Source organism: Pagrus pagrus (assembly GCF_965226575.1).
Source record: "Pagrus pagrus genome assembly, contig: HAP1_SCAFFOLD_33, whole genome shotgun sequence".
In the NCBI taxonomy this organism is placed as follows: Eukaryota; Metazoa; Chordata; class Actinopteri; order Spariformes; family Sparidae; genus Pagrus; species Pagrus pagrus.
The window spans coordinates 34,864-95,811 of NW_028175430.1; the positions used below are offsets into that span (position 1 = coordinate 34,864).

Consider the following 60,948-nt stretch of genomic DNA (forward strand, 5'->3'; position numbering starts at 1 on the left):
TGAAATACTGTGAAAGAATACTCCAGTAGCTGAACTTTACAAAACAAAGCAGGAGAAGTTGAGGGAAAAGTGGAGAAAGTACCAGCGAGACTGCTGATGTTCTCAACTTAACCCCACAATCTATGGACATGTCAGATGAGCAAATTCAGCATCTCGACAATCCAGAGCATATGCATAATCATCTGGACGATCGTGACTATGAGCAGCCAGTTACAGAGAGGCTGCAAGCATCCTAAACCCCTGCAAGGAAAGGAAAGGAAAGAAAGAACAAATACTATAGCTCAGTGCTGAAAGAGAGGGAAAAGCTGAGGTCTGAACTTCCCAAAGTTAAAAGGGAACTCCCGGCAGCAAAACAAAAGACAAAAAAAGATAGAGGAAACTGTATTGGCAAAAGACAAAAAAGAAAATGGTCAGTGAAAAGAACAAAATGAAAAACCATAAGAGCCTCACAAATGAAAAGAGAGGAAGTGGCCAGCTTTCTCTGTAGGGATGAGAATAGTCGCATGTTATGAGGCAAAATGTATCGCGCTTGGGCAAGTGTTGCTATAATGACATTGAGTTTGAAGGACCTCTGGAGGAGACTGTTCTAACATGGCAGCAGTGGTCCAGAGTAGTCACATCTGAAGAAGGCAAAACCTTTGCTAACTTTGCAAAAGTCACACAAAGTGGAAAGTGTGATGATCTGCTGGCTTTGCTTAACAAGAAGCTAGATTCTCTAGCTAAGCACCAATTCGACTGGCTCTACCAAGTCAAAACACTCAGAGAGCTGAAAGAAACACTACGTGAGGATGAAGTCTGCATTCGTGTAGACTTCTGAGAAATACGGCTGTAAGCTCAAGCAGTGAAATTCAGGCGTTCCGCTTCGGGGGCAGCCGCTAGCAGGTTACAATCCACGCAACTGTGGTGTATACAGCCTTATCATCCTTTTCCTATGCCGCTCTCTCTGCCTCTCCCCGCCATGATGAATGTGCTGTATGAGCTCACATGGAGCCTGTATTGAAGGATGCCATAGGCAAATGTAACACACCCGCCACTCTACATATCATAAGTGATGGACCAGTGACCCAATACAGACACAATAAAAAAATGAGAAAACACAATGCCTTTTCTGAGTGGGTTTCAAAGCGTAACTTGAAATTACAGTGAGAAATCGCATGGGAAAGGAGCTCCTGATGTAGTGGGAGGGGCTGTCAAGCGTACTGCAGACACAGCAGTCCAAAGAGGCACTGACTTGCAGACAGCTGAGGAACTTTACAACTTCCTGAAGGATCAGCCCTCAGGCATCGAGTACTTTTGGATATCCGAGGAAGCCGTTTCCAAGTACGACGAATCGGTCCCAACAAATGTCCCGGCCGTAAAAGGTACGCTGAAAATTCGACAAGTGACCTCTGAAGAGCGAGCTGCGATTCAGTGGAGGGAAATTTCATGTTTCAGACCTGATATCTGCAAGTGCTATGATCCAACTGCAGTAGATCTCCGCAACCTGCAATGAGAAGACCTCCCCTCAACATCTACCAACTGTCAGCAGGATCTGAAAGGCAAGTTCATTCTGGTCAGATATGAAAGTAAGCCTTTCGTGGGACAGGTCATCCAGGTGGTGGGTGAAGAAGTAAAAGTGAGCTTCATGCAACAACTGGGTGGGAAGAATGTCTTCACCTGGCCTCATCTACCTGACATCCTATTCTATTATGAGCCAGAACCTTTGAACTCATGTAACTCAAAACTCATGACACAGGACTGGAAACATTTCCAAGCACACACACAGCCCTGTTTTTACACTAATTTGTTTGTTTGAGTTCACATGATTTTTGGAAGTTTGTTTTTCAAATTAATTCATAAAATAACACAAGTTCACATGATTTTTTGATGTTTGTTTTTTAAATTAATTCATAAAATAACAAGTTCACATGATTTTTGGATGTTTAATTTGTAAAAATTAATTAATCTTGTTGATGTTTTTTCTTCATTGAAAATAATAAAAAAAAGTTCAATTGACCTTGTTCACTGTCATGCTTGATTTTTAGTGCCAGTTTCTTCAACAGACAATGGCCTTTGTAGAAGCAACATAGTCAGGTGGTGTAACTGGTTTGTGTCAATTGGTGTCACCAGTATTTTTCATAAAAATTGTATAATATACAGGAACATTCATGTGGAATAAGATGTAATCCTCTATTGCAATATATTAACATGTGTTTTTACAGTTTATACATAATTTGTCAAATATTATTTACAAAACAGTGTTTTCAGCATTTGTCCTGCTCTATATTACAAAAACGCATACAATTTTAATTTAAAATAATCCTAATAAAATCTATTTTCATGTGATATTTTAAAATTAAGTAACTGTTTTCATAAGTACACTTGCAGACATGAAACCAACATAAATACAAAATATACATTTTAGCAAACCTGATGCAAGCTTTTAAAACAATTTTTAAAACATTTTTGAATTGCTCATAATGCAAACCCTTATTTGTCACTGACCCGCCTCTGCCTCCTCATTGTGCTGCTGCCTGTCTCTCTCAAACTAAAATGTGAAATGCCCCAACGCCTGTGAGAAAAGACCTTTTTGTTGTTGTCATAACCATTGCTTGACCCCACACATCAAACATCCAAGATCAAAGATGTTTTGGAAAGCAGTATGGTGTGACAATTTGCTCCATCGCACCACTTTGTGCTGCAGGGTCTTTTATGACCCCAGAGGACAATTATTAAGGATTAATAATTAATTATTAATTATTAAGTAATTTGATTGGACATAATTCAATCAAATTATCTCAAATTTATTTCAATCACAAAGAGCATAGTATCGGACAACCCTCATTATTTTCAGACCATTTGATGAACAAAAAAACAATTTTGACAGGAAAAGATTTAACTTGGGGTCAGAACCCCAGGACAACACGAGGATTAAGGTAAGTATGAATTGTTTTTTTCAACTTTGTAAGGTGTCCTGTTCAAGCCGCACGTGCGTGGTCAACTAGGTGATGTGTGGTGACATCTGTGTGTCCGCACTGAGCAGTGGGGGAGGGGCAGGGGTTACAGACACAGCACACAGAGAGAGAGAGAGAGAAACAGGAGGGAGGAAGACACGCGCGTGAGAGAGAGAACAGCCCCTACAGAGACAACACGCTGGAAAGGTGAGAAAATGAGTGACGGCAGGAAACGCAGTAAAATTGAGTGTAGAGTATTAGACTTGCAGGAAGTGATACAATAGGCATAAATCGTGAAAATTAATTTTCATAGTGAAACAACATTTTACTTTTTTGTATTTAAAATTAAAAGGTTTTCAAGTAAAATTCCTTCTCAGTTAAGATTGTCTAGCCCTGCCTGAAAGAAATGTATTAATTCTTGAGTGTTTGTTGGGGCTATGGAACCCACAATTACCTCTGAAGGGCAATGTGGTTATGAGCAAAATAGAGAACCGTACTCAATTGCACTAAGAAATGTTTGGTTGTTTTTCCATGCGTCTCCCTCGACAATTTTGATGCTCGCAAATGCCAAGCGCATCTCTACTAGAAGGTTGAGATGTGTATATTGCAGTACTTTCAACATCTTAAACCTGAGTATTATGAGTGGCAAGTTATGATAAGCAACTTCACATAGGAATCCATTTTGTGCAACGCTTCTCTGGATTCAGAGGCTTGTAATTCCCAACTAAATCAATTTATTAATACACTTTCTGTTTGAATGTGTAGAAGAGATTGTTCTGAATATTGAATTTGAGAATCTTATCAAAATAGATTTCCATTAATAAATGACGTGGTTTTATTTTGCCATTAAGTGTGGGGGCGGGGGAGGGGCGCCCCCTCTCCCTCCCTCAGAGGAGAGGGGCTGTGGGTTGAACTTGACTGTTATTTTAAATCACAACATACAGCTCTCCTGAGTAGAAACATGGATTGTGCTGCAAACAAAAGAAACCACCAACCTAATGGCAAATACCAGGTAATACAAATGTGTAACTTAACTCATATATTCAAATAATATTATCTTTTATTTGCAAGACAACTTGTAAGTTTTAATCACTGGCGGCAGGTGTTCTGATCAATCGAGACTAGCATAAGCTAGAAGCATAAGATAGCAAAGGCAATCTAATGGGTGTATGTGTGCATAACTGTGTGTGTGCGTATGTGTTTTTGATGGAGAAAGAGACAGACTTGGGCCAAGAATTGGTAACACAGATTTACTGTATTTTTCCATATTTACCAGAATTTACTCTAATAATGGAGACAACAGAGCCAGCGCAGTCAGCAATCCAGCCACACTCACAGACACTGGATGAAAAGGTGTGCTTAATATGTGGAAGTGCTCTCCAGGCAGATAAAAATAATCCACACATCAAGAACCCCACCTTGCAAGGACTGAAAACAAGGAAGACACGCGCGTGAGAGAGAGAACAGCCCCTACAGAGACAACACGCTGGAAAGGTGAGAAAATGAGTGACGGCAGGAAACGCAGTAAAATTGAGTGTAGAGTATTAGACTTGCAGGAAGTGATACAATAGGCGGAAATCATGAAAATTAATTTTCATAGTGAAATAACATTTTACTTTTTTGTATTTAAAATTAAAAGGTTTTCAAGTAAAATTCCTTTTCAGTTAAGATTGTCTAGCCCTGCCTGAACGAAATGTATTAATTCTTGAGTGTTTGTTGGGGCTATGGAACCCACAATTACCTCTGAAGGGCAATGTGGTTATGAGCAAAATAGAGAACCGTACTCAATTGCACTAAGCAATGTTTGGTTGTTTTCCATGCGTCTCCCTCGACAATTTTAATGCTTGCAAATGCCAAGCGCATCTCTACTAGAAGGTTGAGATGTGTATATTGCAGTACTTCCAACATCCTATTCCTGAGTATTATGAGTGGCAAGTTATGATAAGCAACTTCACATAGGAATCCATTTTGTGCAGCGCTTCTCTGGATTCAGAGGCTTGTAATTCCCAACTAAATCAATTTATTAATACACTTTCTGTTTGAATGTGTAGAAGAGATTGTTCTGAATATTGAATTTGAGAATCTTATGAAAACAGATTTCCATTAATAAATGACGTGGTTTTATTTTGCCATTAAGTGTGGGGGCGGGGGAGGGGCGCCCCCTCTCCCTCCCTCAGAGGAGAGGGGCTGTGGGTTGAACTTGACAGTTATTTTAAATCACAACATACAGCTCTCCTGAGTAGAAACATGGATTGTGCTGCAAACAAAAGAAACCACCAACCTAATGGCAAATACCAGGTAATACAAATGTGTAACTTAACTCATATATTTAAATAATATTATCTTTTATTTGCAAGACAACTTGTAAGTTTTAATCACTGGCAACAGGTGTTCTGATCAAGGCAAACAGACACTAGCATAAGCTACAAGCATAAGATAGCAAAGGCAATCTAATGTGTGTATGTGTGCATAACTGCGTGTGTGCGTATGTGTTTTTGATGGAAAGAGATACAGACTTGGGCCAAGAATTGGTAACACAGATTTACTGTATTTTTCCATATTTACCAGAGTTTACTCTAATAATGGAGTCAACAGAGCCAGCGCAGTCAGCAATCCAGCCACACTCACAGACACTGGATGAAAAGGTGCGCTTCATATGTGGAAGTGCTCTCCAGGCAGATAAAAATAATCCACACATCAAGAACCCCAGGACAACACGAGGATTAAGGTAAATATGAATTGTTTTTTTCAACTTTGTAAGGTGTCCTGTTCAAGCCACACGTGCGTGGTCAACTAGGTGATGTGTGGTGACATCTATGTGTCCGCACTGAGCAGTGGGGGAGGGGCAGGGGTTACAGACACAGCACACAGAGAGAGAGAGAGAAACAGGAGGGAGGAAGACACACGCGTGAGAGAGAGAACAGCCCCTACAGAGACAACACGCTGGAAAGGTGAGAAAATGATTGACGGCAGGAAACGCAGTAAAATTGAGTGTAGAGTATTAGACTTGCAGGAAGTGATACAATAGGCATAAATCATGAAAATTAATTTTCATAGTGAAATAACATTTTACTTTTTTGTATTTAAAATTAAAAGGTTTTCAAGTGAAATTCCTTCTCAGTTAAGATTGTCTAGCCCTGCCTGAAAGAAATGTATTAATTCTTGAGTGTTTGTTGGGGCTATGGAACCCACAATTACCTCTGAAGGGCAATGTGGTTATGAGCAAAATAGAGAACCGTACTCAATTGCACTAAGCAATGTTTGGTTGTTTTCCATGCGTCTCCCTCGACAATTTTAATGCTCGCAAATGCCAAGCGCATCTCTACTAGAAGGTTGAGATGTGTATATTGCAGTACTTTCAACATCCTAAACCTGAGTATTATGAGTGGCAAGTTATGATAAGCAACTTCACATAGGAATCCATTTTGTGCAGCGCTTCTCTGGATTCAGAGGCTTGTAATTCCCAACTACATCAATATATTAATACACTTTCTGTTTGAATGTGTAGAAGAGATTGTTCTGAATGTTGAATTTGAGAATCTTATCAAAACAGATTTCCATTAATAAATGACGTGGTTTTATTTTGCCTTTAAGTGTGGGGGCGGGGGAGGGGCGCCCCCTCTCCCTCCCTCAGAGGAGAGGGGCTGTGGGTTGAACTTGACTGTTATTTTAAATCACAACATACAGCTCTCCTGAGTAGAAACATGGATTGTGCTGCAAACAAAAGAAACCACCAACCTAATGGCAAATACCAGGTAATACAAATGTGTAACTTAACTCATATCTTTAAATAATATTATCTTTTATCTATTATCTGTCCTTCAAGGTTAAGGTTTCATATCACAGATCGTGCAGGGCCAATTATTCCAGTCCTAACAACTGTAATCAAGATCTTTTTGCTTATGATGCCAAGTATCACAGAAGCTGCCTTGGACACTATATTTCAGAGAGAAACATTTCAGCAGCCAGACATAAATATCTGTCTGAAAAAAAGTTAAGTGAATATGAAGAAGCTTTCACTAAACTAATTGAAGAAATAACTAGCAAAGTTTTTTCTGAGAATATGACTGTCACAACACTGAATGCTGTCACCAAGAGCTATGTTTCAAAACTGAGTGCAGCTGCAGGACCAAGCATGTATACTTCGAAAACTTTGATGGAAACTCAAAGAGAAATTGATCCAGCATTATGGAGATTAACTGATTTTCATTGAACGTCCTGGAAAATCAGATCTTATCTGTTCTAGTGCCGTCGCTGTTGCTCACGCAATGAGAGCTTCCATACTAAGAGAAAAACTAACAGAGGACAAGGAGCCAATGCCTCAACTGAGAACAGAGACTCTCACTGACAATCAAATCCTACACAAGGCTGCAGGTATCCTAAGGAGAAGTATGGAAGAGGTTAGGCATGAGCCTCAGTTCTACCCAGGTGGTGACACGCTTTCCCTTCTCCAGTGCAGTAAATATGTACCAGCAGAAGTGTATGATTTTGTTAACTGGTGCATTACTTCTGATGCCTTCGGAAAACTGCAGACCTGTAATGATGACCCAGCCATAAAGAAAAATCTACGTGTGATAACTTTTTGCCATGGTGTAATTGCACAGTGCTGCGGCCTGCTGCATATTCGTCACCAACATCAGATATTTATAAAAAGCAATAAAATCAGGCAACTACAAGGTCAACTACATTCCTGAGGACCCCATTTTCAAACCTTCAGCTCTACTGCATGCTTCAAGATCACTCAAGCTCCTATAAGTTTACCATTTTCCGTTAAACTTGTTCGTACAGATACTCTAGAGAGATGAAAGCTATGAAAAATAAACTTCAAGAGGTAACAAAGGATAGGAACAGAATGAAAAACCATTGGGTACAAGAACAAGCTTGGAATAAAAAAACACAAGAATCACCCTGAAAAAAAACAGAGCAGCTGCTGCGGGGAAGCCAACTCAAAAATCCCTCCATCAAGAAAATTCAGCTGTTCCACAATGCACTCATTCATGAAGTCTGCCCACAAGAACAAGAACTTGACGCTGTCAGGCAAGGTTCTGAAAAAATATTGGCTACTTCACCAGACAAGGCAATTTTGTTTTATTTTGTTTACCTGAACTTTCGTTCTACAGTGTTAATTAACATCTGTGAAAGAAACTGGAGTCTAGCATCCAATCAATGGGCGACATATCATCTGTTCAGCTGATCAAAATAGAGCCTTAGGGATGGAAGTCTCTTTAGCCAGCCTGTTGTGCAGTGCATCGTAGGTAGAATAAGATGATGCACAGAAGAGAAAAAAAATTGCAACAGTGACACTTTTGACACTGAAGTGGACTTAGCTTTTAAGCTAGAGATTTTAATGAATCCGTTGACACCAAATACACAATGCTGGCTTACTGGGAAAGGGGTGAAACGTTGCTCCAAAGTTGAAATGTTTTAGCACGAGTGAACTTTGAAGGGGGGACTTTTAATATCGCATGTCATGCGATGTGACTATCTCGCACGCGCACATCGCGATGGCGATGTTCAAACGATATAGCACTACTCAGAAGGTTCAGGATTTCTACCATAATGCAGCACGAATGACAACTGACATACAGGACACAATCACGCGCAAGAAAATAAAGCATCAGAGAATGATTCTGACTAATACAGTATTGAACCTCCACAAGAAGTTCACCAAGAAGGAACCAAGAGTGAAGCTCAGTTATTCATCCTTTTGTGCCTTACGTCCATTCTATGTCACAGCACCTAGGCCGTCGGATCGTAAGACACGCCAAGTACCGTGAGAATGCTAAGCTGATGCTTGAAGTCCGAAGAAAAATGGTGTCATCGAGCCTATCAAACTGGAGGATAGTTTTGAACTTGTCTGCTGTTCACAGACAAGCGAGGCATGTCTTCTGCGCTCCTGCACCTGGTGTCTCCACAAACATACACTTCCCACACCACAGCAAGACCAGACCAATGTTGAATGCCAGCAATGGGAACGAGTTCAGGATCAACACAAGACTTGTTGGGAGAGCTTCTCCTACGATATGAAGACAAACTGAAGACAGAAACAACAACACACGTGTGCTCATTTCAGAACCAGACCAGAGAGTACAGCAGCATGATCGAGAAGTGCAATGATAGCACAGCAAGTGTGCGTGTTGACTTTTCTGAGGCGTGGAAATGCAAGTATACTTCTGAGGTGCAGTCATGCCATTTTGGTCAGAATCTCCCACAGCTCAACCTGCACACTGGCATGTACTATACAAAAGAACAGAAGACAGGCTTTTGCACAGTATCAGAATTCAAGCGACAAGATGCGTCTGCCATTTGGACTCACTTGGAACCAGTCCTGACAGATATTCGTTTAAAGTTTCCAAAAGTTGATACTATTCACTTTTGGTCAGATGGCCCCAGCAAGCAATACAAGAACAAGAAGAACTTTTCTCTCCTCTGCAGTGTCCCTCCAACTCTAAGTTTCAAGAGAACAACCTGGGAGATATACAAACCTGTCTGCTGAAGTCATGGATTTCATAGAGGAGAAACATATACACCATATACTTCCCAATAAAGCTAAATGAGTGGTGGAGTGATGTAAAACAGTCAGGGAATACTCACAGGAGTTCACGAATTATCATTATTATTATTTTTGTGCCAGATGTGTTTTGTGGCATTTACACAGAATGCTTTCTTTAATTTGAAACATTTCAGTTTATGGAAAAGAGACTGTAAGACGTAGTTGTTCATTTATCTGTTCTTCACGTCCAATATACAGTTTATAGTCTAGTTTACAGAAGAATATGATCTATATTATTTTATGAGTGGGGGGCACTACATGACAGTTAAATATGAGGTCAGTGATGAATGCTATCTTATTGCTACTGGTAATGATTTTTTTTTTTACTTATGATGATTATTAAGGGGTACTTTTATTAATGATAGCCTATTGCTAATTGAACATGTTTCTTATTGAATGTTTGCCACATTGCTCACAATTGTTATTTGTTATCTGTTCTTCACTTCCAATATACAGTTTACAGAAGAATATAATGTATTATTTTATGAGTAGGGGACACTACATGACAGTTGAAGATGATGTCAGTGATGCATTTTACATTATTCCTACTCGTAATTACTTTATTTTTTACTATGATGATTTGATATTTGATGGTATGTAAGTAAACGTTGTATGATGTTAGATCTTTTAAAAGGAGTACACGTGAAACAGTATAAAAAATGAACAAAAGTGAATATTCGACATTTAACAGCATATGTTTACTAACAATGCCAGATAATGATTTAAAAACTCTAAATACATATTAGACAAAATAAATTAAAATGTATTTGCTTTGTATCATGTCTGCGGTGTGGACAAAAACAAAGTAATAACTGGAAGAACGCCTATTTTATGAAGAAAATACAAAATGAGGAGGTTGCACCGATACATTGCTCAACAGCCAAGACCTTGGTCTATAATGACATACCTTCAGATTTTGTTATTTAACTAACTTTTTATTTTCCAAATTAAAACCCGTTTTATTCAAATTCCCAAGAATCAGTGAAAGCCACTGGACCAGTTCTAGGTTCTGATGGAGTGGGGCGACAGATTTAAATTAAACCAGAGACCAGGTTCTTTAAAATTAAAGCCTGTACTTTACTTAAAGTAAACAAGAACAATAAACACAACAGTGTTCAGACAGTGTCTATCGTATCCTGCAGGTATGGGTTGGTATTCGCTTTCCCTTTTTCAGGTTTCTTTTCCTGAATAAGAAATATTCTTCCTTAATAATTCATCCAGGTAGGATGATTTAAATTATGTTAGACCGGTCTGTGACCAACTATCTCAATTTATGGTAATAGGTTGCACCTATTTTGGTTTCGTTATTTTTCTATTAATTCCATAAGTAGAAAAACCTTTTCACTATTTAAAAGCATCTAAATCCAAATAAAGTAAAACAATATTACACCTTAAATCACAATATTGACAATTATGAAACAGAATGTAAACTTGTAACACTTCAGTTCAAGTTCAGTGAAATATCTCCAACACTCCTACCTCTCTGGCAGCGAGTTTACCAGTAATCCATCTGGCAAATCCTCATTGAAGCGATGAATATGAAGGTGAAGATGAAGATGTCTTTTAGGGACCAAGTCTGTGGGTTTGGCTCGCGATCTTGTGTCCCACGGTCGCGTGCGTAGGCTATGTGTTGTCTCCCGCGCCGAGGAAGAGTGTCTCTCTCTGGTTTAGCTAAGGCGATTACCTCTTTGCTAGCGACCAGTCACTCATTCAAGTGCAAACAGTACAACGAAGCATCAATAAAACGAGCTGAAACTCACCAAAACCGCTGTGGCTTATTCAAACATGGTCCTCATGAAACACCAAGTACATGGGTATTATTTTCCAGGCGTTAAACCAACTGTCTCTGTAACTATTTCACTGTTAATTTCTCTGCTTCTCTCCCCTCCCCCCTCGCTCTCGGCTCCGCTCAGCTGAGCTGAGCGCTATGCGTAAACACGGGCAAGTGTCTTAAAGGGGAAGCGTCATCACATTTCTTAAAGGCATGTTTTAAATCATTTCCATGCAATTATTGCCAAATCTGTGTTAACTGGCTCTTAATGAAACGTATGCATTTAATCCAAAAACATACTTATGCTTCTAATTCTTTGTCATTTCCACATATTAATCCTGTGCTAACTCAACAAACCATACAAACTGAGGTAGAAACTATTCAAGAGGGTTGAGTTACTCCCTGCCTTGTAGGCTACACTATTTATTAATAGAAAAATTAAAGCTCAATTTCAACAAACCAAACTGATGAACTGAAGTGACTGACAGTAAATCACACACTGTTCACTTAATTTAAATTCCCACAGAAGACAATAATTTTCACAGAACTATATCAGGTTGCAGTGTCTCATGCAGCATTTTAAGCGGGGTTACCCATTGTTTATTTTACTCCTGAAACCTGGCATCTTTTAGCTTTCGCAAGTGCATCGATATCAGGTGTCACATCCTGACTGGCAGCCAATTTCAGGATGTTATTCAAGTGCTTGTGCGTGAGCCTTGAGCGCAGCTTTGTTTTATTGATGCTCATTACAGAGAAAACTTGCTCACAAAGACATGTGGTTCCAAACATGCTCAACACTTTTGCAGCAAGGGCTGTCGAGTTGGGGTGACCTGGCAAGAGATACTGATAAAATATGTCCAAGCCAGCTGTGGCAAATTAGCCCTTCAAATCTGAGTCACGAAAATGTGAAATTAACACCTTCATGACGTTAACACGTAAACACGTTTGACACCCCTGTTCTAAATCTAAAGGGAAATTTTGACACATTCGAGATTCTCCTCTGAAAATTGTGACACCACACACAATACAGTGAAATTCTATGAAATCAGAATTATTGCTTCAGTAATATTTGGCCGATGTATGTATATGTATATATTTATGTAGCACTTTTGTTTCTATTCTGTCTACCAGTTACTACTTAGTTATTGTAGCCTACAACAGAGTTAGGAAGTCCCTATAACAGATATATTCCTGTGTTGCAGAAGAACCTCAGCGATATTGATGAAAAATGATGGGCTCTGACTGCCATTGTTTTACATACATTCAAACTTAAACTTACACGGGGTCAAACTAGCAGTAGCAGCTACAGGTAAACAAGCCGGCTGTCGGGGGTGCGCGCGCAGCTCAGAGATGACATCTTCCAGGTCGGAGGTAGTGGGTCAACCTACAGACCGCGGATGTTGATAACAGACAGAGGGGAATAGCACTAGTAACAAAATATTGGTGAAATGAACTAGTTTTGTGGCAGATAATGCTCATAGAGGCTGCGCTTCAGTGCCCCGAACACTCCAGTCCAGTCCGGTCCAGGTTGTAAAAAAACTGTAGTTCCCCTTTAAGTAGTTTCTGTGCTTACAATAATGTTTGTGTCTTAATTGAGAAAAATAACTTTTTCTCTGATCTAAAACAGAGCTCTGAGCTGATCTCCTCTGAAGATAAGGGGTCAGGTGATTGGCAGCCCCAAAAGAATGGAACAGAAGAAGAGGATTCTGAAGAGGAGGAGGAGGAAGAGGAGGCCAGTGTGAAGCGAAGGCTTCCCCGGCTGCGAAAGAAAAGGCCTGCACCCACACCCAGGAACAGTCCGGTGAGAGCTCCAATTTAATAAAGTTGGAATTTCTCTAATCCACCCAGTCATGGCCCATAGCCATGACAATAGCATTTCATGATGATGATATGATAACAACATAAACATTTCATTTTTAAGTATGATAACTAACAACAGCAGAGCTAGGGAGAGGAAGTGTTGGTAAACCTAAATTTGGTTGAAAAAATTTCCACATTGAAGCCACTGATACATAGAAACTTGGCATTCACTATTTTGTGTTTCTGATAATATGGGGTTTTCTGTCTGTAGGAGATGACAAAAAAGGCAAAGATGGCTGCACAAGTCCCTCCCCGGGTAGGTGTACTTGTATTAGACAATCTGGCTCTATTGACGCCTTTAAATCTAAACTCAAAACTCACTTTTTTGACTTAGGCTTTAATTAGTCCTTGACATCGACTGCTAGCTTCCTCGGTGGGTCGGTCTCAGTCTCGATGAGTAATCTATAGTATTAGATTCCACATTGTCCTGAAACAAGCTATTGTTTTGAAGAAAGTTGCATAACTGACAGGGGAGGTTAGAAATGGGTCTACAGTTCGCCAATACACCTGAATCTAGAGTAGGCTTTTTAAGAAGAGGTTTAACTACAGCTAATTTAAATGACTGAGGTACATAACCTGTAACTAGAGACAGTTTGATCACGTCTAAGAAAGAATCAGAATCAGAATCCTTTATTAAGAACTTCTTTAAGCAGACTGGTTGGGACGGGGTCTAGGAGACAAGTCGATGGTTTTGACAAAGAGATCGTTGAGGTTAATTGTTGAAGCTTGATTGGAGAAAAACTGTCCAGGTATACAGCAGGTTTTACAGCTGAGTTTAAAGTTCCTGTGCACTTGACACTAACAAATCTGAAGATCAGTATTGGTGTATTTTACTTGAGAACCTGTTAGTGTTTATTTTTGATTTTTTTCTCTCAGATGAATTGGGCAGGGTGCCTGAGGAGAAGAGGACATCATGGAGACAAAGAAGTCAAAGTGGAGAGAGGGCATCCAAGGAGAAAAGGAACAGTTGGAGAAGAAGCGGGATGTCCGAGGAGAAGAGGATGACATGGAGACAAAGAAGTCAAAATGGGTTTTAACAACAGTTAAACAGTCAATGGGTTAAACAGTCAATGGGTTTTAACAAATAAGGTGCGAGTGACTTTGGAATCTTACTATAAGCATGTACTTTTACAAGTTACAATATATCTGACGAGAAAAAAAGGCAATTACACTGATTTACCGTGTGCTCCCGAATTAGAAGTCCATCTTCCTTACCAAGGTAGAGGCAAAGAGCCTTGAGAACTGCTGCCTTTTTGAGATTAACATCACTTGTAGCCTGTGTGAAGAGATTCCACCGATTAAAACATTCAGAAACACATAAATAACTGCAAAGAAATTTTCCAATATCCAACCTGTGGTAACCTACAAACATTGACTTCCAATCAGCTTTGTCAAGTTTGATCTATATAGCTCAAAAATATGTCAAACATACTGTAAAAGGTCATCCTTTTTTAATTACAAAATAGCTGAAGCGTGGCCTAGTTTTTATTTTTTTTAAAGTGAGGTATGAATATGTTTTAACTCCTGTTTATTAAGGGATATACAGTACAACCAACATCTACAGCCCGATCTTTTTATCACCACCTAAGAAAACAGGACTGAACTGGCACCTGTCTGATCACATGGCTGCATCTCTCGCCCATATGGTATTATTGCCTTAAAAAGACAATATTTCTTTAGAAATTATTTTTGCACCTTGCAAATAATCCAGGCTGTTACTGATGATGCAAACTGGGGCTTCATATGGACAATACAATTACACAGTGATTGCAATTAACATTGTATATTTAATATGCTGTTCTGTTTTAAGGGTGACTTTAACATCTGTCTATTTTCTGGCCAGAAACATCTCCCTTCTTCTGGAAAACAGATGTCAACTGGGGTAAAAGATTGTCCAACTGTACCATGAAGTTTGTCTCAAGTGGAAGTGTTGTAATCTGCTGGAATTAGGCATTTATCTGTTAGAAGTTAGAAGAGTAGCTTGCCATAGAGTTCTTCTGCCCCCAAGTGGCCAAAATAAAGAACTGCTTCCTCTACAGGAGATTTTTCTCTCTCCAAATGTTGGTTGTTTTACCGTATCAGACTTTAAATTTTAACAGGTGCACACTGAAATTGCACAATAAGAAGAGAGGAAAAGGCAAGCATGTATTTACCTCATCAGTATGAAAGAATGCAGACCATCTGGCTTTAAACTCTCTGGCTGCTGGGTTTTGCTTCACCACCTCACTGTTTCTTTGTCTGACATCATTCAAAAGTTCAACTCTCACATTTTCAAGACTTTCATCTGTGAGGGTGTGATGGACAATTTAATTTTAATTTTAATTTTAATTTTAATTTTAATGAAACGCTACAGATTGGATGGTGCAGGAATCATGTTTGTGATTGCACTTACATCTCCAACCCAACGCCACAATGCAATACCACCCAAAATGAAAGCCAACCAACGCTGCTTCTTATAGGCCAGTCAGCAATCACAGACATTACCCTCGTTAATACCAAATTGAGTTAAAATGTTGAAAGTGCAAAAATTACCAGCATGGCAATTAATAGAAGCAAATAAATATAAGAATACTGTGCAAGTGGGCCTAAGTTTTCACACATTTTGTAGGATAATTTTAAAGTATAGCTTACTATTCATTTAACAGATATTTTCTTTTATGTGAAATAATATTTACAATTACACAGTCTTCAAAAGATTAGATTCTATGATTAAGTTTATCGATTTGAGGGTCCATCCTTTGCCCATTATCACCAAAAGTATATTTTTTATCTAGCTTTTAGGATCAACCAATCACAGCTTTTGTAATGATGACTCATACCTAGCAACGGGGTCAACCACACCTCCTCACTAAGATAGGAGTTTCTGTCCATTCCTTGCTCAGCATTGTCTGAGAATAATCTGGAATCACTCCTAAGCTAAGACTCCTTGCTAGGAATTTTTAGGTTAAGTTAGGAGCTCTCTGAGAGGATTCTCAGAATCTTTAGGAATATGGGCCCAGGTAAATATTTGTACTTAGATCTGTATCAAGACAACACAATGTCAACTTCACGGTTGACCTTTCCTCCAATACAGTAATGATGACATTAGTGTTCTGTTATTTTGTCACTTTTTGAATTAAATTCTTGAGAATTTGGACAAAACTGGTTTAAACTTTGAAAAAAAACCCAAGAAGAAATCTATACTCATGTTTATAGAACAATTTCTCAACAATTAAGTACAGTAATGTAAGTAAAGTTTTATGTCATTTGTTCATAAAATATGTGTTTTTCCTGTCATAACTTAGTTTTTGTCAACACCGTTAGACACAATAGAAAATTAATCATTCCTATTTGTTTGGTCTGCTATAGATTTAACCCTTGTGTCTTCACCTTGACTACACACATGTTAAATGTTGAATATTCCTTTTTATTAAATTTTTAGGCTGTGTCACATGTGCTCTTTGAAAACTCTTACGTCACAAAAGTCTTATCATTTGCATTTAATACAAAGAATAAAAGTTCTGGACATAAAAGAACACATTATTTCATTTAAAGAAACAACTACATTAATAATTTGGCTGTTTTAGAGAAACAGTTTGAAAGTATTCAAAAATACATACAAAATACTAAAGATTTTCTCCACTCAAATACATTTAACTTTGCTCATCCACTTAATTAAACAATTTGGTACAACAAATAACTTATCATGTAAATTTTACTTTCTTTCACCACTGTCAGACAGAGAAAATGATGGTGTTGACAAAAATAACAAACCTATAGGAACTTTTTTGACCTTTTTATTTTAGCAGATGTGAAGAGTTGTAGGGGGGTCGTCAGGAATATAGCTGACTATGTATTTGTCTGATTTTACTGCTAAATTATAAATGGCTTTTTGCTGTGACGCTAGTTTGGATGCCTCTTTCCTTTTATTTTATTCCAGGCTGTTAAGGACAAACGCCTAAAGACATATTCGCCATAACGAACCCCTGCTTATGGTAAATATACCATATTTCAATATATTTCCATTGCACAGTCAGTGGTGTAGATGTCAGCGTTAGATGTTAACTACTATCTGATATTATTTTGCTTCTGGATTCTTTCTCTTCAGAAAAATTGGTCAGAGATTATCAAGGCGACGTTGCGGGTGCCAACCCCACAAAGAAAATGCTGGAGAACGCTAAACAGTGTTCAATGCACATCATTCAGTTTTTGCGGTTCATGGCCAACTCAAAAATCCCAAATGTGGATTTACTCTTTCTGAAGAATTATGGAAGAGTTCGAGAGTAAGACTACACATTTTTTAAAGATTTATCTCTTGGAATTGATGTGTAATTAAAATAAAAGACATGAACTTGAAAAAAATGTTCACCAAGGTTTGTGGCTGAACTCAAAGGGCGTGGATTCAAACCGAAAACACAGAAAATGTACCTCACTGATGTGAGGTGAGGTGTGATTGGATAAAAGTCTACAGTAACTGAAGGAACTTACAGCACCATGAGTGAGGAGGGCTTTGCTGTCCTTCAAGACAGTATTGAGGGCAAAATAGCTCCCCTGGAAGTCAAAAGATGTCATGATCATGATAATGATATATAGGAAATATTAAGGATATAGATGAAAAAAGACTTGACTTTATTGATCCCTTTGAGATGACTCCCTCAGGAAAATTGAATTTCCAGCTGCTTACAAAGTAAGGAAGCAGCACACAAGGCAGTTTGCAAACAACAACAACAACTACTCGCAAACGGGTGTATAAATATATATATACATATAAAAATAAGAAAAAAAATGAACAATAAACTCTTAGCTAAAAATAAACAATAAATTCTTGGTTAAAAATAGAAAGTAGAGATAAGAAGAAAATGAAAATAAATATAGAGGACTGTATATGGCATTGTGTTATTGTACAGTGGATAAATACAAGATACAGTTCAGTCACCAAACACGCTTAATTTTGTGGATTGTTACTCTTCATCTTGTGCCCTGATCAGGTTAATTAATAAGAAAGACAGATGATAAAGCTAAGATTCAACTATAATTCTCCTTGAGCATTAACATTCCAGGTCTGTCCTAATGTATACTTGTTAATTGATAGTATCAAGGATCAGGTAATACTGTATGTACCTTGCATGTACTTTGTGAATGTGGTAAAATGAATCCTTTATATTTTGTTTTTTGATCTTTTGTTTGTTTCAACTCACGCTTATGCACATAAATATGTATATATACTGTATATGGATTTGTATTATTCACCCCTTTGGATGTTTTCCTCTTATATATAAAAAAATATACAAAAAAAGAAACATTTTCAGAAATGGGGGAAAGCTGAAAATTCGGTATACAACAACTGTTGCCTGGGTTCTTCATCAGTCAAAGCTTTATTGTAGAGTGGCAAAGAGAAAACCACTGTTGAAGAAAGCTCATTAAATCTCAACTAGTGTTCACCCAAAGGCATGCGGGTCAACTGGAAGAAGTTTCTTTGAATAAAAAAATAATATTCATTTAATTTGCTGAGTAGCACGTTACCTTTCCTTCGTTAAATCGCCATTACATTGTGACTTCCGCCGGTATGCTTTTAATGTGAAATCTGACCGGAAGTTGGCTGTCATACAACCGCCAGCGTAACAACTCCGAGCCACAGCAACAGCTCCGTGCCACCGCTGAAGTCGATGAAACAGGGTAAACAAGCGGCGTGTTCAGTAAGTATTCAGTATTTTCTTGAGATATACAGTAGCGTAATGCCATGACAGTTTGATGCGTTGTGTAGTCATTTATTTATTTACTAAAACTGTCGGCTTTCTTGTTTAAGGGTCGCTAGCCGAACACAGGTGTATCACTAATTAGCACTTGCTAGAGTTAACAGTCAGCTAATTAAGACAGTTATCAGAGTTTTCGGGTACCATGGTGGACTGACTCGTTAAAATTAAGGTCATTTGCATGTTCGGGTGTCAGTTATCTTATTTATTTTTCTTTTTTATCTGTGCCAGGGTAGGAGTATAGCGGCCATATTCATCGAGTCCATCACACCTGGTGTGGGGGGATGGGTGATTGGTTTCGCAGCACAATGCACTTGACTCGATCCAAATTTAACCTGAAGTCATGCTTATGTGGGCGACGATAATCCAACCATGTTGAAGCAGGCAAAGTTTTTAGAGCCATGCTTTTCAGACAAGGCGCAGTTAATTTCGAACGATTTTAATGTTGGTTGGTTATAGTTATTAAGCAGTGTAGCAAGCCAGGTTTTGCTTGGAATATTACTTAAAAACGTAGTGGACGTGTAACCTAAATCATGTCAGTGGAAATCAAATTCAGAGAATATATATCTTTATATCATAGAAGAAAATAATAAACGAGCAATATGTTAAATGAAGGATTTAGGGAACCTACTGTTGGAGCCATATTGCTCATATATGAAATGTTTCTGTTTGAATACTGGTATTTATGCGTTTTATTTTTATGTTTAGAATTATTATATTATTGTAGGCTACATATTTTCATGAAACAGTGTTATGCCTTGGTTAGTTGAAATGATTGTTCCCCCTATGGTTTGCTTATGGTATCATCTGTGGCTTGATGATTAATTGTCAGGTGTGTTTAAACGGGAAAGCAGGAAGTGATTTCCCTTGGACATGGACGGGGTGATCGTACAGTTTTTTAACCACCGAATACCATCAGTTTACTATCAGTTTCGTTTCATTTGTTGATTATCCATTGGTTGATCGTTTGGAATTGTGCATCCTGATTTATGGAGTTCGTTTGGGATCGCAATAAATTGCTTTGGATTAATTAAGATAGACTACTGGGCGATTGTTGGAAGGTGCGTCTGAAAAGGTTTACCCTGATCTAGACTCGACTGTACTGATTGATTTCATTACACAATAAACTCAATATTTCACAACTAAGTTTAGGTTGGATTTAACAGAAATTGAGTTGGCATAGCACAATAAAAAGAACAGAAGACCAAGTACTCTGTTGTTTGAGTCTCGTCATCAGTTTAAATGCTTCAAAAGTGGCAGGTGGAGAGAGATGGTAAAAATTGAATGTTTGCACTTCCTGTTTCTCAGTTTGCTAAGGGGAAGAGTCCATATGTTACTCAGGTAACATATTGTTTAAAACCCTGTAATCTAATTTAACTAGAAGTGATGCCTAAGCTATCTCATTTTTTATTAATTTCTTTGCAGTTTGAAATGCCACCAAGGATCAGTCTTCTTAAAGATGCCTGTCACCATGTTGTTTTAAAGACTGACAAAACATGGAGATTGGAGGTGAAGTACATCAATGCAGTGAAAGGTAAGATGGTGTTAGATTAGATTAGATTAGATTGTACTTTATTTATCCCTTGGGAAGGTTCACTCAGGGAAATTGAGGTTCCAGCAGCATCACAAAGACCGACAGTACAGTAAAAAAGTAAAAAGAAAAGAAAAGCACACAGAGTTCAAATAGACAAAAAGTAGAAGTAAAAGCACAAAAAGAGCACAGTTGTGTGTAGGACAGGTACAGTGCAAGTATAAATATATAAATACAAAAATATAATAAATATAATAATATAAGAAAAATGGTACATTGCACAGTAGATATTGCACAGTTATTGTTGTTATTGCACAGAGATATTGTACAGTTATTGTAGTTACTGCACATTTACAGCACTACAGGTCTAGGTGTTCAGGTCATGTTGAATGCACCTTCCCCACTCTCCTGCTACTCCTCCCCCTCCCACCAAGTGCAGAGTTATAGAGTTTGATGGCTCGTGGGACAAAGGAGTCTTTGAGTCTGTTTGTTTTGCACTTAGGGAGGAGCAGCCTGTTGCTGAGAATAAATGTTATTGTTGTTAGTGTTAAATGTGTTATTGTTTATCTGGCTGTCTATCTAGATGTATAGATGGACAAGTGGTGATACATTTCTTATCAGTACATATACTCCTTATCAGTTCTTTTGCTTACTATTTTCTTTTTCCAAGAATAGATTCAGAAACAGATGATGATAATTTTTTATTAATTTTTATGTTACATTATGTTGTTTCTAGAGCAGCAACAGTAAAGCTAACAGCAGGAAAAACCACTATATAAACTAATATATCACTAGAAATTAGTCAAAATGTCGGTAAAATAAATACATATTCTTGAAATCGTAATATTGAGTAAAGTTTAGAAAGGATACAGAATACAGACGTCATACAGTAACAGCCATTCATCCTGTCCTCCTCCCTCTGCTGAGGTGATGCACTGCCTGCATGTATCACCTCAGCAGCAGCTGCGTGGCTGAACCGTATACCAGCAGGGTCACCTTAATAGCTGGCAGTTGGCAGCACATCTCAATCATGCAGCCATGAAGTGAACTTAAATGTTGAAAAGGGAAAAAGCAGGAAGTGGAAGATAAAAATGATAAAAATGGATTTAAAATCCTTTATTCAAAACATGGCAAGGTACAGGAATGTGTTCTTGTGATGGATATAATAATGGATGCAATTTAATGTTTGGGTATTTCTTATAAGTGTAGGATGTACTGTACAGGAAGAACACGTGGGGGAGGCGTGTCGTCTTAAACGTGACTTGTATTGGGATGTCCTGATGTCAGCCTCCTGTATTCACCAGAGGTGGGAATTGTGGAGTCATCAAGTCATCTCCATGCCATGTATTTGTTCTGCTCAGTCACTGAACCAGGTGCATTCACTAATTAGCTCACCTTCCTGGCTGAAGAGCTGTGCTGATTGGACTCAGCTGGTTTAGTGCATGAAAAGAACAAATACAGGGCATGGAGATGATGTGATGACTCCACAATTCCCACCTCTGGTATTCACTCAGTCAGGATTAGGTGGCCCCCCTTACCAAGGTTATAAACATTTTTGCCCTCTGTTCACCATTTTGTACCCTGATGAATGCCTTTTAGGTTGAAACAGGGCAGTGTTTTATCGTTCCATAAGTAGCCATGTTTTGAACAGAGGCATTTAAATCCAACTCAAGTATTTTTGTCCTGCTCCATTGCTTTTTTTTCTCATGTTGACCCTATTCTTTAAGAGCTCCAGCATTTTATTTAGTTTGACAGTATAAAGACAGGGCATGAGCACACCACTACCACTTTTTCATAAATTCTCGTTCTTTATCTACAGTGTGTGTTTTTATACATTTAGCTACAGATCAAAAAACAATTGTAGTGGACATAATTTGTTTTTTTTGTCCTTAATTTTTTTCTTACAGGACGTGGTTTATTCACCCGAGTTTCATTCTGCAAAGGATACTTTGTAGTTGAATGCAGTGGAGATTTGATTGATGATGACGAAGCCCAGAGGGGAAGAAGCTCTTACCACCCCTCATGCTCTACATTTTTGTTTGCATTCAAGTGGAGAGGGAAAACATGGTGGTAAGAGTTTCAGTTACTATACTGCTTTATAGTTATATACATTGTTAAATTTTTTCTTCAACAATATCTTTATTAGATTTTTTAACAACCCTAGAGCTGAATGAAAGGGCAATGTACAACAATATGACAAATAGGTACCAGATCAGCCCATCCCCACAGGTCCGACCATACATTCCTACAGAGTGTGTACCAAGTCAGATTAGTAAGAATAAATACAAGCCTTCAGTATATCATAAAAGAAAGAAAGAAACAAACAAACAAACAAACAAACATATATAGCCTAAAACACAACTGTTGCAGAGAGGGATTAAATGGCAGGGAGAGGTAGAAAAAAAAATTAAGACAAATAAAAATAAAGCTAGAAACAGCACCAAATGATGAATAAGCATGTTTAACAATCACATGACATTGTTTAAATATAAGAGGATTACTGTATTGTGGACTCCGTGTCCACATATGGTAGAAAACCACCCCAGATCTTTTGGAACTCTCCAGGTTTACCCTTCAAATTATACATAGTCTTTTCACCTGGTATGCATGATGCTAATACATCTTTCCAATGCATAGCTATACATTTGTTGGCTGTAATAAGGGCAATTCTAATAAATTTGAGTTGGTTTTTATTGACTTTCAACATAGATGTGTCACCCAGGAGAATTAGGAGGATGGTTAGTCCTGTAATATCATTAAGCACTTTGACTATAGACATTTTATGTAGTCTGTCAGGGGTATAGTATGTTCTATGAATAAGATTGTATTGTGTAATTTTATGTCTAGAGTTAAAAGAAAAACACTGACTACTAGTACACAATGATCCCCTTCTTCAAAATTACACTCCAGGTCTTCTTCCTGTTTACATTTCACTCTTAGCTCTTCCCAACCTCTAATCTGAGAAATTCCTGAGTAAGAGTAGTATATTTACGCTGCCTGTGACGCATACCGGGACTTCTGTGAGATCGAAAGCTGTTGTTTACTGTGTCTCTCTCTTTCTCTATCCATCTTGGCTGTTTTTCTTCGATTTCTGAGTATTTCATAGTCAAACTGGTTTTGTACTGCAGCTAACGTTAGACTTTATAACTTGTACGTACTTTGTCGAACCGCTTTTCTGTTACTGGGTAGTCTGTTACTGCCCGGTTAGCTTCCTAGGCTTAGCCTAGCTCACTGCTTTTTGCCTTTCACCGCAGTCGACACAGCCTCGACAAACAAGTGTTACGATGGCTTGTGCTGACTGATCTGCAGTTGCAGATAGGGTGTCTCTATTAGAGAGACGTGTCCGTGAGCTAGAACAGCTTCTCTCAGTTAGAAACACGGGCACTGCAGATAGTGTTAGCCCCAGGCCTGATAGCAGGCCTGCTAGCCTTAGCACTAGCTTAGTCTCGTCGGCAGCTGCTGTGGAATTTGTCCCTGCTCGGTCGCGGCGTGGAAGGCGCGGGAGCAAGCCACTGGTTGTGTGGTCTGAGAGCAGATGGCCTTCATCCTACTGGAGTCGGCGCTGCTGCTTTGTCTAGCAATATAGACAGGTGTTTGATGCAGGTTTGACATCAGGGATGTAGCATTTGGCAGGTCACAGGTGACTAGAGAGCCTGCTAGCGATACAGTCAATGCTGGTGTGGAGTCTAGTTAACATGGTATTGTAGTGCAGAGTACCAGACTGATACCCTAGTTTGCAACATTGAGACTGTCACCTTCCCTCGCCACTCTCTCATTGAATCATGCTCCAAATATGCGCGGGGCTTCTAACCGACGTGTACCCGGTTACACGTCTGAGATTTATGATCTCTTTCTATCGCAGTTGCCTCCATTCAACCGCCTCCTAATCCCATTAAATCAAAGCCATTCCAGTAGTTATCAGACAAAAACGTTTATTCAACGTTATTCTGTTATTCTTAACCCTGTTAAAAGAGCTTTTTCCTCACTCGAATCGAGGGTCGAAGGACAGAGGGTGTCGTCTCTGTACAGATTGTAAAGCCCTCTGAGGCAAACTGTGATTTGTGAATTTGGCCTATACAAATAAAATTTGATTTGATTTGATTCTTGTAGACCTATTTCAAATAGGTACTAAATTAAAGCCAACATAACAGATAAATCACAGAGCTTCATTTAACATTTTAAGGCTTAGGCCTACTTATGACAGAAAGTAAAATGAGTTGAAAATAAAATCTATCATTTTGACAGAAAAGAAAACGTGAGTGAAAGCTGAAAAAGGTTTAACCTTCTTCTTTAATCATTGTTTTAACTATTTCTCACAGTTGTACAATTTGTTTTTAAACTTATAGTTCAAACTGCATCCCTCTCTCGCAACGGAAGCTGCCTCTGAATTTTAATACGTAGTTTAATACATAGTAAAAGTAATCTGGAATTGGCGATAGAAAGAAACTAAAAAAGAAGCCAAAGTATGCTGAAGTGAGAGGAAAAAACTTCACCTTTATATCCACAAAGCTAAAAAAGTAGAGGGGGAATCTCACAATTATTCACTAAAACTGTCCGGGGGGGGTGGGGGGGGATGTTTTTTTCCTCCTCTTTAGATGCGAGGATATGTGATCAGGTCGTAAAAAGCCGACACAGAACACCAACCAACAATATAATGTATACAACAACACGTAACAATAAAGGCTAAAATAAAAAGCCATTACAATTTTTTTTCGATTGCTAAGGAGCATTGGTCGAAACTGAAGCGACATGTTCAAAACTCTTAACACAGTCTGCATTTCCATCTTGCAGCTCAGCTCAACAGTTAATCTCATGCCCAAAAGTGTGTCTCACAACACACACAATCACTCTTAACAAACGGAACGGCAAAATACTAACAACAAAGAACATTACATCAAATACATCTTATATTTCAAGTTTGAATGATTTTTGTCAGGTAAATCAGTATTTTATATAGGATCTTTTGCACTTTAATGGTTCTAAATTATAGTATATGCTGTAATATATTGCAACAACACTGAATCAGGAATGCAGAGATTTATTCAAGAACATTTGTGCTTTTGCGTAAGTACTTCAGGACCATACAAAAAATAAAGATTACGTAAACAGAATAATGCAGAATCTCAGAATTCCAGGGGTAGAATACAAATTACAGTAAGAGATAAAACTAAACTCCTTCCTCTCCTGGCTGCTCTTCTCTCTCTACCAACTTTGCCCGCTGCTCTTTGATCCATACTTGCACAGGAAAAAGAATCAGAAGCCACTCCTTTTGTATATGCTGTTATGGCTACTCTTGCATTCAAAAAAGGTCAGAGTAGTTTCTGAGGAGGAGGTCCACGACTCACTAAATAATAAGCAATCGCGGAGATGTTTCCAGTTTCAACAAAAAGTTTTGAATTTATTTACATAAACAGAAATATTCTCCGGGTTGACTTCAGACAATGAGCAAATAAAAAACGTAATTTAGTGGTTGATAAACTGTTTCACTCCTCACTCCTTCAACACAAAAAACAGACAAAAGCACAAACCAGCTGTCCTCTCTCCCTAATCACAGGAGGAGGATGGCCTGACTAGGAGGAGGGACCTGAGCAGCAAAACGATCATAAATAATAGTTCATGTACAATATATATCCTGAATAGTCATCCTTATCATTAGCATTATTTTATACCATTACCATATACCATTTTCCAAATAATTAATACAAAGAATCAATAGGCTCCAACATCCCGGCCCCTAATTGTTGGCTTTAGCAAAACAATTACATAAATAAGATTCAAAAGGAGCCAAAATAGAACAATTACACAAGGGAAATTAATTATGCTCTTTAAATTCAAAGTCCATTCAGTTACTCGATGATGACTATCTGTCTTCTCAAAGTTCATAATCGTGTCAGAATATCTGAAACGGTCCATAGTGAAGGCTGGAAAATCACGGCCTCTCTCCATTTATCCTGCTGCCTCCATTAGAAGACAGAGCTTATCTATTGGTCGTTGAATCGCACTGCTTTTGGTTTTAACCAAAACACTTCTCACACAGCCCTTGGCATCTGGAAATGTCTTTACAACACGGCCCATAATCCATGAGTTCCTTGGTGCTGTGTTATCAACAATGATGACCAGATCTCCAGGACTCAAGTTCCTTTTTATGCTCTTCCACTTACTTCTTTCTTGCATGAGAGGAAGATACTCTTTTGTCCACCATCTCCAGAAGAGATCTGTAAGGTACTGTGCTTGTCTCCACCTCTTCCTTGAATAATGATCTCCTGGTGGCATAGTTGTTTCGCTTTCAGTTGGAGCAAATGGTTTGGGGTTGGTGGTTCCAAATCATTGGGTTCACTTGACACTGTAGTTATCGGTCGGTCATTCAGGATGGCTTCTACCTCACACAGTGCTGTTGATAGAGTTTCATCGTCCAGCGTTTGTTGTTTTAGAACAGATGTGAGGATCTTTTTGACTAGTCTGATCAGTCTTTCCCAGACTCCGCCGTGGTGGGCTCACAAAGGAGGGTTAAGTCCATTTTACTCCCTCTGTTAAAAGGGTGTTTTGAATCTTCTGATGATTCAGCTCTTTCAAAGCTTCTTGTAGTTCCCTTTGGGCCCCGACAAAGTTTGTCCCACAGTCCGTCCTGATACTTATAACTGCTCCTCTCCTGCAGATGAATCTGCGTACAGCATTTATGCATGAGTCTGTGGTTAGGAAGTTTGCCATCTCCAGGTGGATAGCTGACTCACCAGGCAGTGTGTCTGACTCCTTCTTAGCTGACTTAGCAATTTAAGTAGTTTTTTCACCTTCAATATCCAGGCTACAGACCTCTGAAGTCGGTTCCATGATGAGTGATACTTGATTAATGTGCATATCGGATGTTGGTTTTCAATCCTCACAGTTAACTGTGATCTCCTTTTCCACACTGTTAACTGTGACCTCCTTTTTCACCTCAGGGTCATTTGCTGATATCTCTCCTAGACCTTGTGTGATCTTTGGCCATGTCTTTTTTTCCTCTGACCAGGTATTCAGGACCTCTCAGCCATCTTGATCTTAAGAAAGATTCCACGTGCAATCCTCGTGATGCGTCGTCAGCTGGATTGTCTCTTGAATTTATGTATCTCCACTGGCTTGTGTGAGAGAGATCATGGATCATTGCAACTCTGTTGGATACAAATGTATGAAATCTCTTTGTTTGATTGTGAATATACTTCAATACAGGTGTACTATCTGTCCAGAAAGTTGAATCTGTGAGTGGTAAATGCAGCTCCTTCCTCAGCATCCGATCCACTTTTACAGCCAATGTTGCTGCAGTGAGTTCAAGCCTGGGTATGGTGATCTGCTTGAGAGGTGAGAGTCTGGCTTTTCCAAATATAAAGGAGATATGGATTTTGCCTTGGTGATTTGTTAGTCTAAGGTAGCTTACTGTACCATAACCTGACTCACTTGCATCGCAGAAGTGATGCAGCTCAGCGGTCGCCACTGGGTCGTAGTTCTCAGGCTTTATACATCTTGCTGCTTGAAACCCACGTAACTGAATTAATTCCCCGATCCATCTCTGCCAGGGCATTGCAAATTCCTGTGGAATAACTTGATCCCATCCATACCTGGATTTGCAGAGCTCTTGCAGTAGTTGTTTGGCTTTCAGGATGAAAGGAGAGAGAAAACCTAATGGGTCATAAACTGAACTTACTGTGGAGAGTATACCTCTTCTGGTTGCAGGCCGGCTGTTGACAGTTACTTTAAAGCTGAAGGTGTCACTGTGGGTGTTCCAGTGGATTCCAAGTGCAGGCTCGACTGTGATTTGTTCTTTCAGCTTTTCTTTACCCAGGTCCAGTTCCTTGACTGCCTTTGCTCTGTGATGCTCAGGAATGCTTGCTAACACCTCACAGTTATTGCTGACCCATTTTGTCAATGTGAAACCTCACTGATCGCAGGCTTTAGTGAGATCTTTGACAAGCTTTATGGCTCGGTCTGCTGTTGCCACAGATCGGAGGCAATCGCCCACATAAGTTAGTTTTGATGGTTTTCATAACTTCATCAGAGTAATGCTTCTGGTTGTCATCAGCAGTTTGACGCAGGGCAAAATTAGCAATGCTCGGGGATGATACAGCGCCAAAGAGGTGAACTTTCATCCTGTAAACATCAAGCGGTTTGCTGATATCACCCTCTGGCCACCACAAAAACCTCAGAAAGTCTCTGTCCTTTTCATCAACATGTACTTGATAAAACATTGCCTCAATGTCTGCCATAACTGCAGTTTGTTCTTGGCGAAACCTTAATAGCACTCCGATGAGGGCGTTTGTTAAGTCTGGACCTTGGAGGAGCTCCTTATTCAGAGACGTTCCTTGAAATGAGGATGTACAGTCAAACACCACCCTCGGTTTGAGTTTTCGCTTGTGGTAGATGCCATCATGTGGGATATACCAGACCCGTCCATCCCCTCTGCGAAGCTGCTGAGGTGGAACCTTCTCTCCATAACCCTTTTTGAGAATGTCCTCCATGAAGGAGGTGTATTCCTCGGCATACGTCTTATCCTTCTTAAATTTTTTCATAAGGTGCAGTGTGCGTTCCTTTACCGTATCATAGTTATCAGGCATGACCTTGTCTTTATCCCTGAAAGGCAGTGGTAAATGACAGTGGCCATCTTTAAGGAATGCTGAGCTGGAATCAATCTCCATAAAACGTTTATCCTCAACTGACATCTCAATTTTCTCCTCATACATGTTCTCAGAGAAATCCTGGTTATATTGTCTGATGAGTAGATCCTTCAACTCAACAACAGAGATTCTGTTACTTGACACTGCAATGGGCCCAGCACGTTCTGCAGGACTATTAACACTGAGTGGTCCAGTTACCACCCATCCCAGTAAGGTTTGGACTGCATATGGTCCATTATCATGACTGTTTATTATTTTCCATGGCTCCATTGCTCGAGGAACATCAGTCCCAATGAGGAGTTCAATGTCTGCCTCAATTTCCTTTAACTGAGATAAGGCCACCTCTCCAAATCAGCTTCTGTGATTATGTTTTCCTTTGAGACAGGGATTTTGTTCTGCGTGTAAACTTTCGGCAGGTCCAGATATGTGCAGCCCTCCAAGTCTCCCACCTCCAGTCCTCTGACCTCATAGGTCCCTGCAGGGTTTTCCTGTCCCATTGTTCGCAAAAGTATCTCTGTTTTGCGTCCTTTCGCATTCAACAGGTTCATTAGATTTTCTGTGCAAAATGTTGCTGTGCTGCCTGGATCGAGGAAGGCATAGGTCTGAATATACCTGCTCCCTTTTGCCACCTTAACTCTGACTGGAACAATCGCAAGTGCACAGTCTCTCCCGGCCCCAGTTCCATCACCTGCTGAAACGAGCACTGCTTATGGGGTTATCTTCTGTCTCAGCAGTGGCTTTTGGTTGATTTTCCTGTTTTGGGCCTTTTGCACTTTGAATATGAAGTACAGTAGGATGTTTCATTTGACAAACTTGACACATTAATCTTCTTTTTTGCTTAGATGACCTTTTAGTAGGCAACCAAAGCAGTATCCATGGCTTCTTAAGAATTCAACCTTGTTGTCATGTGACTGTGTTTTGAATTGTGGGCGGTCGATCAGAGTGCGTTTTACAGCGCATCCTGCTTTCTCTGTATTCACTGCTACTGAAGTAGCGAAGCTGCTGTTTTTGCCTCTTATTAATTTTGGTTCATTTTTACTTCTTGGGATAGACTTTTTTGTTGTCATTTGGTCTTGAATGTCCCCGAACAACGGATCCAAAAGCATCTTAGAATGTTTTTCCACAAAATCCACAAGGTGCTGAAATCTGATTCTCCTGCCAGTTCTCTGTTGTGTCTCATAGGCTGTGGTTCGCCACCTTTCCCGGAGTTTGTAGGGTAGTTTGGATGCTATTCGCCTTAGGTTTGATGGGATCTCGAGTTCCTCTAAATACTGTAAATCTTGCATTACATTACAACATGCTCTCAAATACATTGCATATGCATGCAGCGTTTTCCCATCCTCGGCTTTAATCGCTGTCCAGTTCAAGGCTTTTTCCAGGTAAGCTCCAGAAACTTTCATTTCATTCCCAAAGTGCTCTTTTAAGAGGTGTCTTGCTTCACTATAGCCCCTGCTCCCATCCATGTGCAAGTCTCTTGGTAAACCAGAGATAAACTGCTCAAGATAGTAGAGTCTGTCCTGATTATTTTTAGTCTTGTCTTCAATCCAAGTGTTCAAATGCATGGATAAAAGACTGATATGCCAATGGGTTACCATCAAACACAGAAATCTCTCTTGCAGGTAACAGACAGGTTTTGCTGTGAGACAATGAGTTCTGCTAAGTCATTTGTCTTTGTCTTTGAATAACCACATCCAAGTTATCATGAGCAGCATTAGTTATGGTGTGATTATGATTTGCAGTTTCGTTTTTATGTTTTTCAGTTAAATTCTTGTTTTGAGGTTTATTTTCTGGTGTGTTGGTACCCCTTGTAGGTGGAGGTCTGTGGAGACTTAAGATGGTTTGGTGAAGTGGAGTTTTGGGTATTGCACCTAACTGTGCAAATTCTACATTGCTCTCCATTGTTTCTGGTTCATGGTGAGAGTCATAATACTCCTTCATGCCATCACCCAGAGCTTCCTGATCCACCTCATCACTTTGAAGGATTTTTATTTTAGCAGTTGATGCTGCGAGGTCTGCTTCCAGCTCCATTTGCTCCATCTTTGATTTCAGTTTTGTTTCCTCCAGTTGCAAAGTGTGTTTTTCTTTCAATGCAGCAGCTCGAGCCATCACAGCAGCTTGTTCCGCTTTGGCCTTTTTTAACTCTGAGGAGACTGAGGAAGATCTGGAGGTTGATGATCCAGTGGAAGTGGAAGACTTTGATTTGTGTGACACATTTGATATGCTGTCCAGTGGTCCAACTTTTGATTGTGCAATTTCTCTTTTCCATGTTTCAACATCTTTCATGAAGTAATTCAGGTTAGTTATTCTGGGTTCATACCAGTCATAATAATCATTTTCCTTTTCCTCCTCTGATAAGAGCTCTTGCACAGATTTGTGAGCATTTTTAAATTCATCCACAGCTCCTTTAAACGCTTCAAATGTGTCATTGACTTTATCAACATTTCCAACGTCAGTCATCAAAGCCTTTATTTCATTTGTCCTCCTCGTGCATGCTCCCAATCTGCCTCTGCGCGAAGCAATGCGCGATTTCAACATGTCCTCAGACTCAGTTGCGGTCTCAGGTGTGTCAGACATCATCACAAATAACCACACAAATTCCTTTAATTTCCGTTAAGTTCATTCTTAAACATCATTCCAACGTCCCCGTTTTATTGCAATCCACATCCACAATCCACAACTTTGCCTTCCATAGTGTTCGATTGTTTCTTTGTAGCGCAACGGCGCATTCGTTCACAGAGTCGATCAGCTGATTTTAGTCACGGCCCGCCGGCTGCTTTCTTCATCTGTCGGCGAGTGATCCGCCGACTTTCCACTTTCCTTCCTTGCATTCAAAAAAGGTAAAAAAAACCCTAGTTTCTGAGGAGGAGGTCCACGACTCACTTAATAATAAGCACTCGCGGAGATGTTTCCAGTTTCAACAAAAAGTTTTGAATTTATTTACATAAACAGAAATATTCTCCGGGTTGACTTCAGACAATGAGCAAATAAAAAACGTAATTTAGTGGTTGATAAACTGTTTCACTCCTCACTCCTTCAACACAAAAAACAGACAAAAGCACAAACCAGCTGTCCTCTTTCCCTAATCACAGGAGGAGGATGGCCTGACTAGGAGGAGGGACCTGAGCAGCAAAACGATCATAAATAATAGTTCATGTACAATATATATCCTGAATAGTCATCCTTATCATTAGCATTATTTTATACCATTACCATATACCATTTTCCAAATAATAAATACAAAGAATCAATAGGCTCCAACATATGCTTTCTAATGAGGCCAAACGCAGTGAGACAGTTAAGCCCACATGCATTTCTGTTTTGCAGACTGTGTTAAGAGTTTTGAACATGTCGCTTCAGTTTCGACCAATGCATCTTAGCAATCGAAAAAAACTAACAGTTTTTGTTTTCAGCAGGACGACATTTGCGCATGGAGAAGATGAGCGCCGCGCTCTTCTCAAGTCCTCCGCAGCCTATTCTACACAGCAGCTGTCTTGCCTTTAAGTGGTCTCGCTGGTCTGAAAAACACAAATAGCTGTGGCCGCGGGTTTTTTTTATATATCACAGAACATTGTGCCCTATGCATCTATTGTGTATGCGGATAACTGCACTAGTGGGAACATTTAATTGTATAGTTAGTTAATGTTTTTATCTGAAGCTTTTAGGCAACATTATCACCCCTAAAAATACTATAGGCCTATATATTGGTGAGAAATAAACGAGGAGGAAAAATGACACGTAAACTTTTCTAAACGGTTATGATTTATTATCCGCGTACCCGTTTACACGTGTAGATGTTGACACCCCTATAAACCACAATAATTTAATCTTGATCTCCACCTCTGACAGTGGGGAAATGTCTTAGCAAGCACCTTACACAGTCTCGCATAATAAAATACCAAAGCTAATCACAATGGCATCCCGGCATCCCGTCATCCCTACCTGCATAGGCAGCCAAATCTAACTACTAAAAGGTACCTTGTTCCAATTCCTTGGCTTTATTAATATTAGATCACTGTCAACCAAAGCCTTACTGATTAATGATTTGATTACTGATCATAAGCTGGACATGATTGGCTTATGTGAAACATGGCTGAAATCTAATACTTTTCTGCCATTAAATGAAGCCTCCCCTCCTGATTATAACTATGCCCATGTTGCTCGGGCCTCTAAACAGGGAGGAGGCGTTGCTCTAATCTACATCTATCTATTTTCAGTTTAAGCTCCAACCAGGAAATTAAATTTACTTCTTTTGAGGCCCTGGTGTTAAAACCATCTCCATCAAGTAGTAACAGGCTTTCCCCTGGTGGTAATCTACAGACCTCCAGGGCCTTATTCCCAGTTCCTAGAAGAATTCGGTGAATTTATTGCAGATCTTGTAACTAGTTCAGATAAGATCCTAATTATTGGGGATTTCAATATCCACTTAAATAAGCCTTCTGACTCTCCTAGTCAGTACTTCTCAAATGGTGGGGGGCGCGGTGAGGTGTCGGGGGGGCGTGAGAGGCAGGTCAGGACTTTCATTTCATTTTCATTTTCCACTGTCATTATTAGTAGCCCCATTCACACTGCTGTTTGCATGCGGGGATCCTGCGCCAATTCTCCCCATCTGCCTCTGTGTGAAAGTTTCAGATGCGGCGAGGGGTGAAATTTCCCTCTGCCTCTGATGCTCCTACGGAGGTATCAGAGGCACAGTATTGGCGAACCGAACCAGTGTGAGCAGATAAGCCGACGGTGGGGAGCGGGGGGTTGTCGATCTGATGGTGTTCACTGTGTGATAACTAAACAGGTCCGACACTCAATAAAATATAGAGAAATGTCCCACAAAGCAATGTTACAGGACCAAACAACAGTAACGTGGTAACTGGTCGTGTCTTTGGCAACTTATGAGGAAAAAAATACAGCAATTATATGTGGAAAAGTGTCTGTCAGCCTGTCGGTCCAACCGACTCTTCGTCACATTTCTGCCCGAAAAACGGCGTCTGTCCCCGGCAAAAAACTTTAACTCGGCAAGTGTTTGTCGCGGTGAAAAACATCACTGCTAAGTCAGCCCTACTGACCGAGACTTCAGTGATCTTTCCTCCATAAAACAGCCTCCCTCCCTGCGAGTGACAGACGGCGTCCCGTTTACTGATGGTGATTATGTAATTAAGAGAAAAATGTAACTTTGTCATTTTCCAGGATGTTTGGTGGGTCAGGATCCCACATTAACTGCATCCATATGATGATAAGTGTGTACATGTTTAGATTTGTCAGTGCGTAGTAAAATAACGTTTAAAAAAAAGCAATATTGTTGCAAATGTTGCACAAAAAAAATTAAGTCCTTTTTGAAAAGGAATAAGCTGATGAAGCTGACAAGTGACCAATGTTTACAGTTTAAAGTTTTGAATGTTAATGTGTTAAGTCTATAAAAATGCACATCCCAGTGAATCATTTGCGCTTTTTTCTCTGTTTTGAGAATCACAGTCTTGTTTAAATGTTACAAATTGAGTTAATAAACTAAACTTGGAAATTGTTTGAAGTTGTTGCAGATGTTAACAGATGAGATGAGATGCAGATGTTTTTAATCTATTTTGATAATCAGGTGATTGTATGCAGAATGCTGGTGCCAGCAACTCATACAGTGGTTTATACAGATAAATGAATAATTATTATCAGGTTCTCAATAATATTTCAATTCAGGGGGGGTGTGAAAAAATTTCTGTCCTCTAGGGGGGGCATGACAGAAAATAGTTGAGAACCACTGCTCTAAGTAAAGCTTTTTTGGGTCTGCTCGATATGTCTAGCTTTACTCAGCTCGTTCATGAACCTACTCATTCCAGTGGTAACACTCTGGATTTGATTCTTTCCCATGGATTAGATGCGTCAGCCCTGAATGTTGCTTCCGTCTCCTCTGCTGTGTCGGACCACTCTCTTATTACATTTGAAGCGTCATTAGCCTGTCCCTGTATCAATGACACAAATGTTTCCACCTCTCGTCATATCAGCCCGGCAATCATAGCGACACTCTGTGATAAATTGGCTGGGGTCCTGGCCCCTTTTGCGATTGCGACAAAGCCTGTGGAAAAATTCACCAATTAAGTTAACTCGGTAATCGTTTCTCTCCTCGATTCTGTGGCACCGGTCTCTACCAAGACGAGACGACCAAAGAAATCTTCTCCCTGGTTTACTAATGAAACCCGAGATCTCAAACAGGCCTGCAGGAAAATGGAACGTGCATGGCGAAAATCTAAATTAGTCGTTTTTCATCTTGCATGCTGTCATAGTGTACTTAATTACAAGCGTGCTCTTAATGCCACTAGAACAGCATATTTATCTGGCCTAATAAACAATAATAAACACAATCCTAGATTTCTCTTTGACACTGTGGCTAAACTTAATCAAAAAACCACAGTCTGTGAGCTGTACATCCTTTAATGCAAATGATTTCTTAGATTTCTTTTGCAATAAAATTGATGATATTAGAGCCAAAATTAATTCATCATCTCTGGCTTCCTCGTCAAAGTTGATTATAAAACAGCCTTCTGCCGATTCTCAGTTAGCCCCGGCTCTAAACAATTTTGAAGATATCTCCCCTGAGATATTGTCTAAAATTGTCTCATCCTCAAAGCCAACTACCTGCATCCTGGACACCCTTCTGGCAAAACTGTTTAAGGATCTATGGCCAGCACTGGGACCTACAATGTTAAATATTGTTAACTTATCGCTCATGACAGGTGTTGTCCCTGCTAGTTTTAAGTCTGCTGTGGTTAAGCCTCTACTTAAGAAACCCCACCTTGACCCAGGATCTCTAAATAATTATAGGCCAGTATCCAACCTTCCCTTCTTCTCCAAAATCTTAGAAAGAGTTGTGTCCCAGCAACTTTCAGGCTACCTAACTAATAACAATCTCCTGGAACCTTTTCAATCAGCTTTCAGAGCCTGTCACTCCACCGAAACTGCCCTTACTAAAGTGGTAAAGGACATCTTACTTACTTAATTTAGATTTAGACTCTACCTCAGTGCTTCTGTTACTAGATCTCAGTGCTGCATTTGACACCACAGGTCACGGCATATTGTTATATTGTATATATAAAAGTACTACATCGATATTTACTGATGTGAAGTATGGTGTTCCATACTCGGAGTTTGGGAATACAGAGTTAGGGAATACATTTCCACTATGTGGAACTATGTGGACGACACTCAGCTGTATGTGCCCATCAAAGCTGATGATAAATCTCAAATCGCCAAATTGGAGACCTGCCTGTGTGCCGTGAAGAGCTGGATGTCAGAAAATTTCCTGCTCCTAAATTCGGATAAAACTGAGATGCTGGTCATTGCTCCCCCTCGACAGAGACACCCCTTTGAGAAATAACACAACTGTCGAGAGTTACTGTCACGTGATCAAAGTTCAACTGTTAAGAATTTAGGTGTTACTTTTGACTCTAGCCTCTCTTTCCATCAGCACATAAAAGAAATTACCAAGATCGCTTTTTACCACCTGCGCAATATGGCCAAAATTAGGTCCTTCCTGTCCACGGCCTTTGTTTCGTCTAGGCTGGATTACTGCAATGCCTTATTTTCGGGTCTTCAACATGGGAGCACTAAAGGTCTTCAGATGGTTCAAAATGCTGCAGCTAGAGTCTTAACATGTACAAGAAAATTTGATCATATTACACCAATCTTAGCCTCACTGCACTGGCTCCCAATACATATGAGATCAGACTTTAAGGTGCTGCTGATGACATACAAAACTGTACACAGCCTTGCCCCGTCGTACATGTCAGATCTTATTATACTGTATTCTCCAACTCGTGCACTACGCTCTCAAAATTCAGGGCTCCTGATGGTTCCCAGGGTTAAGAAGAAGTCAGCTGGCTGCAGGGCTTTCTCCTATCAGGCCCCCTTCCTCTGGAATAAACTCCCAGCTGATATTAGACAATCTGGCTCTATTGACGCCTTTAAATCTAAACTCAAAACTCACTTTTTCTGACTTGGCCTTTAATTAGTCCTTGACATCGACTGCTAGCTTCTTCGGTGGGTCAACTCAGTCTCAGTGAGTAAGCTATAGTATTAGACGCCACATTGTCCTGCCGACGAGTAATAATCTGCTTATTCTGATTAACATTGCATTTCTATAACCTTGTTTTTCTTTCTGTTCCCACAAGGTGCAAGCTGTGTCACTTTCTCCCCCTCTTTCTCCTCCTACTCTCTTTTCATTCAGGCTCCCTTCTGATGAACTCAGGCCCCAGAGACCATCTACCTCTCCTGGCTCCTACAGCCCCACATACTGTCAGATCTGGATTGTCACACCCGGGCTCCGTTGGATCGTTCCTCTCCTTGTTTCGCTATCTCCTTATAACTGTATTCCTGTAAATTTTGAGGCCTCCTCATTCTGATCTCTCTCTCTACTACTAATTATCCTGTGTGGCCTGCCCTCTTCCAGGTCACCACGGTGGACAGGAGGTCGTGTGGCTCGGGCACCCCCTGACGATGCCTTGTCCTGCTCAGTCGTCTCCTGGATCCACATACTTTACATATATAATTTTTATCAGATTTTCTGTCAATGCAACCTGTAAACTGTGATTGCTGTTCTTTCTGTACATGCGACATCTATTGCATGACTGTCCGTCCTGGAAGAGAGATCCCTCCTCTGTGGCTCTCCCTGAGGTTTCTTCCGTCGTCTTTTTTTTCTGGTTAAAAGGGTCTTTTTTTTTTTTTTTTCCCCATCAAGATGGCAAGTTTTTCCTCACTCGAATCGAGGGTCTAAGGACAGAGGATGTCGTTCACTTTACAGACTGTAAAGCCCATTGAGGCAATGTGATAACTTGGAACAAAACTTAATAGAATATGAACAGGTTATAGATCCGGAACATAATCTTTTTAAAAACAAACACCAGTTGCTGTTGTTATACAGAAAACAGTTTAACAATATTACTGTTGAACATGGGATAAATATTATTCATTTTAACAGTAGAATTTATATGCAAACTTCCAAAGTATAAAAGAATATCTAATGCAGTTCAAAAAGCCTTTTAACATTATAGCCATCTTAGAAACATGGCTTGACGAAGAGAGAGGTACAGATTTTGTTTTGCAGGGATAGGAACTTAATTGCATTAATAGAGGGAGCAAAACTGGAGGAGACGTGGCTCTATTTGTTGACAAAGGCCTCACAAGGTTGTGGACAATATGTCAGTAATCATGGATGATGTAATGGAGTGTGTTACTATTGAAATATGTATTGGAAAAAAAGAAAAATGTCATTGTCAGTTGTGTGTATAGGAAACCTGGTTCAAACATTGAAATCTTTATAGAAAATATGGAAAGGGTATTCGCTAAAGAAAAGCAAAAAAGTCAATTATGTCTGTGGGGATTTTAACATAGCCTTGTTGAATCCCAACAACCATAAAATGACGGATGCATTTGTGGAAGCAATGTATAGTATGAGTTTATTTCCAACGATTACAAAACCAACCAGAATAACATCTCACTCTGATTGACAATATTTTTACAAACAATATGGAGAGTAGTACTGTTAGTGCATTATTATTTAATGACATTAGTGATCACCTGCCTGTCTTTGCGATTCATGAATGTAACTACAATAGGAACTGGGGGTGTAATGAAGTTAAATACAGGAGAGTAAGATCTGAGGAAACTATAGCTGCATTTAGGAATGATTTAATTAATTATGATTGGAAAGTTTGTGAAGACACTGATAGTTATTTTTAGACATATTCAAAAATGAGTATGACAAAAGCTGTCATATGTATATATATATGCAAACAATGTAACAAGAATAAGTATTCTGAAAACCCCTGGATGACTAAGGGACTGCAAAATGCCTGTAAGAAAAAGAATACTCTGTATAGGCACTTCATAAAATATAGAACAAAAGAGGCGGAGATTAAATATAAGAAATACAAAAAGGCATTAACTAATATTATGAGAGTATGTAAGAAGGGTTATTATAATAAAATATTAGAGAATAATAAAAACAATGTAAAAAGTATATGGAATATATTAAAGGTATAGTTGGTAATCCTGTTCAGAAACACTTTTTGTTATACTGGGTGAAATGGCCTTTCCATCCTGAGAGTAGTCCATACATAATGTGTTCAGAAAAATAAACAAAATAAATCATACCTCTGTGGCAGCTGCAGGCCTGTAAAATCTCTGACCAATCCCTCCCTCTCAGTCAGAGTTTAAAGAACCGTTGCCGGATATATTCAACACAGTCCACATGAGCTGTGTCCAAATTCAGGGGCAGCATCCTTCAAAGTGCGGATTTGAAGGCCAATCACAACGCTGCGCGAAGGATGTCCAAATTCGAAGGCTCCTCCAAATGCAGCCCACAAATGCAGCCTGCTTCTCCCGCTTTTTGGAGGACGGACCGCTACTATCCTTCGCGGCCTCCCATATCCCAAGATCCTTTGTGCGCCGCTGCTCAGTCACGAAAAAGAAGAGGGAAAACTGAACAATGGCGACATCAAGTGGCGCGGACTTGACATTTAAATGTAAGTTCTGGGTTTATACTCGGTTTTTACTCATTTGATCATCCATTGCCAGATATGTTAAACTTCAGCGGACTTTCAGTTAAAATACGTGACCCTGGTAATGCATTAGCATACGGCATAAATTAGCATTATGCCGTTGGAAGTAAAGCTATAAAAGCCTTCGCTTTCAAAATGTTAGACGTTCAGAAAACCATAAAATCCATTCAGTCAAAACTCTTTCGCGGGCCTGGGCGGCATCAATCATGACATAACCGTAAGGGCGGGAACATCTGGTGACGCAAACCAGGAAATACGCCGAAGGCTGGACCGTCCAATTTAACTATGGTTGACGCAACCGTCAAAGGACTCTCCGAAGGACCCGGCCTTCGAAGGATGCGGCCCCTGAATTTGGACACAGCTATGGAGTTAGCAGGAGATCCACACTCCAGTTCAGAAGGTGGCGGTAATGCACACCTAAAGTTGTTTGCCAACAGCCATAAAACAGCAGCAGAAGAAGAAGCGGCAGAGTTACCAAGAGAGAACAATGGCAGAGAAAATGCAGCCAAAAGTAGCACTTCCAGAAGTGATGCAGAGGTTGCTGTCTTTCTGTTGGACAGGTAATTAGTTGTTTTGCTTCGGGGATTTGTTATTTTCATGAAATATGTAACGTTAGCCAAATTAGCTACTTTTGTGGCTTGTCTTAGCCCAATGCTAATGGCTCTCCTCTGCCCTGCTGATGGACTGGACAACTATTCCCTTAAATAATATAATTAGAAAAAGACAAACCAAACCAGATTACCCTGAATTGTTTACGGACAATGGCATAACAATTACTGATAGGAATGAAGTGGTTGACAAATTTAACAGTTTTTTTGTTAATGGATGGGTCCTAATCTGGCCAAAGAAATAAATCCGAGAAGAAATGTGTTGAGGAAAAATGTGTGGAGAGAAATCCAAATTCAGTCATATTGGGAACTGAAAAGTAAGGAAATTATTGATATTGTAAATAAGTGTATAAGTAAAACGTCAAAAGATTAGAATGATATCGATATGAGTCTTCTAAAGAAAATAATAAATGGAATTGTGGGTCTGTTAACACATATATGTAATTTATCATTCATAACGGGAACATTTCCAGATAAAATTAAAGTTGCTAAAGTAATTGTATAAAGATGGTGATAAACACCTTTTCACCAACTATAGACCTGTATCCTTGCTTTCTCAGTTCTCAAAAATTATTGAAAAACTTTTTGTTACAAGACTGGATAATTTCATTAAAAAAAATAATATATTCATGGACAGTCAGTATGGGTTCAGATCAGGCAGATTAACTTCTATATATTTGTTGACCTAAAAAAAGCATTCGACACAATTGATCATGGGATGCTACTTAAAAAACTGGAGAGGTATGGCATCAGAGGGGTTGCATTGGATTGGATAAAGAGTTACATTAAAAACAGGCTTCAATTTGTGCAGATGGGTCTTCACAAGTCAAAGAACCTGAACATTACCTGTGGTGTCCCACAGGGGTCAGTCTTGGGGCCGAAGCTAGTTATTTTGTACATTAATGACATTTGTAGAGTTTCAAATGTACTGAAGTTTGTTGTCTTTGCGGATGACGCAAATATTTTTTGTTCTGGGGAAGACTTGCAGCAGCTCTTGGAAGTGGTCACGGAAGAAATGTATAAATTAAAAAGTTGGTTTGATATAAATAAATTATCATTGAACCCAGGGCCGCCCCTGGCAAAATTGGGGCCCTAAGCAGAATTTTATTTTGAGGCCCCCCCCCCCTTTACAAAATGACTGTATCACGGAATGCCATTTAGGTTTACAACCTTTTATAAGTAGGAACAAATCAAATGAACAGCCTCTTTCAACAATGGAACAGGCCTTTTACAGATGCAGGCTGCTTCAGTAGACATGGTGCCTGATGGCCCTTGTGACATACTGGGTGCTGGCTCCGTGTCACCCTTAGTAACAAACTTCAGCATTGACCCTGTTATGACAAGAAATCCACCATACAAGCAGATTATTAATTTTTGTTTTGGTCTTAATGGTAAATTACACAATGAAATTAATGTAAATACTAGCCTCACAAAGATTAAAATGCAATTAATGCAAATACGACTACAGCTAATAATATTCATTATGATTTGATTTGATGATATTTCTATATCTAAATATTTTTAAATACTTATTTTTACATTTAGTGCTTAGGTTCTATATTCCTACACTGCTGTTTGCTGCTGTAACGCTTTACATTTCTCCATTGTGGGTCAAGGATTATCTTAATTTTTCTTATCTAATCTTATATGACTGTTATAAATTAAATTCACCAAGAGATGGCGACATTTTACCTCCATAAAAATAGCCCAAAACTTCTATTGATAGCATAGATTGATAGGCTATAAACCTGAGCCAACATACGACCACCAACTGGTCAATTAACCGCTCCTTTTTCAACAGAGCTGAATGTATATGCAGTTAACAAGACATTCAATAAATGATAATCAGGGCCGCTGGAAAATTTCATCTCCAGTCCACATCTAGACAGAATTATCCTCTCTTCTGTCTCATGATTAGCATGCTAGCAGCTGGGGTGTTTATGCCACAAAGTTTTCTTTTTTATTTCAACAACATACCCACCTTCAAGTGAAGCACGAGCCTCCTCTTGTTTAGACTTTGTCTTTCTTTTGCTTGCTCCCGATTCATATTGCCGTTGGGAGGCCATCTCTCCACCTGCATCCAACTGCCTGTCGGCGCATCTGACCGCTGATTGGTCAGATGCTGCGTGCTGTCAATCATTGCGGCAACGTGTGCGGCGTCAGATTACTCGTCTCTTTTTTTTTCTCTCCTGCCTTTGGCTGACTTGGTGCTCTAAGCGTGCCTCACGGCAGCGATGCGCATCCTTTGCGCATTTGCGGAGAATGCGTCCCCTTGTGCAAAATGGGGCCCCCCACGGATCGTGGGGCCCTACGCACAGCGCGTGTTCTGCGTCTAAGGAGGGGCAGCGCTGATTGAACCTGAACAAAACTAAATTTATAAATTTTGGACATCGTAAAATGAATGAAGATGTTCACGTAGAAATGAATAATGTTGCAATAGAAAGAGTTTATGAAAACAAATTTTGGAGTGTTTTAATTTTTAATTTATTAATTTAGTTTTGCTGGAAGGCCCACATTAAGTATCTGTGTACTAAGATGGCAAAGAGCATTGGAGTGCTGAGTACATGTAGATATATCTTGAATCAAGCAACACTACACTTTCTGTACTGTGCACTCATTACAATATCTTTTTTTTTTTTTTTTTTATTATATCTTTATTTGGAATGGACATAAATACACCAGCATATCAACATTGGTAAGAGTGAAAACAAGTGTCCTTCCGGTTTTGTTTGTTTGAGTCCAGGAAAAACGCATCACCAGCCGTCCAGGCATGCGAGTCCAAAAAAGGTATAGTCATGGGTCGTGGATTAAATTACGTTCGGCCTTTGTAGTACCCACTTTCCTCTAATAACTTAAATTACACAGCAATTGTAATGGAATAATATCAGTGGATACAGGTTATCCTCTTAAAAGACAGTACTGATAATTTGCGTGAGGTACACAAAGCCAGATGAGATTTACATGCTCACTCAGAGAGAACTCTGGTACAACTTACTTGTAGATCTCATCTCTCATCTCACAGTTTAAATGGAACTATGTACAGGAACCAGGGTGGTCGCCCGCTGCTGCTGTCATAGAAATAATTAACAATAACCAGTCAGAAATTAAGTAAGTAATCTAGGAAGTAATATTACCAGTGAGATCAAATGAAATCTGCTCTCGTGGGGGTTATGAATGAAATCCAGTTGTTCCAGATTTGGTAAAATTTGTCCTTTTGGATTCTTAATTGATAGCTCAATTTTTCCATCCTAAATATCTCTAGGGTAATTCCAATCCAATCATCCAGGGTAGGCTGAATCGGGCTTAACCATCTCCTTGTAATTGTTTTCTTACTAGCCACCAAAAGTAATTGCAGCAGCTTTATCTCGGTCCTGCATTTCAAAAAAGAGACAAGACCCAGGTACAGAACATCAAAAACCAGAGGTATTTGAGTGTTAAAAAACGTGCTTAAGGAAGCCTGGATACCCCTCCAGAAATCATTTAACTTGGGACAATCCCAGAAGATATGATAGTGGTTAGCAACAGTTGAACCACATTGTCTCCAGCATGCCATATGTGTGGAAAAATTCTGATTCACGTTCTGTAAGGTCGGTCAATTTACATTCATAAGCAATATATGATCGTAATTGCAGGTATCTATGAAATTTGTTTCGTGCCAAGCCGTGATTATCCCGCAAGGTCTCAAAGCTGTGCACAGGCTTTCTTCGAGTAAGTGAAAGGAGTGTTGTGAGACCATACAATGTCCATGATTTAAAACTAGAGTTGTGCCTATTGGGAATAAAATCTGAGTCATAGGCAAACCATCTGAAAATTCTCAACATTCTATGCATCTCACAAATATTAATTACCTTCTGCCAGACTCTGAGTGTGTGGGATACCCAGGGGTTCGCCGACTTTTCCAAATGAGACGTTAGACCTTATCCGCTATTACACATATTACCATATCTGATCTATTGTGTTGAAATCTGGGGTAATACTTACAAGAGTACCTTAAAAAGGATATGCACATTGCAAAAAAGAGCAGTAAGGATAATAAATCATGCTGGGTATCTTGATCATACGAATCCTCTATTTTTTAAATTACAGACTTTGAAATTTATGGACTTAGTGAAAGTTAGAACAGCAATAATAATGTTTAAAGCAAGAAATAATGCACTGCCTGAAAACATTTAAAAAAATGTTTCAAGATAGAGAAGGTAAATATCATCTAAGAGGAAAATTAAATTTTAAAAAACCTTGTGTACGTACTGCTTTTAAAAGCATGTGCATATCAGTCTATGGGGTAACATTGTGGAATGGTCTTGAAGAAGAAATCAAAGTACTAGCTCTATACAGTTTAAAAACAGATACAAGAAAGCAATTCTTGACAAATAGAATAAAAAAATAAGACCTCAAAACTATCTATTTTCTGGATGTAATTATTCTATTACATTTCTGTTCCTTATACGAAGCAATATGTATAATATAAATATAACTAATTGCAATCACGGCTGGGCTATGGAATACAGCACTTCACTTTGGTGGTATATGGGGAGTGACTGGGGAATTAACTTTTTCAAGTTTAGGATATTGTAGGAGGCTAGTTTAAGTATGCCTTGATTTTTTGTTAATTGTTTTGTTGTATTTATCATTTTGTCATTACTTTGTATTTTACTTTTATATATTTCTTTTTTGTTGTATTTATTTTATGATGTGAGGAAGTTGTGAAGAAGGGACAGGACTAAATAAGCTTTCTGCTTCCTCCTGTTCCCTCTCGAACAGATTATTTTGTTTGTCTGACATATCATTTTGATGGCTACTTGTTGTTCAAGATAAAATGAAGAATAAAGAATGAATTGTGATTTTGGGCTATATAAATAAAATTTGATTTGATTTGATTTGATAAACCCCCCCCCACTCCCTGTTTACTACGCACAAGTTTATCTAGAGGCTGCCCTTTTAATGGTTGAAGATGGCCACCCTGTTCGGAGATAACAAAGTGCCTAACCTGGAGGTATTTGAAATAATGGGTGTGGAGTAGTCCATACTGAGATGAGAGCTCTTCAAAAGTCTGAAGGGTTCCATCTTTGAACAAATTCCCAAAAGTTGTAATACCTCTTGTAAACCATAGGTTTGTAATACCATCTCTAAGGGCTTTAGGTAAAGAGGGATTGGAGTGGAAAGGGGATTTGTCATAAATAGGTTGAATACAGCCCGTTTTCTTCCAAATTTGCTGCCATATCTTATAAGTATGGACAATAACTGGGTTTGTTGTTGTAACCAAAAGAGAGCTAAGCGAGCTGTTATATTGAACTGATTCCAGTTTGAACTCTGTTAAATGGTTCTGTTCAATTTGTTTCCACTTAGGTGAATGGGATTTGCACTGTTTGCCAGACCCACATTGCTGTAATTTGTGCTGCCCAATAGAAATGCTCAAAATTGGGGACTTTTCAGTCCACCTTTTTCTAGAGGGTTTTGCAATATTAACATCTTTATCCTGGGTGGTTTGTTTCTCCATATAAACTGTGTGATGCAAAGGTTGAGTTGTTGAAAAAATTGCTTTGGGACCAGAACTGGTAACATCTGGAAACCTGTACGCCTACAGGTGAGAGATTGACCATTTGGTGACCTGGTGCAGCCAGAACAACCTGGAGCTTAATGCTCTAAAGACAGTGGAGATAGTAGTGGACTTCAGAAAGAACCCAGCCCCACCCGCCTCCTTCAACCTGTGTGGCTCCCCAGTCAACTCTGTGGAGTCCTGCCGTTTCCTGGGCACCATTATCACCCAGGACCTAAAATGGGAGCCGAACATCAGATCCCTCACCATAAAAGCCTGGAATGGGAAATTGCATTACTATACCATTTTTATTCATTATGTCGTCTTACATTGTCTTCACTGTGTTCTTCCCACATCCTCGAATGTTTGTACTGTCAGCACAAAGAGAGATATGTGCTTCTTGTTATGGGAACGGAGCCTGGTACAGACATGAGAAGGACACAGGGCATTCCTTTCCTTTAACAAAAAGGGTTCTCAACTGTCTCATCTTGTTCTTCTTTCTGCAGACCGCATGCCACTCTGTTGATTGATGAACCTTTTTTATAAAGAATAAAATCCTTAAAAGACAACTGGTATTTCTTACAAGTTTGTTTCAGATATCTCACAAATAAGACAAATTTCCACAACAATTTGGTGTCAGAAGTGGGATTCCTTGTGTGACAGGATCTGGAGCCTGCAGCGGACTGTGACCGGCCAGCCTGGAGGAAAACTTCGTCCAGCCTCTACCTCGAGAAAAAATCTTAAGAGACGAGAGGACTGACCGCTGCGGCCCCGGACCGTCATCACTGGAATCCTTATTGAGGGAAAAAGGACCACGTTGCTTAACAAACGGTGAGATACTGAAAGAAACGAAACTTCTTTAAGAGGGAAAATAAATGAATAAATAATTATAATTATGTTTTGGAAAAAAAAAAAAAAAATTAAGTAAATTAGTAATTTTTGCTGGATTTCTGTTGATCATTGTGATAGTTGGGCGACTCGAACCAATTCAGGGCAGAGTAATACCGGGTTCTGGGAACACCGGCGCTAATAGGAAGAAAAGGTGTTTATCCTATTAAGCTGTTTTACCGCTGGATTGGGGGCCAAATCAGGGCCGAGTGAAACCAAGCAGAGACAAGGGGTCTCTTAAGGTTATCACCGCTGGTTGGCTGCTTTTTTTCAGAATTTGTAGCGTAATTAAACTGAATTCATGGTAATGACCGGGTCTTAAGGATAAATATAAAGTGCACTGGGACAAGTGACAAGTAGAACAATGGGAGGCAAATCCAGCAAAAAAACAGGAAGCTGGCGTAGGACCAGACCTGGCTGCCCCAAACATAAATTACATAAAGGTTAATGATGGTAATGAGGCTATAGAGCCTTTACATGTCTGGGTGAGAGAGTTTGGTTTTCCCTGCGGAGGGACATTCAGCATGAGACAGCTGAATCTGTTGGAGGAGAAGATTAATTTTAGAATAAAAGAGATAAAAGCAAAAAGAAAAGTGTCACATAAAAAAACTTGGGGAGGTTGAAAGGCATTTGAAAGCCTTTAGGATGTGGAAAGTGGATGCAGGGAGAGACGTAAATGTGCTAGTCAAAATGAGAAGGAAAAGAAGAGTGCAAGTGATGAGAAAAGAACAGAGTTGTCTTCTCAGAATCGGGTTTCTTCTCTGTATCCCCCACTTCCAGGTCCTATGCCTCAGTGTCTCAGAGTGGACTATGACCTCGACGCGTCCCTCCTGTTCAACCCATAGCACCGCCGAGACCACCACCGCCACTACGGTCTCCAGCACCACCGCCATACCCGGACGACCAGAAACCGTCATCGTCTGCTTCCCAACCAGATATGAGCGCAGCGGGACACAAACAAGGGGATGCGAAGCTCAGTGCCAACAAAGGACAGCTAACCAAAACCACATCTGTTGCTGCAAACTTTGGAGAACATTCCCCTCTTACTCCTCGACCTTACACCAGAAGCAAGGCCAACAAGGAAGATAATACAGGAGCCACCGGCACCTATCCCATGGTGGAGGTGGCAGGAGCCCGGGGCGTCCAAATGGTTTTCCGCCCCAGGTCTGATACTGATGTGAAAGAGGCCATGGCACACCTGCCACAGCCGAGTACATGTGGAAAGAAATTTGATGAGGACTTAGAACTTTTCTGTCGAGAATTCAGCCCAACCCTTCCTGAACTGAAACGCCTGCTAATCCTAAAAATGGGAGCAGCAGATTGGTCAAAGCTTTCAGAAAAGTTTCCAAGTGGCGACACGTGCTGCTCACATCATGACTGGGACGACGTGGAAAATGAAGACTATAGACATGCTGTTACCGCGCTGTATACAGTAATTACAGCTGCCTTCCCACCTCGGATGAACTCTGCTAAGATCTCTGACTGCGTACAGGCGAAAGGTGAAACTGAGGCTGCATATCGAGGACGAGGTCACAGAGGATACGGTGACTGGAGACGCTCTTATTGTGATCCAGAAGTGTGTCTCCGATGTGAACAAAAAGGACATTGGGCCAAGGATTGCACCAAGACTCTAGCTGCGACCTCCAGCAAGGCGGACTGAGAGAAGGGAAGGGGGGTGCGGCCGGACAGCTCATTCTCTACTCTGACTCACCCGACGCATCTGGAGCCTGGTAACACACCCACATCGCACACTACAGATCACACGTTTGAATTGTTATGTGATGCAATAACCTTCCTTGAAACAAAATGTTCACCTCCAGCTGGTACATATGTGAAATATGAAAACAATGCCTTTAAGAAAATGCCAACATATTCTCTATCTGTGAATGACAGAATGGTTTCTTTCCTTGTTGTCTCTGGTGCCACACACTCAGTGATCAAAGGAAAGGAGTTTCTGAGCTCTCCTAAAATGTCAGTCTGCTTTGTCAACTCTGCAAGTGCTTCTGGTGTAGTAGTACGTGAACATTTTACTGTTCCTCTTAAATGTTCCGATGATAACAGCACCAACTTCAAACATGCATTTCTGTTGTCAGACTGCTGCCCTATAAATTTATTGGGCAGAGATCTCATGTGCAAACTGGGAATAACTCTTATTCCCACACCAGATGGTGTTCAAGTCATAAAACCTCATGAAAATGCACAGTTGTTTGTGAAATATTGCCCTGATCAGCTGTTGTATGCTTATCAGTGGAAGCTACCGTAGAGCGATATCTGCAGTCTATTTTTGGAAGAGGCCAGAAAACACACACCCCCTGGCCCACCACACACGCACGTGCAGTGCATGCCAAATGACTCACTTCAGTGTACATCTTTTGTTTCAGTGGGTCCAGATAGACAGTATGAAAAGAAATGGTATGATGACAAATACAAAAATGAACGGTTGTGTATCACACACCTATGTTGGACAGAAAACAAATGCATTGCATCTGTGCAACTTACACCCACTCAAAAACATCAGTACTATGTAAATAACTCTGCGCCGCACATTGCACTTGAAAAAGCAAACACTGATAAATGGGAGGATTTGGGTCTTTTTGCACGTGCATGTAGATCAACCACTAAGTGGGACCCCACAGATGACCCACATGTGTTTTACAATCCAAAACTGCATGCATTTAGAAAGGTTTTTCTGCAACCACTCACACACAACGAACAGTTCAGTTAGTTCCACCTATAACATCCTCGCACATTTTTCTGTCAGAGACTGAGGCTGCAGCCATCCCAGCCCTCCAGGAAGTCCTAAGACTCTGTGGGCTCGAGGAAAACATGATGTTGGTCTAATTAAAACAGCAGAACCAGTGGTGATCACCCCCAAATCTGATTACAGACCTTGCCAACACCTTGCCAAACCTGAGGCTATTGAAGGTTTTTGAGTCCCTGAAAAAGGCAGGAGTAATTGTGCCTTGTGACACTTCTCCTGTGAGGACTCCTATTTTTTCCTGTGAAGAAAATAAGAGACAAAGGTCAACCAACTGAATGGCGTTTTGTACAAGACTTGCAAGTCGTAAATGATGCTGTACAGCCGAGAGCTCCTCAAGTTCCTAATCCTTACACAATTTTGTCACAAGTGGTTTTCGGTGGTGGACCTGGCCAATGCATTTTTCAGTGTTCCTGTTCATCCAGATAGTCAGTTCTGGTTTGCGAGTCCCGTACTGTTTACGACGCGTTGCGGAAAAGTCTAGAGCCTCTGGCTTTGTCCGAGGGCTCTGCACTTTTGCAGTATGTGGACGACCTTGTGATTTGTGCGCCAACAAAAGAACAATGCGAACGCGATACGATCCGACTCCTAAAACATGTCAGACAAAAGGTCACATTTTTGGGTCATGAGATTTCCAGCGACGGGAAATCCCTTTCACCCAATCGTGTTGAGGCAATTCAGAACATTCCCAGGCCTAGAACCAAAAAACAAGTTCTTTCGTTCCTGGGAATGTGTTCTATGCAGTGTTAGAAGCACCACTTGGTGCCACGGTGCATGGTAAAAGCCCACAATCACATGATTTAGTGACATGGACTCCTGAGGCTGAAAAGGCCTTCACTGACCTGAAACTAGCTCTACAGACAACACCTACTTTAGGGCGACCTGACCCGAGCAGACCATTCACACAGACTGCTGATGAGAGGAATGCATGTATGACATCAGTGCTGCTCCAAGATCATGGGGGGAAACTTAGACCTGTGGCTTATTTCTCTGCTAAACTCGACCCTGTAGCTGCTGGGTTGCCACGTTGTCTCCGGGCTGTAGCAGCAGCTGAGAAAGCTGTTATGGCTTCGAGGGATACTGTAGGTTATTCAGATCTGACTCTCCTTGTTCCTCATGCTGTTTCTCTAATTTTGCTTGAACAGAAAACCTCACATCTCTCCACAGCACGATGGCTAAGACACAATACTGTTTTGCTTGACATGCCTAACATCAAGATCAAAAGATGTACTGTTCTTAACCCTGCTACATTGCTTCCCATTCAGGGGGAGGGTGAAGATCACAACTGTGTTGCTGTGTTGGACGAGGTGTGCACCCATTGCACCGATTTGTCTGAAACTCCACTGATTAATCCTCACTTTGTTTTGTTTGTTGATGGCTCAGCATCCCGTAACCCAGAAACCGGTAAAAAAACAGGTTGGTTATGCTGTAGTCTCACTACATGAGACTTTGAAATCAGGTTCTTTGCCGCCTCACTACTCTGCTCAAGCTGCAGAGTTAGTTGCTCTCACAGAGACCTGTAAACTAGCAGAAGATAAATCAGTAACGATCTGGACCGATAGTCGTTATGCTTTAAGCGTTTTGCATGATTTTGGTGCTCTATGGAAGCACAGGAAATTCATAAAATCTGATGGAAAGCCTATTCTGAATGGTGACAAAGTTTCTGCATTATTGGATGCTGCGTTATTGCCCAGAGCCATTGCTGTGTGTAAATGTCAGGCTCACACTAACAACAGTGATTCAGTTTCTACAGGGGGGTATTTCAGACAGTGGGTTTTGTGAAAACTCTGAGTTTGTTAACCCTGAGATGAGAGAAACTCTGAGTTTTTAGTTCCAGAAAGAGAGGTAACTTAAACTCTGAGTCTGTTACTGCGGTAACTGACTCTGTGAACATAACCTGCTCACTGGCAGGTTTACCTGAAGAAACCCTGAGTCTGACGGAGCTGTCTGACAGCAGCTGTCCTTTCCTTCAGTCCGATCATGTTGAAGCAGAAATAATTCACATAGTTTTACACCAGGAGGAGAATTTAGATTCATTTAGATGAGCTCTCACTCCCCGACGAGGACTGAACCGAACAGTAGACCGCTTCTCATCAGTCCGTCATTTATATTCTCCGGCCGCACAGCGAATATCAGGCTACACATCGCTGACGTGCTCTCAGATCTGAACAATCCTCTTTGTTTGTTTTTTTTGTTTGTTTGTTTTTAATCACTTCGCAGGTTAATCAATCACCTTCAGCAACCAGAAAAAGAGAAATAACTCACATTTCATTTGACTTTCTTTATTTCCCACAGATAGCTACAAAAGTAACCATCAGTAGAGCCTATTGTATTTTTTCCAACAACGTAATTTCAATGTCCGTGTTTCTAGTTTGCAGCCGCATTGAGTATAAGATTAAATGACTTCTAGTTAAATCTGTAGACAGTAGGCTACGTGTGTGTCTGACTCCAATGTTGGGTACTGGGGGAGAGTGACGCCCTCAGCCTCTGGTCACCCAGCGACCTGACTCAGGACCAGCTCCTCTGTCTCTGGCGGACGTGGTGGAGGTGAGCACCACTTCATGTTCATCTACTCAGCAGGATGTTAGGACACAGATGTGTGTTAAACAGCATCTGTTGGTGGTAAAAGCTACTACAAGTTAAAATATCCACTGAATAAACTTTTACTTTGTTTAATATGTGAAATAAAACCAAAGTGAGGAGCCATCGTGAGACTGTTTTTATATTTTCAGCCGATTTGAATTAAATAAAATAGCCTAAAATAAAATAAAACACTGAACAACATTCAACCACTTCCTCAAAGGCTAATATAAAAGAAAGTGATGTTAAATTCAAAATGAAAAGACGGCCGCATCTAAAACTCTGTCAGTGATTTTTATTACGGCTGCAGCCGTGTTTCTTTTTTTCCCCACAGAAAATGTCTGCTTCCTGTTTTCTCCCCTGTTGCCATGGTGAATCACAGTATCGGAGCTCCATTGATGATGGCTTTTTACTAGTCGTCAGGCACGAGCTCAACTCAGAGTTAACGTACTCAGAGTCGACTTACCTAACTCAGATCAGCTATCCTGGAACTGAAAACTCAGAGTTTCACTTCACAGGGTAAGTCAACTCAGAGTTCAGGGATAGACTCAGAGTTTGTTGAACCTCCTTTCTGGAATACCACTCTGGAAATGCACGAGCAGACGCAGCTGCTAAAGCTGCTGCTGGAAAACATGGAGTAAGACACACCCACACCCTGCTTCACTCTGACCCTGAAAAACACACAGACACTAGTGCTTCCAACTCTGACACACACACACAGATATTAGCGCTTCTGCTGATGAAAAAGGAATCTGGCGATCACTCGACTGCACATACACTAACGGCATCTGGCACGGACCTGACAGTAAACCATGTTTACCAAAACACTTTTTTCCACATTTTGCCAAATTTGGGGGGGAATGGGGGAATGTTTGATCTGATAAAAAAACATTGGTTCACAAAAGGCTTTACAGCCTATTCTCAAAGATTTTGCCAATCCTGTCATATCTGCACTACACATAATGCAGGTAAAACTACACGACAGCCACAAGCAGCACATCCACAACCAGAGGGACCTTTTGAACATGTCATGATGGATTTCATTGAACTAACCCCAAGTGAAGGCAAGAAATATTGCCTTGTGATGGTTGACATGTTTTCCAAATGGGTTGAGGTGTTTCCCACCTCAAAGCAGGACAGCGCTGCTGTGGCCAAGGCCCTGATGACGTGTGTGATACCACGATGGGGTATCCCCAGGAAAATAAGTAGTGATAATGGTACACCATTTGTGAGTGAAGCTATTAAACAGCTAGGAGGTTTTCTTGGGATTGACTTGAGACAACACTGCTCCTACCATCCAGCGAGTGGGGGTGCAGTGGAAAGAGAAAATTGCACTTTGAAATCAAAACTTGCAAAGTGTTGTGAAGAAACAGGTCTCTCATGGACTAAAGCCCTGCCGATTGTGCTAATGTACATGAGAATGAGAAAAAGAGCGCGCGCAAATCTAAGTCCCTTTGAAATCCTCCTTGGCAGGCCTCCCGAACTGGGAGTAGGGCCTGTTAATAGACCACTCCCTGAGACCTGTTTCTATGAAAATGATATGTTGCAATATTGCCAGACGTTGTCCTCTGCTTTATCTCAAATCCACAGACTGGTAAAGGACGCCCTTCCTGCTCCGGCCAACCATCCTCTCCACAGCCTTACTCCAGGCGACTACATCGTGATTCGTGACCTCAGGCAAAAACACTGGAGGTCCAAAAAGTGGAGCGGCCCGTTCCAGGTCCTCCTCACCACCCACACTGCCGTCAAAATCGCTGAGAGAGCCACCTGGGCACACGCCAGCCACTGCAGGAAGGTCCCAACTCCACAACACGCTGAGGACCAGGAGTGTTCATAACGCCAGGAAGAGAAGCAGACGGTCACAGTATTGACATACTGTGGGAGGAAACAACTTTCGGAGCGCCGATTGATCGAAGCACTGATTCACCTGTGTGCAACATGGAAAGACGTCAACGTCCGTGGCATCCATTCAGGCAGCCAGGCATGTGCGGTCTCCGAGGCACCTTGTGCTGTCTTGTGGGGATCGCTGTCATCATAGTGGTACCCATATTATGGCCTTCGACTCATCCCAGCAAAAGTGTCTCACAAAACACTACCACTCACAACAACACTGCACTTCTACACAGAACCAAAAGACACCTGACCTCTGACCCCTATGGACCAGACAGGGCCCCTGAAGAATCTGTGGATGCAGTATGTCAATTATACTGCACGCACAATGACAAACTCATCATGCCTCATCTGTCAAGGCTACACAGCAAACCTGTCACTGGTCAGTCTGCCTGGAAATCCTCATTGTCGCACTGAACCCAAACCAAGAGTGGGTCCCTTTGTAGTGTGTCTGGTGGACTGTTTGCTCACTAGAATATCTACACAACCTCACTGGAGGTACAGCCACTCACTGTTCAAATCTTGCCCTCCGCTGCCCCGTTTCTCAGTTCCTTCACCACCATTACCAGTTGCAGGACAAGTTGAAGTAGCATCGGGTGCTACCTTTATTTGTTTCAACCGCACCTATGGCAGTATCAGTGTTGGACAGACAGGTCTTAAATGTGCAAAAACTCATATCCTGTATCCTCCTGACAGCAGCAGGCAAAGAACTAATCGAGGATGGCTCTTATGGTCGGCGCTGGAAGCGTGATGCGTTTGACTATAAGATAGAGCCATACCCAGACATCTACTGGGATTGTGGTAGAATGCGAAAATCTCTACCTGCTAATTGGACTGGTTTGTGTGCAGTAACCATGTTTGCTTCGCAGGTACACCTGTGGCCGGTTGGAGAATACCATCACTCCCAAAATTACAGGGTGAAACGTTTCTCTAACCCACTTGGCAGTTTTGACAAAACAGTGTACATCGATGCTATAGGGGTGCCTTGTGGTGTCCCTGATTAATTCAAAGCTAGAAATCAGGTTCTTGCAGGCTTTGAAACAGCTTTTTGCTGGTGGTGTACACTGAATAAAAATGTGGACTGGATTAATTACATCTATTACAACCAACAGAGGTTCATAACTACACACATGATGCCCTCACTGGACTAGCTGAGCAGATGTCAGCAACATCTCTGATGTCTTGGCAAAACAGAATGGCGCTTGACATGCTGCTGGCTGACAAGGGGGGCGTCTGTGTAATGTTTGGTGACTCTTGCTGTACTTTCATTCCCAATAACACAGCCCCAGACGGATCTGTCGCCCAGGCTCTTGAGAGACTGAGGTCTCTTCGTGGAGAACTTTCTGGTATTAACAGCACCTTTGGCTGGTTTGATACAATGTTTGGTAAATGGAAAGCACTGATCTTGTCTCTGCTCACTGGGCTCATTGTAGCATTAACTCTCATGGGACCAGGGCCGCCCCTGGCCAAATTGGGGCCCTAAGCAGAGTTTTATTTTGAGGCCCCCCCCCCCATTACAACATGACTCTTTCAACAATGGAACAAGCCTTTTACAGATGCACACGTCTGCATTTTCTGGATGCAAAGTCATCAATGAGGTCATCATATGACAGCTGCTGTGCCACTTCTGAGTTGATGCTTATGATAGCCAGGCCACTAAAGCGTTCTTGCGCCATTGATGAGCTTCAGTTTTTGCTCAGCAAAGGCAACTGTAACAGGGAGAGTTCCTGCAATGGTGCTAGCCTCCTCACAAAGATTAAAATGCAATTAATGCAAATACGACTACAACTAATAATAATATGCATTATGATTTGATTTGATGATATTTCTATATTTAAATATTTTTATATACTTATTTATACATTTAGTAATTAGGTTCTATATTCACACTGCTGTTTGCTGCTGCAACGCTTTAAATTTCTCCATTGTGGGTCAAATAAAGGATTATCTTAATTTATCTTATTTTATTTTATCTTATATGACTGTTATGAATTAAATTCACCAAGAGATGGCGATATTTTACCTCCATAAAAACAGCCCAAAACTTCTACTGATAGCATAGATTGATAGGCTATAAACCTGAGCCAACATACGACCACCAACTGGTCAATTAACCGCTCCTTTTTCAACAGAGGTGAATGTATATGCAGTTAACAAGCAATCAAAAAATGATAATCAGGGCCGCTGGAAAATTTGATCTCCAGTCCACATCTAGACAGAATTATCCTCTCTTCTGTCTCATGATTAGCAGGCTAGCAGCTGGGGTGTTTATGCCACAAAGTTTGCTTTTTTATTTCAACAACATACCCACCTTCAAGTGAAGCACGAGCCTCCTCTTGTTTTCACTTTGTCTTTCTTTTGCTTGCTCCTGATTCATGTTGCCGTTTAGAGGCCATCTCTCCACCTGCATCCAACTGCCTGTTGGCGCATCTGACCGCTGATTGGTCAGATATTGCGTGCTGTCAGTTGTTGCGGCAACGTGTGCGGTGTCAGATTACTCGTCTCTTTTTTTTCTCTCCTGCCTCGGACTGACTTGGTGCTCTACGCGCGCCTCACGGCAGCGATGCGCATCCTTTGCGCATTTGCAGAGAAAGCGTCCCCTTGCGCAAAATGGGCCCCCCCCACGGATCGTGGGGCCCTACGCACAGCGCGTGTTCTGCGTTTAGGGAGGGGCAGCGCTGCATGGGACTGTGTGGTTGTTGCATCATTCCTTGCATTTTTTTTTTTTTTTAATTTATTTAGCACAAACAATATCATATAAAGAAAAAAACCAACATGAACAATCAACATGACAGGGATGTGCAAAGGGGAGGTATGAAACCCAAAAGGGCTTATATGAAAACCTCACCCACATATTCAAAGATCAAATTTAATACAGTTTAAAAACAATAACATAGGAAAATAATTAAACAATAATGAAAAATAAGTAGAAAAGTAAGTGATTAAACAGCAAATGTAAGGAAGTAAGGGGAAAAAATACATACATAAATGAATAATACAAAACAGAAATAATGAATGAGATGATAAGGAAAGAATAAGAAGTGTGAGAGAGAGAGAGAGACAAAGGAAAATCATGACAATAATTGTCTTATGTTTGATGGTACATGGTTTGACTGATTAGGTACTTTTTGAGAGCCTTTTTAAATGACGATAAATGAATAATTTTTTTCAGATAGTCGGGTAGCTGATTCCAGAGACGTAATTGCATTAGAGTCTTAATTGTTGGAGCCATAGATAGGTCCATCTCAACGTCAACTGGAATGGCATCACTGGAACCACCTCCATATTCAGAAGATAATTCCCTTGATCTGTTCCCTCACCCTGGTTGGTCCCCTCCTCCTTACCCTGACTCTGACGATGAAGACGTGTAAGGTGTGGTGAGTTGAAAGAACACACAGAGACTAATGAAGTCACTGTGTGTGATATCAGTATTATTTTTCTCAAGCTTATACTATTATGAAAAGTTTTGACATTTAGTAACAAGTTCACTAATCATTTTTTCTCAAATGTTTACAGCTATACTTTTATGATTATTGTTTACCCATTTCTAGTCATAAAATATGTGATGAATAAAGATCAGGGATTTGCAGCAGAAGACGACATCATACTACCTTGTGATCGTGCTAGTAACCTCTCCAAGGTAGTGGCCCCCTCTACGCTTGCAAAACACAGGGGCTGGAGAGGAGCAAGCCTGCGTCCCTGAATCTATTTTAGCATGATAAATTGAAAAATATTCTTTAAGACACATAGATGATTAAGATGTGTTGGTCTATTTTATTAGTTGATGTTTGCTTAAGAATCAAATATATGCAGTGTTCTATATTTTTGTTAGAAATAATCACATGACATGATCAGTAATTCACATGTGTTTTGCCTCCTCCCAGCTTGCAATGAATACTAGTAATGTCTATGTTCCACAAACACAGCTATTATTGATTTTACAATATGTGATAACTTAAATTAAATCCTGAGTGAATTTTTAAGTTTGATGTCTAGTGTGTAGTTTGTATATACTTAAAGTGATCAATAAATGATCAAAAGGGAGGAGTGTAATGGGAAATTGTATTACTATACCATTTTTATTCATTATTATGTCTTACATTGTCTTCACTGTGTTCTTCCCACATCCTTGAATGTTTGTACTGTCTGCACAAAGAGAGATATGTGCTTCTTGTTATGGGAACGGAGCCTGGTACAGACATGAGAAGGACACAGTGTAGGAGATACACTAGTAAAAATTGTAATTTATTAATCAGGGGCGATTAATAAAACACTCGTTAATGGGGCACCACCTCCGATGTTTTGTCTATTTGAATAATCCGGAGGTAATTAATCAAATCCGACTAAACAAGGTTAACTTGTATCAATTCTAATCAATTTTAAATCAATTTATTCAATCTCATAAATGAAGTAGTGAATTCTACACAGTTTCCATCGGTTCTCCACATTTAAAACAAACCTGCACAGACAACGACATACGGTTAAATAGGTTTATTGACTAAATAATTCAGATTAAATAAATGAAATGGCAATTTAAATGAATAGCAACAGGTAACAGGAAATGTTACCAAATTTCTCTTAAACTAAAAGATCAGAACCCTAAGACACCACTCATTTATCATGTGTGAATCCAGCTGTTATGGGTGATGGAGAGCCTACTTTCTTAGCAGAGTGGCGGAGTCAGCGGCGGAGGGTTTCTCTCCGGTGGTTTGCGACTCTAGCCGGAAGTCCCGGTCCAATGGCCGAGTGTCAGCTCATCGGGAATCAGCCGGTTGGGGACCACGGTCCGATGTCTTAGGAAGAGTGTGGCTGGTCCAGTACTGAGCCGGTGACGATTCTGGCTCACTGCCCAGCGGGGAGTTACCGCTTGAGAGTGTGCTGTCTTTCACAGGAACTCACTTAAACTAAACTATAGTTTTAAACGTTTCAAAACTGTACTTCACCTTTCACAGAATCTCACCATGGCTCAATAGATGAACTTTGTCTATCATGAAAAAGGATTATGTCATGATTAAAAATCACTGAACAATTAAAGGAAATTAAAACGGGATCAAAATAAAAACACACTTGAATATACCGTAGAACTAGTAGAATTGATCACTTACTTATTCCTCCTGGTTCTAGCTTAATAATTGTTAAAACAAAACATATCAGAAACATTTACTGGTTATCAAGGAACTTATTACACAAAAGATCTCCTGAAGGTCTGTCCCAATCGTACCAGGGCTTATCATCAGGAGGTGCTGTGGTTTCACCGAATACAGGACACATTAAACATTAAAATTGATTTTAATCAAATTTCATCACAGAGACACGGGGAAAAGTTCAGTGTTATCAACTTCTTTAGCTGTTTCTTAATCTGTTAACATTAAGAGCATAAGTTCCTGGTTTAATGACAATTAGAACTTGCTTAAAATCTGGATGAGTGCAGAAACCATTATAGGATGGAATGTGTGATAAGAGAGGCATAGTCCTAAACCATTTGGGCAGGAGGGCTAGGAAAACAGAGGAGAGGCCCAGAGTGCTTTTACTCTGGAGGGTGTACTTGATAATTCTTGTCACAAGAAGACAAGAAGACACAGAACATCAGAGTCGTTACCTAATTTACAATTGCAAAGAAATAAGTTATAACACATGATTATGACAGTTCTTCTGTTCCTCATCATCTCTGAAAGGAGATTCATTTGATGATGAACTCGACCTACCTGAGAGAAAGGAGTGTTCATCTTGAGTGGGGGAAGAGGGCAAAAAGGGTTATTCAAGCTGTAAATAAAGAAGAGGGGTTTTTCCTGTGATGCGTCAATCTGACGGTTTCATTGGAAGCAAAACAAGTCAGGTGAAGAGGTGAGAGACTTCATAGCGTCTTTTTCCTGAAAACAGTCAGCTTGCAGATGAGAGGAGTAATTAATGCAAGAGCAGAACCTCAATGGAATGTAGAGGCGATGGACATGTGTTCCTACAACAGGGCATTCCTTTCCTTTAACAAAAAGGGTTCTCAACTGTCTCATCTTGTTCTTCTTTCTGCAGACCGCATGCCACTCTGTTGACTAATGAACCTTCTTTATAAAGAATAAAATCCTTAAAAGACAACTGGTATTTCTTACAAGTTTGTTTCAGATATCTCACAAATTAGACAAATTTCCACAACAAGCCCAACAGAGGATGTTCTTCCTGCGGCAGCTGAAGAAGTTCAACCTGCCAAAGACGATGATGGTGCACTTCTACACTGCCATCATCGAGTCCATCCTCACCTCCTCCATCACCATCTGGTAAGCTGCTGCCACTGCTAAGGACAAGAGCAGACTACAGTGTATCGTACGTTCTGTCGAGAAGGTGATTGGCTGCAACCTTCCATCCCTTCAAGACCTGCACAGCTCCAGGGCTCTGAGGCGTGCAGGTAGGATTGTGGCCGACCCCTCCCATCCCGGTCACAGACTATTTGACCCTCTACCCTCTGGCAGGAGGCTGCGGTCCATCAGGACCAAAACCGCCCGCCACATGAACAGTTTTTTCCCCTCTGCAGTTGGGATCCTCAACAAGTCCCGGGTCCCCCACCCCCACTGACACTGACACTGACTCTTTCACTCCTGCACTCAAACCCACCTCTGCACTTGAATCTTTGCATTACATTAATGCAGAATTTGTACATCCTGTATTTTTAATATCTTCTATATTTTATCTTCCGTCTTTATTTATCAGCCATCCCACACTTTTTGCCTCTGTGTGTTGATAGCGTTTATATTGTTTATATTGTATATGTTATAGTCACTGTTTGTTTGTTTATTGTTTATTGTCTTCAATGCATGCACCTTATTCACCAAGAAAAATTCCTTGTCTGTGTAAAATCCCTCTTGGCAATAAATCTGTTTCTGATTCTGATTATTATGAATGCAGAATTGACTTCAACATAACACTGTAATGTATCTTATATTAGTGACAGGGGGTTGTAACTGCATGTGTTGGCATGTGTTGAAAGGCGTGCAAGATTACAAATTGTTATGTGTATGTGGATGGATTAGTATTTTGCACTGCATTGCTTTAGGCTCAAGTTCACATAGAATTGTTACGTTTATGAAATAAGAAAAAGTTTGGGAAATACTTCATACTTCAAGTCTCATGTGCTGATCAGAG

General features: G+C 40.3%; 1 protein-coding gene across 1 annotated transcript; it reads left to right on the top strand.

Annotated features, from left to right (window-relative positions):
- The first annotated feature begins 18,709 nt into the window (after positions 1 to 18,709).
- On the top strand, positions 18,710 to 60,696 carry LOC311253694 (histone-lysine N-methyltransferase set-1-like). Its single transcript, XM_084384191.1, has 5 exons — positions 18,710 to 18,792; positions 20,275 to 20,383; positions 22,288 to 22,450; positions 46,365 to 48,319; positions 53,518 to 60,696. The coding sequence occupies exons 1-4, from the start codon at positions 18,763 to 18,765 to the stop codon at positions 46,459 to 46,461; spliced, it is 399 nt and encodes a 132-aa protein (XP_084240317.1). The 5' UTR covers positions 18,710 to 18,762; the 3' UTR covers positions 46,462 to 48,319; positions 53,518 to 60,696.
- Positions 60,697 to 60,948: the final 252 nt, after the last annotated feature.

What these genes read in the sequence shown, in the direction of transcription:
- LOC311253694 (XM_084384191.1), top strand. Translation starts at nt 18,763, where the DNA reads ATGAAACAGGGTAAACAAGCGGCGTGTTCA. An exon ending in GTAAACAAGCGGCGTGTTCA is followed by an intron (nt 18,793 to 20,274) that starts GTAAGTATTCAG and finishes ATTTCTTTGCAG; the next exon opens with TTTGAAATGCCACCAAGGAT. An exon ending in GTACATCAATGCAGTGAAAG is followed by an intron (nt 20,384 to 22,287) that starts GTAAGATGGTGT and finishes TTTTTCTTACAG; the next exon opens with GACGTGGTTTATTCACCCGA.